The following is a 72,089-nucleotide window of genomic DNA, read 5'->3' on the forward strand; positions in this document are numbered from 1 at the left end:
AAGCCTAGAGTTGTATTTTTCTGAGATGAAGATGTTTTAATACTATATATCCCCTTATACGACTATTCAAGGTGTGTTTGTGACTAAGTATTAAGACTTTTAAAGGCCCTTAGGAAAACAAGTATTAGGATAGAAGTTGTTTTCGTTAGATACAGTAAAGGTAGTTTTTCTTGTCCCTTTCTTAAATTTCCTGAATTTGTTTATCAAGTCTTGCCAACTCTAAGAATAACATACAAAGGGGGAAGTGAGAATGCAGGTACTCAAAACAATGGTTGGATCATTTTATTCCTAAATTCAAACATTTGAAATTTTATTTTTCTTATCTTGGATCTTTTTTATTTAAGAGAACTTTGCTCGGTAACTTTCTTGCCCTACCTCCAAACAAACCAACATTTTTCTACCTTCTCTTTTCTCATTTATATATTTCTATTACACATTCCCTTATTCAGACCTAGACACATCATGCTGGTTTGTCTCCAAGTAGGAACCGCACAAAAACCCAGTAGGTGAGACAGGAAGCCGGCAAAATGGAAAGCTTCTGCTTATTATTGGTACCCAGGAACTGTACTCATAGACTAGCTGTATTATCAACCTCTGCTTCATAGACTTCTGTTTGCTCTGAACTGATTCTTGACCCCTTGTCTGGTAGCCTTTGTCTACTAGAATGAAGGCATACTTCCACTGCCCATGGCTCATAGGGTTCCAGAACACCTTAACTTATATGCTCTGGGCCCTTTGCGGAGTCTGACCCAATTCTATAGACCATCCCAGGTCCCTGGCCTTGTCTCAGCTTTCTTAGTGATCTCATGTCCATGACTAACATAATTTCTTCTTTAAAAGGCTATGAGCAAGCAGCTATGTCATGTTAGAAATTTCAAAAGGAATGCCTGGGTGGCTCAGTTGGTTAAGCGTCCAACTCTTGATGTCAGCTCAGGTCATGATCTCATGCACGAAGCCTGCTTGGGATTCTCTCTCCCTCTCTTTGTACCCCTCCCCCGCTCGTGTGCACATTCTCTCTCTCTCTCTTTTTCTCTTTCTCTCTCTCTTGCACACCTGTGCATGCATGAAAAGAAATTTCAAAAATTCAAGGAACATATAATAATATTGCTCCTTCCAGTGAAAGTTTAACAGCAAAATCAAAACACATTTATTTAATTTAATTATGTATATATAATTCATTTTAATTACATGCATGGTGTTTATTGTGCTAGGAATAACATTTTAATAGTAAGCTATCAATTGAAATGAAAATAGTAATATTTCTATACAGCTAAGGTAAATAAGATAGACTAGAAAGTAGGTCAGAGATGGGAGAATACAAGTCTATTACTTTAGTTTTCTCTTCTCTTGATCAATTTCTTCCTCCTCAAATCCCAAAGTATTATTTTAAGACAATTTCTGCCCATACTCAAGCCTTTACTTTGAAAAATCCTAAAACAAGACAATAAATCATTATCTACCTGTTCTAAGTTTCTAGAAGCTGGGGTAGGTAAATAAGTCAGCCAAGAATTAAAAGGTTCAGTTATGCTCCGTTTGGTTTTCTTAGAAACAAAAGGAGAATTGCCACCTTAGAGAAACTCATTCAGATGATTAGAAAGCTAAGATGGCAGATGCTAATAAAGAAGGAAAAGAAGTGCGTGTCTATTGGAGTATTTTTAAAAATTTTTTAATGTTTATTTTATTTTTGAGTGAGAGAGAGAGAGAGAGAGAGAGAGCATGATCGGGGGAGGGGCAGAGAGAGAGGGAGACACAGAATCTGGAAGCAGGCCCCAGACTCTGAGCTGTCAGCACAGAGCCTGATGCGGGGGCTTGTACTCACGAACCACAAGATCATGACCTGAGCAGGAGTCAGATGCTTAACCAACTAAGCCACCCAGATGCCCCTGTTTTTTTTTAAATATACTTTTAAAAGTAATGTTTTCATTTTTATTGTAATTTCAAATTATCAATAAAATAAGAAAATACAAAAGCAAAAAGAAAATGTCATGCACAGATTACTACTCTTATGGGGAATTTTAATCTTAAGAACTGAAGAAGGAGGTGACATGTCATTGGGAAATAAAGATGAAATAAATAAAGATGCAGGGCACAAAAATGGCATTTTTACAACACTGTCACATCACCATTCAATCAGATTACTTTCCTAAAACCAGCTTTTAAAGATGGCAGTATGGCTGAGTAAAGAGGTCATTTTGGTGGGCAGACAGAATATAGGATTAAGATTCTTTTTTTTCTATAAGGATACATTTATTTTTTTTAATTTTAATCTTACAAAACGTTTATATATTTATTTTGAGAGAGCGAGAGAGTACAGGTAGGGGAGGGGCAGAAAGAGGGAGAGAGAAAATCCCAAGCAGGTTCCATGCTGTTAACACAGAGACTGACACAGGGCTCAGTCCGTCATCCTTGGGATTAGGATCTGAGATGAAATCAAGATTCGAACGCTCACTGGATGGAGCCACTCAGACATCCCAGGATTAGGAATTTTTATAGAGAGAATTGTGAAGGTGCCAAAGAAGGGAGCCTGGAGGCTGAAAGAAGGGGAAGCAAACCTCCCCTATTTGCTTTGCTTGTTACTATAGGTCTTGCTCACTCTCTTCTTAGACACTTAGATATCTAATTTTTTTCAAGTCAGTACTTTACTTCCTCCTCTTTCTAGTACCCTCTCTTACATAGCTCTTCCACAACCTTGGCTCTCACAGAAATAATAATAATAATAGTAATAGTAATGCCTAAAGCAACTACTGTTTATATAACACATTACAGCTTACAAATGCTTTCATATATATGATCAGACTTAATATGCTATTAGCATTCATTCATTCATTCAACTAACATGTAATAATTACTGGCTAACTTTTTTTTTAATTTTTAATGTTTTATTTATTTCTGAGAGGGAGAGAGAGACAGCGTGAGCAGGGGAGGGTCAGAGAGAGAGGGAGACACAGAATCTGAAACAGGCTCGAGGCTCTGAGCTGTCAGCACAGAGCCCAACGCGGGGCTGAACCCACAAACCGTGAGATCATGACCTGAGCCGAAGTTGGACACTTAACCGACTGAGCCACCCAGGCGCCCCACTGGCTAACTTTCTAAGTGAAATGAAAAGGCCTTTTATTCAAATCTAGGATTCAACTCTAGGACTTCTTACTCTAAGTATTCTATTTTTTTTCCATGGTGTCTTGAATACTGAACTAAAGGGTTAGTGAGCTTGAGTTTCTGTGACCAGGATCTTTAGCGCTCTATAAAAATAATTTGTTTCTGATGAAATTTTAAGCCCTGACATTTGTTTGGACCTAATTTTTAATGGATATCATGTCCTAAATTCATTTGTATATAAATATCTTATGCCAATAGACACTGAAGAATTTCTTTGATTCAGACATGATATCTTGCTATACAAAATCCAAGGGATTTTTCTTTCCTTTTCTTTTTTCTTTTCTTTTCTTTTCTTTTCTTTTTTCTTTTCTTTTCTTTTTTTCTCTTCTCTTCTCTTCTCTTCTTTTCTTTTTTTGAGAGACAGGGAGACACAGAGCATGAGTGGGAGTGGGCAGAGTAACATGGAGACACAGAATCTGAAGCAGGCTTCAGGCTCCAAGCTGTCAGGACAGAGCCTGATGTAGGACTCGAACCCACAGAACCGTGGCATCATGACCTGAGCCGAAGTCAGCGCTTAACCAACTTAGCCACCCAGGTGCCCATGGGGCTTTTCTAAGATCCATGGACAAGAATAGTAAATATCTTACACCAAATAGCACATTTTAATTTCTTACTCCTTATTTTTGAATGTATATAAATTTCATTAGAGCAAGCCTTTGTGTTTTACTCAGAGCTATGTTCCCAATATCTAGAATAGTGATCCATAGAATATGTTCAATAAATACTTGCTGAACAAGTGAAAACACATTGCTCTTTGTTGGTGTGGAGGTAAAGATGAATGTAGAGTGTTTTGCAAACATCATCCATTCAACATGTTAATCACCTGGTCAGGCACTGTGCTAGAAACTGAGGATTAAAGATAGATTATGACCTGGTTACATGATTTTTTAAGTCAGAACTTTTAAATTGCAGGTGATGGAAATGCAATAAACTTTCTTAGTAAAAAAGAAAAATGAAAGGCATTGGCTCAGATAGCTGAAAGGTTTGAGAAATGTGGCTTTAGGTAGGGCTTACTAGGAGGTTTGTGTGCTACGAGAGGTATCTGCTTGCTCTTCACTTTTGTGTTCTGCTTTCTTTGTGACAGCTTTTGTTTTAGGTAGGCTACCATTAAAGGATAGCAAGGAAGGAAAACAGTAGCCCTATACTTTATATTTATGACATACTTTTAGGTAGTGACTGCAGCCTCTTTCTAGAGTGGTGGTGATAGAGATGAGAGATGATGATCTGAACTGGGTTAATATCAATGAAAATGATAAAAAGTGAACTGATTTGAACAATATCTACAAAATAGAACTGATTGGATGTAGAGGAAGAAGAAGGAAAAGTCTAGGATCGCTCCAGTTTTTAAACCAGGGAAATCAGTAAACCGTTTGCTGAGATTAGAAACACTGAAGATATGCTTGATATTTTGAAGAGATAAGTTTAGTTTGGAAGATATTGAATTTGAGTTTTCAATAAAAAATTTCAAAAGAAGTAGCCTTCTAAACTGAACATGAGGAATGAAATCTGGGTTGGAGACATCTAGTTGGAAACCATCAACGTGAAGATGGTAATTGATGCCATAGTAGTAGATGAGAGTATGTAGGAAAGGTTAGGAGAGTGTGAACAGAAAAAGTCTTAATAATACTCTTGAAGAACACTCATGAATAAAGGATTGATAAAGGAGGAGAAGCCTACCAACGATACTGAGGAAGAATAACCAGAAATTTAGAATGTGGTATCATAAAAAGGGAGAAAGTATGGAGAAGGAGAGCGCTGCCTCTCAAAACTATCGAATGTTGTTGAGAATTTAAGAAACATGAAGACTAAAACACATTGGAAATAGGGTTTGAGATCTTGTTCAGAGCATTGGTGATCTTGTCAAAAGCATCTCAGGGGAGTGGTGGGAGTAGAAATCAGACTGCAGTGTGTAAGGTGCAGTTAAAATTGAGAAAACAAGTAGGAAACTTCCAATGCATTTTTCTGTAAACAAGAGGCAAAAATAGGATAATGACTGGGGCAGGACATGGAATTAAGGAAGGACTTTTTTTTTTTTTTAAGTGGAATAAATGTAAAGTTTATTTGTTTAAGTTACAAGCAACATGATCATGAGTAAATGCCAGTGGGAAGGACCAAGACAAAAGAATGGTTGAAAGATAATGAGTAATGTGAGATTTGAAGAATGATCTTTTTTTTTTAATAGTTTATTGTCAAATTAGTTTCCACATAANGAAGAGATTGAATAATATCTAAATGATGATGAAAAGGAGCCAGTAGAGAGAGAAGTTGGAGACAGGAGAGAAAGGGCTGAAAAGTTGAGAAGGTGAGAGAAGATGGGTCTAGAGCATAAGCAGAGAGATGTGCCATTAATAGAAGGGGCAATACCTTTTTCATTCTAACATAGGGCAAGAAAAAAGAGAGGGGTGCAGATATAGGTGGGCTTATTTCAGCTTGGTGATTGGAAATTGAGGGACTATCTTTATAATTAAAGTAACTGTGTTTCTTAGTTTTGGAAAATCTTTGTTGATACCTATTGTCCTGGTGTAGTTATAAGAGTATTCCCCCTTTACTCTCAAAATTGTTTCACTCTGGATGAAAAATTATATAATCATCCTACTTAGGATGGCTTTTTTTTCCTTAGTAGCACTGGAGGTGTGACGTAGGCACAGCATACTGTGTGTGATTATACACATGTACGCTTTTTCTGTTTCAAATCTGTATATATTTTGGAAAATATTCCTTTCACAGCATGACTAAGTTTGGAAACAAAGCTAGGAGAGGGAAGATCTTACGTTATAAAGACTGCCTTGTGCTTTCAGCTGAAATGTCATAACACACTGGATGGACCATGTTTGGAGGGGAGATCAGTGGTGATAGGTTACTAATAACTTCATACACCAGTCTCACACACCAGTTTGTGTACAACTTATTTTTAAAAATAAAAAGAATAGAGGATATTCAAAATTATTTTTGCATGTAAGTGGTAGGTAGGGCAGGTGTTGGGGAGAAGCATGACCTCTGTGATTCCAGAAACAGACAAATTATCTCTTTCCCTTCCCTTAACTATGAGTTGGGAAACACTTTCCACTGGCACGACTGCTGTGTGTGTGTAGGGGTGGGGCTAGGGAAGGCAGAGAACTCATCTGGATTCTTTTCAGTGTTTAAGGAAAAAAATCCTGGAACGTCAAAGCTCTCATTGGCACTTTGTGTTGCTAAAGATAAATTTCTTATTATTTTGGGGATAGATATAGATGTAGATGTAGGTGTAGATTTAGATGATATAGACATAGACATAGACATAGACATAGACATAGATATAGATATATAGATGCCATTTTGGTTTTGGGAGTAAACATTTGCATGAACCTGCAGTTATAAGAAGATAAAATAAGATCCTGTTTGAGAACACTGGATTTGGAATAAAAGAAATCCAACTGCTCTACAAAGTGATGTGAATGACTGTGTTTTCTGTGGTCCACAAGAGCATTTCTGTAAGATTATTATGGAGTTAACTGGTTTCATTTCTCTTGAGTGGCCAGAACAAAGTAAAGATGGCATTTTCTTCAGTGGAAAGAATGAATAGGTCCTAGGAACTCAGTTGAGACTTGAGGAATGACTGATAGAGTTTAGAAGTAGCATTTCCTACTCTTTTGCATTGTAATTGCCTTAAGTTTCCATAAACTTTGCATTTATTCAACAGGCTTTTACAAGCATTTACTATGTGTCAGGCAATATTCTAGGTGTTTGAGATACCTCATGGACAAAACAAAGATCTCCAAATGAGGTTAACTTATATCATAGCAGGACTCCTTTAGTGAAGTCATTTGAAGAATAAAGTCTCATGTCAGCTGTGTTTCAGAGAAAGGAAGGCAGTGTCTAGTTTCAGAGCAAGGCAGAGCAGAGCCAACTTCACCAGTATGGAGAACAGTTATGAGATGGAAGCGGTGGGGAAAAGTGGTGAGGAAGCCTGGCATAGCCCAGACCAGAAGGTCCATTTGCAGATTCTCAGAAGTTCTAAAGGGGCATTTTGGGTAATCACACATAATGGAGACCCAATTATTACAGTACTAAAAAGAGAAAGAATCCAAGAAAGTCGTGAGCTCTTATGTTATGACTATAGTAACATGAATTTAATTCTCGAATTGTTGACCATATTACTTGGAGTGGAAGAAAGAGGATGCATCAGAAATACTGTATAGGGAATTGAACTTAATTCCCATTTATGTCCATTTCATGTCTGAATGCTGTCATCTCTCATGAGTAACCTCTGTGGAAGAAAGGTTGAGAATCATTGGTATATCTGTTCCCCAGGAATATACTTACTAACATGGAGTAACAGTCACTTGTCAATATAGTTTATTGACAAGTAGCATTAGACGTCCTTTGTCTAATAGAATCCTAGATTACATTTCTCATTAGCTATTGCCAGATGGAGATGTTTTTATTTTCAACCCTAGGATACTGTCCTTATAAATATTGCTTCCATTCATCCTATATTGGAATAATTATATGCTTAATCGAATAATTATTCTTCAAAAGCACACATTATGTAAGAATAATTCTGGTAATTATGGTATTTTTCTATCCATTATTCTATTTTCTTCTCAGAGTTTCTCTCCACTAATGAAATTATATTCATTTTATTTCAGGTACATCAATAACTTGGGCCTTTTTGTGTTCTCTGGTTACACTTATCATGTTAAGATGCACTTCTACATTCTGTTTAGACTTATATTTTATAATATGTGATATACTCATTTGGTTTCCTAACCACACAGAACACCAAATGGACTTTTAATTCAACCTCATGCTTATGGAGTTATTGACCTAAAGCAGTTATTGACCTTTGGGTCATGTTAATGAGATATGGAGAATTTACAAGAGCAAACAAATCAGTTTTCAATCAGCTTCTTTGACTCATGTGTGAAACTCTTTCTTAGCTTCAGCTTTGCCTTAACCATCCCAATATCTTTTCAATTCCATGTCAGATTCTTGAAATTTTTTTTACTGTTTTTTTTTTTATATTTGAGAGAGAGAGAGAGAGAGAAACAGAGCATGAACAGGGGAGGGGCAGAGAGACAGAGACAGAATCGGAAGCAGGCTCTAGGCTCTGAGGGATCAGCACAGAGCCTGATGCAAGGCTCAAACTCACTAGCTGTGAGATCATGGCCTGAACCAAAATTGGATGCCTAACTAACTGAGCCATCCAGGAGCCCCTCCAGATCCCTGAAATTCATGTTAGTAAGGTCTACTATGCCAAGCAAAATAATGGCCCTGCAAAGATGTCATGTTCTAATCCCCAGAACCTGTGAATGTGTTAAGTTACATAGCAAGGGGGAATTAAGGTTGCCAATGGAATTAGTTGCTAATCAACTGGATTTAAAATAGGGAGATTATCCTGGATTATCTAGGTGGGCCCAATGTGATCACAAAGGTCCTTAAAAACTGAAGAAGGAAGCAGAAGAGTCAAAGAGAAATGTAATTACAGACCAAAAGCATAGGGAGATACAAGGTTGGGGCTGGCTGTGAAGATGCAGGAAGAAGGCGATGAGCCAAGGAATGTGGGTGGCCTCTAAAAGCTGGAAGGGGCTACATAAAGGATTCATCTCTTGAGCTTTAGGAAAGGAAGAGACCTGCCAATACTTTGATTTTAGCTTCTAATCTCCAGAATAGTTTCATGTTGAACAAATTTAGATAGTATGTAGTTTTCAAGCAGTTACTTAGTTTACTTCATCTATGTTGTCGATTTTGTGTGCATAGACATCTGTGTGGCATCCCCTAATTCCTCTTTCAGTGTCTACACAGGCTGCTGTGACATCTCCTCTTTGAGTCCTATTTTCTAGGTCTTTGCAGTCATGTTTGGATCTGACCTGTGCCTTCACCATGTTTGCAAGTCTGCAACCTGGGCAATGATCTAACTTTTAGTTTACGTCTCAGAGTCTTTCCTAGGCCGCCTGAGGTCAGATCCGTGCACGCATATCTTGGGGCTGAGCCCAGCAGTGCACAGCCAGGTCTGTAGGATTGCTTCCCTGAGCTCCTCCCTCTCCGTGACTTCCCCATTACATCCCATTTCCCCAAGGCCCCCCTTTTTAGCCCGGCTGCCAGAAATCTGAAATTTGATTTACGCTGTCCTGCCAACATTTCTCATGACTCCACCAGTGTTTGTGGCTTGGTGGTTGAAAGTCAGGGAGAAAAACAGTGAGATTTTACCCCTCTCACTCCACTCTCTTGGGTCTTGGGACCACAGCTCTTCCAATGGGGGAGGAGTGTTTCCTCCTTCAGTCTTAGGCCCCCGTAGGCCCTCCTGCATTGTGCTGCCAAGTAACGCCTTAACCACTACGTAAGCCTAAACTAGAGTAAATTCCTGGAACTTTTCTGTCCTCACAGGTGCTTACTTCTGGGTGTTAGGCAGTTTGGTGGTTAGGCGCGGGGACAGCGGTGGTAAAGAAAGGTAAATACACTATTGTTTCAGTGGTATTCCAAATCTTGTCTTCCTTCCTAACCCACCTGTTCTGACTCTTCAAGAAGCCACTTCATGAATTCTGTCTTGCTTATTAGCTACATTCAGTGGGAGAAACAGAACAGAATGTTTATTCTGCCTTACTTCACACCGGGACTGGCTAGACAATTTTTATTAGACTGGAAGGTAGCACACTCTAAAGCAATGAACCTTCGCAGTTGTAAATTTGGTGGAGGACACGCATGCCCTAATGGGATGGTGATGGGCACGTATAATGGCAAGTTAAGCAGCTCTTCTTCATAAATTCACCTAGGCCGCCTCAGCTCCCAGACTCATTATCACCCATCCCTGCTCACCCGTGAAGATCCCACCTTAGAGCAGAGGAGTCTCTTTCAGCCCTGGGACACCATTCACCATCAGGCCCTGTATCACAGGACTGCAAACTGAGCCTCCCAGAATTCTACCTCCAGGGCTCTATTTCCCTGTGTCTGTAGTCTTCTGATGACTTCAGTTGTCAACACTTGCTCAGTTCATCATCATTCTCATGTGACATCTGAGGTCAACATAAAGACCATTACCTATAGCATCTTGGATAAAGTATAAGGATCCTTATATTTTTATAGCTTCGCTTTAAATTGTTTTACATTTTGTCCCCTCAGCCTGTTGGTTAACCAGTTCAGGGAAATGTTGGAGCGGTGAGAGTTCACACTGCTCTCGAGCACACAGAAAGATGATTACGTGGAATTTGCTGGAATCCTCCTTGAGTTTATGTCACTAGTAAATCTCCTGTAAGCAGTTTAGTTGTTCACACACTGAAAAGTATGTGGATTAGGGAGAGTAAAAGACTGTGTGGGAATTTATACAAATCAGGAATGCTGGCTGGCTCTTGTTGAATCCAATTTTCTCTTCTTCATGATCAGCTTAGAGTCAGAATAGTATTGCTGAAATGGACTACTATTGCTGAAATTAGACTGTTAGTCTAACTGATGAAAACAAAATGAAATGACTTGCTTCAGGTCACACAACTAGTGGATGCCAAGACCAGGTGTGGGCTACAGGTCTTTGGACTAGCAGCCTATTGTATCATGTTTATGAAGCCATTCTAAAGAATTCTCCAGTAGTGGGAATGATGTTCAGGGTGCCAGTGGCCCCCAGTTGTAACAGGCATGCAGGGATCTTAGGTCCTTTGATGCCTATATCCTGACTTGTTTGGGGCGACTGCATCTTTTGCGTGCTTGTATATGCACTCAGCTTAAAGAACAGTAGAGGGTTAAAGAACAGGAGGTTTATGATTCTACACTTGGGTCACTCAACAGGGCACTATCACAGACTTTTGCTTTTGGTGTATCCACAGTCAATCATCTGCAACAACAGTGACAAAGGCAAACATTCATTGAGAGCATATGAGTGCAAGGCACCAGACTGGTCTCTGGTGACAAAAAGGACTGGTTTGGTCTCTGCCCTTAACGAGATCAGTGTAGTACAGTCTCTACCAGTAGAATTGTTTTCTGAGCTAAAGAATATGTAATTAATTGGAGGTTGGCCTTTTCTCCCCTTCCCCTTTGCTTCTATTTTATATTTATTATTCTTTCTAAATGTGGGATATGCATTGAACTATTTGAATCTTAACTTGCTTATTTGAAGGCCCTTTGGCATCACTGGTGTAAGCAGATAGATTATTAATACTGCTTCACTGAGGGTGTAACCACTCTTTTTCTGGGTTTTCCAACACCCCAGCAGCTTCAGATTTGGAATGCTCCAAAGGCTCTTCTAGGTTCTTGTCCTCATCCCTGCTGGGTGTTCTAGATCTACCTTATGCCTGGTTCTGTTTTCTCATTACCTGCTCTGATCTTGGGGGGCTGGTCATGTTCTCTGATTCACCACTGCCTGCCAGCACTGGTATCTTGACTGGACTCACCCTGTNATAGTATATATACAAAATAAATTTTATACTAAACACAGAATTACAGGAAAAAAAAAAAACCAAAAATTTGTGGCAGTGTAGTTCTTTGGAAAAAGAGATAAGGGATGGTTCCTAGTAGTAACTATAGCTAGTTTTGTTTTGTTTTGCACCTTAATGCTGCAGGGTTATAACATTAAATATTTTCTTTAAAAATTTTTCTTAATGTTTATTTTTATTTTTGAAAGAGAGAGAGAGAGAGACACTCTTAGGGGGGCAGAGAGAGAGGGAGACACAGAATCCGAAGCAGGCTCCAGGCTCCACACTGTCCACACAGAGCCCCATGCGGGGCTCAAATTCACCACACGTGAGATCATGACCTAAGTCGAAGTCGGACTTCTAACCAACTGAGCCACCCAGTCGCACCCGTACATTAAATATTTTCAAAGTGGTGACAGCTAATGAGGTCAAAGAAGCACAGTGAGTCTTGTGAATTTAGTTTCAATGACTTGATGCCATTGGCATCCTCAGTATTTTATGTATTCAAGGCCTTAAATCAATACCTGAAAGAATGTGGCAACTCTTGTCACATAATATATAACACAATATTTTAACACAGAAGTAACATAATCGATGATTGTGGTGAATAAAGAGAGTCAGTTTAAGGAGGAACCAGATACATTGGCTTCTGCAACCTAGGTTAGAGGTGTCTTTCAGTTACTAGTCTTTGCAGTGTCTTGCTAAGACTGGAAGCTCACTGGGCTTGCCTGATGACTTTCAGGTTGACTCTACATTTCGTAAGGAGGAATCCAAGAGACTGTGGGTTACAACTCCATATCAGAGGGCCCTTAGAGGACTCTTTGAAGGAGTTTTAGTGAGGATTGACTGAGGTAGAACACCTAGACTCCTTTAGGACTTAAAGATCCAAGGCCTGGAACTTTTTGTAGCAACTTACACTAGAGAGGATTCTGTAAGGCATTTTTGGACCCTTATGCCGTTCTGCACAGCAGAACCTGTGAGTGCGAGTCATTCCAAAATCACAGGTGTATACCCTCAAATAACAGGAGAAAGGGGTAGTAGGTATAATGGTCTGTGAGAATCCAGATGCCATGGAATAAAACCATAATAATAAAAAAATATTATGACTAACATTTATTAACTGCTTTAAACTTTCATATCTATTTACTCATTAAAATACTCCTTAAAGACACTATCATTTTTCCCACTTTACAGACAAGGAAACAAAAGTATTGTTAATTGCCAAAGGACTTACATAAAGAAAATGAGGTTTTTCTTTGTGCCAAATGCAGACGGTTTTAATGGTTTAAGGCAGGATAAGAAGACATTACTATTTAAAGGTATCATGTTCTTGCGATGGAAACAAAATTCAATTATACCGTTAGATCTGGAAGGTGCCCTTTGATTTTGTGGCAGGTAATCAGAAACCTTAATGGGCTCATTTGCTCAAGATCATACAATTAATAAATAACAGAGCTGACAGCAAAATTCAAATCTTTCAACAACCAGAGTCCTTCCGTTAACTTTCTGATAGTGGGATTCAGAATGATGTGAAAGTGGACTTGGCTCCCTTCAGTATTACAGTAACCAGGATTCTGCTACCATCTAGTGGGTCAACTGAGCAATATTTTCACAGTTTCAGATATGGAGCATGGAGCAGCATCAAGCACTCATAGTATACACTGTTGTCCAAGATACAAGGTAAAGAAGCAATTGTAGAGGTTATCTCATGTACTGGCAATATTTCTGCAGATGAGAGTATGGAAGGATTGAATGAAACTTCCAAGGTCTCACAGTTGTGATGGGAAGACTGAGATAAAATTCTGGTCTCTTCACTTTCATTCAGTTCAGTGCTCTTTTCCTCTGGTACACCACTGATGGGGGAAAAAAGTTCATTTCAATTCACAGAATCAAAAATCAGTGTATTTGCCTGAAGGGCTGTGAGGCTTTCGGCACATGCAAGATCACTCAACTTTCTCTTTTGGCAATCAGTTCTTAGCTATATTAATGGAAGGGAAAACTGGTGTATGTAATATGGACATACGTCTACGTGTCCATATCTATATATATGGCTATGTCTCTACCTTGATCTATATCTATAATCTTTTTTTTTTTTTTTACACTAACACTAGAATAAATTTCCATTTCTTGGGCACTTGATTACCTATCATAGCCTAGAAATACACTGGATGACAATAGACTGCTGGTCAATATTTTCTAAAAAGTTAATGAGATTTAAAAAAGGTTAATAGAGTATATATAATAGAATATACAGTATACACTAATAAAATATACTTTATGCCATTATAGGCATAGCTGTGGAAGCGTTTTATAGCAAATTTCAAAGATGCTTATTTCAAAAACAGATTTTTATTTCTACTTCTGATAAATTTATTTTGCATATTGGGTACCATATAAGATCTACCACAATAAACTTTAAAAATATTCTTTAAGAACTGGTTTGTTGAATCCATGCATGAAATGGACAGTGACTGAAAACGGTGGATCCTTCTTTCTTTGTCATGTTTGCTCATTTGTTTCTTTGATTCTTTTACCTAAAACAGTGTATTGAGTATCTGGGGAAGAAAGAACTATTTATTGGTGGTATTATTTTTGAAAAACAGTACGGGAACTGCGACAGAGAAAAATAGCCTTCTATCTGGAAAAAGCAATTCTTGTCATTTTTTGGATGATCTAGGCCACACAGGAGATTTTAGAGGTTTTCTCGATTTTAACCTCTTTACTATATGTTCTAGATATAATTCTCCAATAGGCGGAAACCATCATCAAGTTTCTTATTTGTTATCATCTTCAATTTTACAAAATGGTGGACACATTTAACAAATTCCACCATATCTTTTTAAAAAAATTTTTTTAATGTTTTTTTATTTATTTCTGAGAGTGAGACAGCATGAGCAGGGAAGGGTCAGAGAGAGAGAGGGAGATACAGAATCAGAAGCAGGCTCCAGGCTCTGAGCTGGCTGTCAGAACAGAGCCCCATGGCGGGGCTCGAACCCATGGACCGTGAGATCATGACCTGAGCTGAAGTTGGACGCTTAACCAACTGAGCCACCCAGGAGCCCCTCCACTAGATCTTTAGCAGTGTTATAACAGCACTAGAAAGAAAAGAAAGAAAGGAGAGAGGGTAGAAGGAAACGAAAATCTTTGGACCCAGACAAAAATATATGAAATGTAACTGGCTATTAGAATATATGGGTAGAACAGACTGAGTAGCTCAGTCAGTTAAGCATCTGACTTCAGCTCAGGGTCTGATCTTGTGGTTCGTGGGTTCGAGCGCCACATTGGGCTCTGTGCTGACAGCTCAGAGCCTGGAGCCTGCTTCAGATTCTGTGTCTCCCTCTCTGTCTGCCCCTCCCCTGCTTGCAATCTGTCTGTCTGTCTGTTTCTCCTTCTCTCTCTCTCAAAGATAAATAAACATTAAAAAATGTTTAAGAATATATAGGTAGAAAATGCCTTTCTGGCTAAACGTGAAATATTTTTTTTATCATAACTTTGGGCATAATTTAGAGAAGCTGATTTTTTCTTAACCATTATGCCCAGTGGACAGAGACAGTGAGGTGTACAAGTTGAGTACACGGGCTCTGAGGTCAGACTGCCCCACTTTGAATCCCAGCTCCACCACCATTTACTAATGTACCACTTAGCCAGTCACTTAATCTCCTATGTGTCAATTTTCTGCTTTATAAAATTGGCATAATTACTGTAGCTTTTCCATAGAGCTTTTGTGTGTGTGTTGGAATGAGATAGCACAGTTAAAGTGTTTTGAACAATGCTTGGCACATAGTAAACACTAATTTTCAGCTATTAAAATAATTGTTATTAATGGCTCCAGTTAGAGATCTTGAAGAGATTAAAGTCTCAGCTTAACTCAGTGGAACCATTAATCAGATAACATTTCTCTTGAAGCAATCTCCATTTTAACCACTTAGAACTAATTCTGTTCCTTGGAGAATAGTTCTTCAATGTCTTGAAAAGATCATAGTTTTCTCTGAATGTGTTGAATCTGGCTCCACTCTGTACTACGTGGGGGCTAGGATACTACAGCAGGACTTCAACTGGGAAAGCCATTATGCCTTTTCTTTCTCAACAGTTGTCAGAATTGGTTGGTATGACAAGAGTAAATGAGAATGTAAACTACTCTTCAACAGCACTTGGAAGTTGCTAAGTTTTGGCCTACTACTTGGCTTACTGAGTTTATGGATTTTTACATAATATACTCTTTGGAAAAAAGTCACTATGCAAAGTCCATATGGAAGAAGCAGGGAGTTATGCTCCCCCTCTTTTAGGGGGAAAATATTACATAATTCATTGTAATGCTTTTGCAAGGAAGTTTTGTCTCTCCTCTCTCATTTATTAATTTGTACATTTATTTATATTGGTATGGACTAGCTTATGAACTAACTCATGGCTATAATCCAATACTACTATATCTATGTTGTTCTAGCTTTGACCACTGAGAATTCCTTACATTGGCTCCTGTGTCCCTTTAACTTATCCAATTTTCATCGTCCCTCCCCTCCCCCCCTTTCTTTAGCACTTCCATTCTTTCTGATACTATAATATTGTAGTACCACTTTGAATATTTTCTCACTTTGAATACTTTCTCCCTTGGTTATAGGATAACCATTTCTTCAAGGGTCCCTAGCTCTTTTATTGGGAGAATGGTATTAGAAACTAAGATCAGAGTGCTAGGTATGTTCATTGCTTCTGGGTTCTGGCTTCTCAGCTGACAGAGCAAGCACATACATATGTATATACTAAACCCTGTATATACACACACATTCATAAATATTTCTATGTGTAACAGTCTGTGCCTATCTTAAGTTAAACATGAGTTCTTATTGATGTTTCCAACTCTACTCCATTATTACCACATGGATCAATTTAGCCTCCTTCCCTTTTATTTGTGAATGTCCATCCCACCAGTGAGAAGCCTGGCTCCTACTATCTTCCATCCACTTACTTAATTATTCAATTCTAGTATACATGTATAACAGGATCAGAATTGTTAACATGTATCCTCATGGGAAATAACTTTATCAACTGGAGCACAGGGCTTATATGCAATTCCTTTTTCCCTTAGTTCTACATACTTCATTTCTAAATTAAAAAAATTTTTTTAATGTTTATTTCTTTTTGAGAGACAGAGAGACCAAGAGACAGAGCACAAGCAGGGGAGGGGCAGAGAACAAGGGAGACATAGAATTAAAAGCAGGCTCCCGGCTCTGAGCTGTCAGCACAGAGCCCAACATGGGGCTCGAACTCACAAATTGTGAGATCATGACCTGAGCTGAAGCCTGATGCTTAACTAACTGAGCCACCCAGATGCCCCCAGACTTTGTTTCTAAAATTATGTAGGCTGACATCTTTTCTCCGAACCCTTTTGGTGAAGTCGTTTCTTCTCTTGTCACAGTCTGGATTCTTTCCTGTGATCCTTGACGTCATAAATGATGTTTATAAAGTTGCATGCATTAAGGGTCCCTGGGTGACGCTCGGTTGCTTAAGCGTCTGACTTTGGCTCAGGTCATGATCTTGCAGTTTGTAGGTTTGAGCCCCATATCAAGTTCTGTGCTGACAGCTCAGAGCCTGAAGCCTGTTTCAGATTCTGTGTCTCCCTCTCTCTCTGCTCCTCCCCGACTTGCAATCTGTCTCTCTCTGTCTCAAAAATAAATAAACATTAAAAAAATAAAGTTGCGTACATTAAGGTTCACCATTTGGGTTGTACAGTTCTGTGAGTTTTGACAAATGCATAATGTCATTTATCCACCATTACAGATTCATACAGAATAGCTTTACTGCCCTAAAAATTCTCTGTGGTTCTCCTAGTCATTTGATTGACATGTTCTTATTTTTTCATTTGTGGATTTTGTCTGCATGTCTGTGAAGTTTACCCAGGGTATACTTTTTTGAACAGAATTCCTTAACCCTGATGTAATAAAATCCATCACTATTTTGCCTATGATTTGTCGGTTTTGAATTTTTTTAAAGTTGGCTATTCCTGTTATGAATATGGTTGCTTACATTTTTCTCTATCAACTTCAGAGTGTTAAACTTTTATCTTAAAGCCTTTAGTCCATTTGGATCTTTACATATGCTGTTTGATAGCATCAAATTTAATTTTTCTACACATTAAAGAAAAATTCGACACCATCTAAAAAATAATCCAATGTTTTCACATTGATTTATGATGCTGTTACTATAGTTTCACGTTCCCATATATGCCTGGATTTCTGTCTATTCTGCTTAACTATTTGTATGTTATTATATTGTTTATTATTTGCATGGCTTTGTATTATGTCTTGTTATCTGCTTATATACATTCCCAGACATTACTCTTCTTTTTCAGGCTTCTTTGCTATAGATGTTTTAAATTTTCTATATATATTTTCCAATAAGGATTTTGAATGACTTTTTTAAAAAGTTCACCTGGAATTTTAATGGGGGATTGCGTTTAATTTATAGATAAATTTGAAAAGACTTTATAATTTTATGAAAGCTAATCATCCACTTCAAGAGCATGGACTGTCTTTTCACTCAGTCAGCCCACCTTTATTATTTTTTTAAATGTTTTATTTATTTGTGTGTGAGAGAGAGAGAGAGTGAGAGAGAGAGAGAGAGAGAGAGAGGCAGCATGACCCAGGGAGGGTTAGAGAGAGAGGGAGATACAGAATCCGAAGCAGGCTCCAGGCTCTGAGCTAGCTGTCAGCACAGAGCCCGACGCGGGGCTCGAACCCACAAACTGTGAGATCATGATATGAGTTGAAGTCGGACGCTTAACCGCTTAACCGACTGAGCCAGCGAGGTGCCCCCAGTCGCCTTTAATGATTTTATGAGACTTTTCAACTTTTCTGAATGCATGAGCATTCAGAAGCTTTAGAAGCTTTCTTCTGCTTACTTTGCCCAAGGTTGAATCCACTACAATTCAACCTCCTTCCTCTACTATGTTCCCAAATTCAGGAAAGCCGTTAGGGAGTTCTCAGCCTTCAGAATCTCCAAAGGTTCTCATAATTGTTATCTGGCTGTTAGTTCTTCAAATCATTTTCGGTTCCTCTCACATTTATAGTTGTTCAGGTTTGGAGGAAAGAGTGTCAGCAGCTCGCTTTAAGTCACCGTCCTGATACACCTGGTGCAATTTGTTGTTAAAGAGGCATGAATAAGGCCCTGTATTGCTTCTCNAGTCTCTTATTTGATCCATTTTGGTACCTGTAAAATACAGACCTGACATGGCAGGCCCGGGTGGAGGGGCACAAATGGGGGCCACACAGCATATGTCTAAATATTTGAAATCAATCTGACAAACTGCTAAATAAATAAGATATGTTGTATCCTCCCTGTTTGGCAAACATATTTTTATAACAACCTGAAAATCCAGGTTTAAGCTTAAAATCCTTAGATTCCTCTGAATTCTGTGACCGAACACGGCAAAATGCAGAAAGCCAGCGTCTACCCAGTGGCCTGTCTCTGTCCATCTCTGTGATGGTCTCACACATACCCATATGCAGACCTTGGTCCACATATGTATCTCCTGTCTGAATCCTCTACAAACAACTGCCCCTTGCGCCACCATACTGTGCTCTTCCTAGTGAGGAGGCCTGTGCTGCTGCTGCCTGGAATGCAGTTCGGGCATTCTAGATTGAGGTCCGGAAGGAAGAAGAGTAGATTCTCTAGGGTGGGCATGTTTCTTTAGTTCCATGGATGCCTGGGCCCCGGGGAGGGTCCTGGCTGGGCAAAGGCAAGAACAAGGTACCCTAAAGGGTGGTACCCAGAAGTGGAGCTCTGTGTGCCAAAGTCTAAGGGAAACACTGTTGCTTCTTTTAGGCTGAGGTTTTGACAAAGTATCATCCATTCCATTTGAGTTCTGAAGAGGTATAGTTGTTGTCTCACCTCACATAGGGGAGACCTTTCTGTTTTGGGGGTAAAATGAACTAAGGATGTTGAGAAGAGAGACATCTCCTCCCAAATCCCTTTTCTTTTTGTTCTACCTGCAAAATGTAGATATGAATCACAAGTTTGCTTTTAGCCTGGCTCCTGAAAGAGCATGGAGTGACTTAAAACAGAGGCTGGGAAGTGTGGATGGTGACTAGGGAAAGCAACCCCTCTTATTTTTTTTTATTTTACTAAATTTTTTTAAATGTTTTATTTATTATTTTTGAGAGAGAGAGAGAGAGAGAGGCAGAGCATGAGCAGGGGAGGGACAGAGAGAGAGGGAGACGCAGCATCCCAAGAAGGCTCCCGGCTCTGAACTGTCAGCACAGAGCCCCATGGGGGGCTTGAACTCACAAACTGTGAGCTCATGACCTGAGCCGAAGTCAGGCACTTAGCTGAGCCACCCAGGCATCCCAGAAAGCCTTCTTTTAATGAGACTTCACTAAGTATAAACCATATAGCTGTTTTTAAATTGTGTTATTGTTAAGATTAAAATCAAATAATGTGTTTTCTTAATTATCTGTGCATAGAAAAAAGGGCTCAATCCTGAAAAGTCCACATCATTGATATTCTTAGCATTTTATTTAATGGGATAAAAGAGTCTTTTATTAAGGAGGGGAGGGTGAAGAGGATAAGATGCAACCTTTGTTCCTATTTTGTAAAGATTGTGTTCTGGACTGGCAGAGTCATGAATCAATCTCTGCTTGAGGAGGGGATGGGTCAATAGTACTGTATTTTGTGTAAAGTAGCAGAAAAGGTGCAAATCTCATAGGTACGCAAGTCAGAGAGACAGTGGCATTTAAATGACTGGTTATTTCTGGTCCTTCTTGTGTCTCAAATCTTCATGAAGTAGATGAATGATAAATAGTGATGGCCTCATTGCGCTTGGAGCACAAGGGTTGGGAGGGGGTCTAAGTCGTGCAGCTGGTGTGGTCTGATAACCTGAGTTTCTGGGTAGAAGTCCAGTCCTTTCATGTTTTCTATATAAGGCTCATAAACGTAAGCAGAGGAGTGGAGGCAGTGCCCAGTCTCACATGTGCTCCTGAGCAAATTGCCTCTTGTTTTTAGTTACATATTAAACCACAGCACATCCTGCCTTCATGGTTGATTTTTAGGAACAGCTGAGAAATAAAAGAAAGACCTGGGAGGTCTATTTTCACAAACGATGATCTAGCCTAAATTTATGGTAATAATGATGTGGTTCTAAAATTTTTAACATGTCAGAAAGTTTTACTCAATGTTTGCATTATATAACCATGGAAATACTTAGAACAGCCATTTTGAAATACAGTTGTGCTAATTAAAAGTTATATAATCAATTATATATAATTGCCAATTGATGGGAGTATTGATTTTATTTGAATCAACATTAATCATGGATTTCATCGTTGCAGTCTTTTGAGTTAATACCTGATGATGTGTCATTATATAATTCTCTGCTTTTTACATAGAGACATTCTATTAGAAATCAGAGTAACAGCTGAGTGCATTTGTTAGCTTGAGTATATTAGACATCATAATTGGGAACATATGAATGACAATGAGCCAAATATGATAACCTGGATGAGGAAAACTCACTGTAGAGTGCAATTCACTTTTTTCGATGGTAAGTTTATAGCAGTTTTGGCCTTATTCTGAGTTTACATTAGTTTCTTATTTTCATCTGATTAATTTTATAATATTAAATTTATTCTATGCACTACTTCTCAGATTTACCAATCTAGAAAGTAATTTTTTTAAAATTGGTGATTTTCTTTCTGTGCAGCAAATCTGTATTTGGCTTAGACTCCTATTTGCATGATTTCTCCAGCCTTAGGAGTGCTTTGTCATGTTCTGCATAACTATTGCCAATGACAAATAGGTTGATCTACAAATTTTATCTGGAGGGTGGTTTTCAAACGTTTGCAAATCATTTGATACTCCCCTCAACAACAAATGCAGTCTATCTCACCTCATCTTAAAGCTGTTCAGGTCTTTGCACTGTCTGTTAAATAGAATGCAATGGAAAGAGAAACTCAACAGATGTACGCAGGGGAAGGGAAAGAAAAATAAGATAAAAAGAGAGAGGGAGGCACACCATAAGAGACTCTGAAATACAGAGAACAAACTGAGGGTTGATGTAGGGGTGTTGGGTGGGGGGATGGGCCAGATGGGTGACAGGCATTAAGAAGGGCACTTTTTAGGCGGAGCACTGGGACTCATAGGTAAGAGATGAATCACTGAGTTCTACTCCTGAAGCCAAGACTACACTGTATGTTATGAATATAAATTAAGAAATAAGTAAAAAAAAAAAATGCAATGGGAAGGACATTGCCTGACATCGAAGGGTTGGTTAGAAAAGACAGCTTCCAGGGGCCCCTGGGTGGCTTAGAACTTTAGTTCAGGTCGTGATCTAATGGTCTCTGAGTTTAAGCCCTACATCGGGGTCTGTGCTGACAGCTCAGAGCCTGGAGCCTGCTTCAGATTCTGTGTCTCCCTCTCTCTCTCTCTGCCCCTCCCCAGCTCTCTCTCTCTCAAAACTAAAAAAATAAATAAAATAAATAAAAGGAAAGTAAGGACAGCTTCCACCATTATGTCTAAGGAAACTCAGGAATCTGCAGCCACCTAAGCAAGGTCTGGCTGCCCTGAGGCTGCCTGGGAAGACCACCTGAACAGACTGCCTGGAGCTCGCCCTCTGGTTCCTTCCATCCCAGTCCAGCTTATGTGACTGTAACTGCCTTCAGGTTGGTCCCACAGCTGCCTGACTGCAACTGCATGAGAGACCCTGAGCCCAGTCAACTCTGATAGGTGCGAGCAAACATTTAATGATTGCTATTGTTTTAAGCTGCTCTGTCAGGGTGGCGTTTGGCTGAGCCATAGAGAAGTGGCACACTTACCAAGTAGCACATGACGTACCTGACTTACGGGAAGTGCTTGGTACATGCTCAGTATTGTTGGATCAGTTTTCGCTGTTAGCTTGTGTTCACCTCACCAAACCCATTTTACCTGTAAATTAGATGTGTTAGGACCTCATGTAAATGTGATGAAGATTAGATGAGATCATAGAGGAAAGTTTTTGAAAAAGTAATACCAAAACCGCTTAAAAGCATAAAGTTGAACAAAAATCAAAATGGCTGCGCTATTCTTCAGAGAAACTCGATTTTAAAGTCCCCTCTTTCCTCTCTCCCCCAAACCTCTCCTTCTCTCTTGGCCTTTTGTTTCAGGAACCACACACCAGCCAGCAAACCACTGAGGAGGCTGGCAGCACATACACAATCCTGTAGAAACCGGCTAGGTTCTGTGTTTCCCTGCACCCCAACCCCTCGCCAAGCCTCTTCCTCTGAGCGGCCCTGCAGTCTCTGAAGGCCTTAGCCTGCTTCAGTCTCCTTTGCCTGGGAAAGCAATAAACGTCTTGCTCATCTTTATCCCAAACTCGGTCTTCGAGTTATATTTTGGCTCCACAGCACAGAGATCAGTTATAGACAACAATACAGTGTGTAAACATGTATTCATTCATGTTGTTCTAAATACAGTTGTAGTGCAAAGCAAGCATATTGCGGGTGATTAGTACTGTCAATTTTATGAAAATCCGATTTCAGAATTGATTTCTGCATGGCCATCTGTATTTAAGCCTCTCAACCACAAGGTGGAGGCAAAGATTTTTATTTGAAACAGCCAAGCCCTGCCGAGGCTTTTCATGGTGCAGCATACAACCAAATGGCAAAGATCCATGTTTCTGATATTGAAGCATGAGAAGAGACACCTAATTCGTTGTGGGAAACTTTCTTACCTGGGTAGAAGCAATACAGGACTTCCAAACCCCTCATCTGAGGATGGGTAAGTAGGTACTATTGTTAACTGCAAGCTAGAATTTGCTGAAAAGCAATGGTTATAAACCAGGGAGATTTGTGGTGGTGGGTGCAGTACAAGGAATAATTAGGTACTTTTCTTGGCTCAATAGGGTAAAGAAAAGCTCAGACCCTGGAAGAAAAGGACAAGGATGGAATAGCCTCTGGGAAGGGCCATCTTTTGACTTGATTATCTATGCCTAGGTTTCTGTCTTTATTTAGTTTTTAAGTTTATTTATTTACTGAGAGAGAGAGAGAGAGAGCATGTGAAAGCACAAACCAGAGAGGGGCAGGAAGACAGGGGATAGAGAATCCCAAGCAGGCTCTGCACTGTCATCACAGAGCTCCATGCAGGGCTCAGATTTACGAACTGTGATATTATGACCTAAGCCCACACCAAAAGTCCTCCCCTATCACAACGTTTCTTTAATTAGAGACAAAAATTTCATTGCATAATTTTTTAAAATTTAATGTTTATTTTTGAGAAAGAGAGAGAGAAAGAGAGATCGTGAGTGGGGGAGGGGCAAAGAGAGAGGCAGACATAGAATCTGAAGCAGGATCCAGGCTCCACACTATCAGCACAGAGTCCAACTTGGGGTCTGAACCCATGAACCGTGAGATCGTGACCTGAGCTGAAGTCGGACACTTAACAGAGCCACCACGGCACCCCACATTGTATAACTGACAACATTTTCCTAACATAATGGCAGACTGAGAGAAAATGGTGTTAGAAATTTATCCTTGCTCCGGGTGTCTCAGTGGCTCAGTTGGTTAAGTATGTGACTCTTGATTTTGGCCTAGGTCATGATCTCATGGTTAGTGAGTTTGAGCCTGGAGTCAGGCTCCATGGTCACGGTGCTGAGCCTGCTTGGCATTCTCTCTCTCTCTCTCTCTCTCTCTCTCTCTCTGCCTCTGCCCCTACCCTGTGCACGCTGTCGCTCTCAAAAAAAAAAAAAAATCAAAGGTGACTGGGTGGCTCAGTTGGTTAAGTGTCTGACTATGGCTCAGGGTCATGATCTCACAGTTGGTGGGTTTGAGCCCCACATCGAGTTCTGTGCTGACAGCTTCGAGCCTGGAGCCTGTTTCAGATTCTGTGTCTCCCTCTCTCTCTGCCCCTCCCCCGCCCGTGCTCTTGTCTTTTTCTCAAAAATAAATGAACTATAAAAAAAATTTTTTAAGATAAATTTACTCTTAGCCAAAAGGTTCTTAACTGGTTGATTTCAGATGTTTCCCTTTTGCTAATTTGGGTGAGGGTGTCAAGCTCCTAAAGCAGTGAGCTGCAGGCTTTTGCACCACAGGTTCCACTCAAGACTGATTACCCATCTAGCCCATCCCCCACCACCTCCCTCTGTCAACCCTGTTTGTTCTTTATCTTTAAGAGTCCTATGGTTTATTTTCTTCACTCTGTCCCCCACCCCTGTCCCTGTGAACCCCCTTTCTGTTCATCTGTTTTGTTTCTTAAATTCCACATGAGTGAAATCAGATGATATTTGTCTTTCTTAGGAATGACTGAATTCTACTCCTGAAACCAATATTATACTGCATGTTAACTAACTAGAATTTAAATAAAAATTCAAAAAGAAAATTTAAAAAAGACCAATTAAATCTGCATCTCTGGGAATTGCTGGCCTCTCATTTGGGTGAAGGTGAGTCTTTGGTGGTGGGAAGACCAGAGTCATAAAAACACAAGCTTCTAAGCCTTCTAGTTTATTTTTAGCTATTTGGAAATTGGGTAAACTGTCAAGTTGACTAAATTCGTGTGTCTTTCATGTTTATTGCTGTTGAATTAAATGCTATCATAGATATAATCCCTTTCCTATGTTATTAAATTAAAATCTCCATTAAAAGGAGCTTTATTTTTGAAGCATTTCCAGGAAAGGTAGTGACATACTAAGTCTCTGTAGACCAATTAAGGTGATGGTTTAAGAATCACCTGTGAAATGACTTAGGCATCTAGAAAAGCACTGGGGGTTAGTACTACAATTTGAAAGAGAGTGAGCCTGGTAAAGGACAATGCAAATAACAGAAGTTTTGTGTGATGGCTACACTTTTTGTGTCAATTTGGCTAGGCTACGGTGGCCATTTATTTAGTCAAATGTTAGTCTAGACGTTGCTGTAAAGGTCTTTTGCAGATGTGATTGATAATTACCACCAGCTGACATGAAGCGATTACTCTTGATGATACGCAAAGGCTTCATCCAATCAGTCAGAGGCCTTAAAGGGAAAAACTAAGCCTTTTCAGAACAGAAGTTTACCTCAAAGCGGCAGCACAGAAACCCTGGATGAGTTTGCAAACTCTTGGCCTGCCCTGTGGACTTCAGGCTCGCTGGCTCCATGACTGTGTAAGCCAATTCTGTAAAATCTCTCCATTTCTCTATCTCCTCTTATTTCTAGTTCCTTGGAGAGCCCTTATCGATATAGTGTGCAAGTGCCATTTTTCAAAACACAGAGTATTGTTTGTTTCTATCATGGTGAGTATCTGGTTTCTAGAAGGTGATAGGTAATGCATTAAAAATCAGGGTTATTTATATATAATAGACACACGTAAATTCAGTTATGGTTGACAGTAGGTGGAAATTCAAAAGCATGTCTTTATTGAGAAGCACTTAGGAAGTAAGTGCAAATTTTGGCAGTATCTTCTCAAAAGATCTCTGCTTCCCATAAAGTGGAACAAATACAGGCATAATTATGCATATAAAGTCTAAAATTAAAGCTCCTAGAGTGATGGTATATTTAGGTCAGATTCTTAATATAAAAAAATGATGAAAGGTGTTCAGAGTTTGCTGGAAAATATATCCTGGGTAGCCATGAAAACTACTTCAAGCCATCATGTAATACTTATTGAATCCTTAATGGCAAAAACACCCAGTGCTACTTGGTCAGGTATAAAAATGCTTGACCAAAATGGGCTTGTTTGTAGTGGTTAATGAACATTTATTAATGTAATTTCTCAAATAAGAACGGAGCAGAATTTTCCCAGATTAAATTTACAGAGAAATAATTCTGGGTGATATCCAAAGAAAAAGGCATCTGTGGTTAAATTTAGGGAATACTGAATTGTACATACTAAATTGTGACTCTTCAAGGGAGCTAAAGTATATTGTTTCCAGAGTTCATTTACTTAGGGAACATGTTCTTCAAGTATGCCCATTAATCTTACATGGCCTACTGGACTTGAAAATGAATGAAGTCTTTTCTTCTTTATTGTGGCCTTGGGCCATTCATTCGCCTTTTTGGAATTTCATTCTCTGCTTTTTATCAGTGATGTTTACATCTCAGAGTTGGTTTTGAAACTTCAGCAAGATACTTTCAGAAATGATAAAGAACTTTAAGAAATCTAAAATCCTGCCTAAATATGTAGCATATAGTTTGTTGCCTTCCCCCGGCCCCCCTCATGGTAACTAAAGAACTTCCCATTTGAAGTTAATTTCCCATTTGGGAATCTTTGTGGAAGGTAGGACTCCACCTTCTACTGATGCTGCAAAGGGACAGGCATTCTACTCTCCAGTTACTGTCAGCTAAAGTGTTGAGCATTTGACCTTGGCTTAGTTAATGAAGTTCTCCCTGCTGGGACTTAGAATCTTGAGGAGCGACCAGCGATGATTTTGGTTAATGTGACTCCAGTAACATTTGCTATAAAAAATCTACATCTCTACCACAGAACTCTACATCTACCATGAGGTAACTGTAAATTCCTTCAGGTAATTAATTGTAAATATAGAAGTTTTCCTTGGCTGTATTGGTTTCCGAGAGGTATTTATTCTAAAGGTATGATCTTTTTTCAAAACTAAATATGTTCGGTTAGAACACCTTCACTTTCCCTGAGCAAAGAAAACCCATAGAAATAATATCCTATACAGTGTACACATGGTAAATTGGATTAAGATGAAATCAGGTTTTTAGAATTTTGACCCAATAAATTGTCCTGAGGAGTCATCCTTAAAAAAAAAAAGAACTTTTCAGGCTGCAGAGATTTTCTTTTAGTAAGATAGAGGTTAGTTACTTAATGCCATACAACCTGCATCTGGGAGAAAGAAGGTTTTCTAAAGAAGGTGGTGGTGGTGGTTCTTAAGGAAGTGAGTTATCCCAGGCTATTTATGATAGAAGTCTGGTTAACTTTTCCTTAATGGTACCTATTAAGCCTCAGGAGCAATCGAGGAATGGAGCTTAGTGTACTGGGAATTGAAAGTAGATACTTAATGTTGTGCATCTTCTAGAAACAGCAGAGAAAAAAAGCAGGTGCTTATGAGGTTGGGCTGCCTATCTCAGCAACTCTGTGAAAATCACAGGGACAGCACTGAAGATCAACATTGTGACATTATCCTTGGTGACTTTTATAATCTGCAATATATTTATTTTTATAGCAAATTATCATACTTCTCATTGTATAAAGATATTGTAGTGAATAAAAAGCAGGAAGTATTCACTGGTCTCCCCAGGAGTTCTGGTTTTGCTTAGGTTAGGCCATCACATGTTGTTCCCAGGGTGGTTCCAGCATGAGATCTACGAGAACAATGAAAATAAATGTTAGACAAACAGCTAATGGGCAACGATCATAATACTGCTTAGCAGATGTTTATAAGGTCGGGTTATTTTTATGTTTAAAGAGGAAACTGTCTAGCATGACCCATATATATATATATACTGTGACCCACCGATGGGTCCGGAATAAAACTGCAAGGAATTCCCAAAACCTGTACATAAGGCCATCACTGTTGCTATGCCAAGATACATCATAGCTCTTCTTTTTTGAACTAATGATGTGTGTAAGTTTATGCTCTGGGAATGTCCCCTGCCATAACAAAAAAAACATGGCAACCATGAGGCTTCCTAGTCATGGGATTGAGATGATAGTTTATTTTAGTAAAACACTTAGTGTAAATTCTCATCCAATCCCCTTCTGCTTCGTTAATGAGTCAAATGTGTCTCCATTTTGATTTTTGCCCCAACACACTACAGCAGAGTTANCAGTATAACAGTGTAAATTCTCATCCAATCCCCTTCTACGTCGTAATGAGTCAAATGTGTCTCCATTTTGATTTTTGCCCCAACACACTACAGCAGAGTTACACCTTGTTGTATTTGCTTAGTGCAAGAAATTCCACCTTCCATTGTCCTGTATGTGGCTCTTTCTTTGAGGGTGAGACAGACACCTGTGCTTTCCTCACTTGTTTCTTTCAAAGTGTAAGCACCTGGCTATGCTGCGTCATTAGATTTCTCTCATGGTATAAGCACCTGGCTGAGTGTGATTCTGGTAGTGATTTCTATTCAGCTTGAATCTGCAATGTTGACCAAATCCTTTATCTGTTGGCAGCTCTGGGAACACTATTTCCAAAGCTGAAGGAAAAAGAGAACTACTTCTATGGGATTTATTGGGAGACCATAATTCCCTCTCTAGGGAGGCCTACAAATGTGGCCACAATCCATCAATTCGGGGGCTTGAAGAACGAAAGTGATCAAGGGGATCACTGTCAAGATGACTGCTCAGGTTTATAATGATTTATTTAAGAATGAAATAACCTCACACTGTTGGCTGGAAGACCTGAATCATAGGTGTACTTGGGGATGAGAACACCTTGAGACCAGGGCTTCTGCTTCCACAAGACAAATCTGATGAGATGTAGGCTTTCACCAAGAAGACCTGCGGCGCTAGCCCGACTTGGTTTAACAGTTCTAGGAACTGCTTCATACTAGACAATATGTGTCACTTCTGTCATTGGAGACCTGATGTGTTCTAGTAAGAGAAAAATCAAAAGAAGATGGATTGATTCTAGAGGAATTTAAAATCTGAAAAGACTGATCTATGTGGGGGGGGAACTTGTTCTAGTTTAGAGTCACAGCATCTGTAATTGAAGCTGCTATAGCAACTTTGCCAATAGAACGGCTCTTTTCTAGGCATTTTAGATCGACCACCTCACCTTCATCATTACAACAATGCTGAGAGGAACAATAATAATTTTTTTTTCTTTTTTACAAAGAAGGTAACCGAGCTTTAAGGGGTATAAATAACTTGCTCACAGAGCTGGAGAGCTGGAGTTGGGATTCTAATGTAGATTAAGTAATTCCCAAAATTTCTGTGACCACCCCCCCCATTGTACTGCCTCTCAGAGTGTTAATTTTCTTTTTTACTGTTTCAGATGCAAATTGTTTATATTGAAAGCCTGAATGTGGTAGAAGGATTTAATTTCTTTAGTCAATGGTTTTGCTTCCACATTCTTCTGAGGAGTGTTGTCAGTAAATCAGCAAAATAAAAATCTTAAGATGGCGAAAAGCCTCAGTCCAAGTAAGGTCTGAGGCAAACCAAAATGATTGTTTTCATCATTTTAAATCTCAGAAGTAATCTCTTTTAAAGTGAATACAATTAAATCTGGAGAGAATAATTTTGTTAATTTGCAGAGTTGAGGTCACCTTCATTTTAAGATAGGGGTTTCTATCTTCTGCTCTTAGCCTCTTCATCATGTATTTTTTAATGGGTAAAAATGTAATATTTAAAATAAGTGAGTGATCGTATTTCAAACACTTAATTTGAAAAATGCCTTTTTCCTCCTAAGAACCGAGTGTTCTTAAAGACTTGATGGACTCCGTCTTTAAACTAAGTCTTTAAAATTTTAATTCATCAAAATCCCCGAAATGATCTCTATGCTGTCATTACCTAAGATATGAGGTTGTAATGGATACTTATCAAGCTGGAGACCTGAATTCTAGTCCTAAATAGGTCAGAAGTTGGTTATGTATACTTGTATAAGCTCTTTAACTTTTTCCTATGTTTAATATTTTCCTCTGTAAAATGAGTTTGAATAGCTAATATAAAGACTATTCAAATTCTGGTTTTTAAAATCCATCCTACAAATCTACCTTCTTTGCTGCCTTCAAAAACTATACTTACCTAAGACAACACACATGTATCAGGACTATAGGGTGTCTTTCATTTCAACATCAATCTGAAATGGAAAAAAATAGTTTTCTAAGTCAAAGTATTTTGTAGACTATTGCAGAGGTATACAAAAATGTGAAACTTGGCTTGGGGAAAAGATTCTTGTGAAAATGTAGTTTTATATTATTTATTGGCCATTATTCAAGTTTGATTTTATACTGTCTCTGCTTTTAAAATTTACAGTGTCCCAGGAAAAATAGACAAGGAAAAAATGACCATAGTTAAGAAGTGCTAATTCTTGGGTGTGCACAGAACACAAAGGGAAAACAGAAGAGCTTGAGTGTCCGGGAAGGATTCCCAGAGGAGGTGAGGTCTAAACTGAATCCTGAGACTTGATGAAAGATTTAGCCAGGTTGGAGTAGAAGGATTAGGCAATCGGGGATAAGTCATTATGTGCAAAATCCTTGAGGTGAGCAAGCTTAAGGTACTTGAAAAATTGCAAGTAGTGCAGGAGAATCAAAGCAGGAAGAACAAGAAGTAATGGTAGATCTGACTGGAGGGGAAGTCAAGGATCCAAACTCTATTTAAAAACAAAACAAAACCTTAGATGCAAGAGAGCGCAATTAGAGGAATGAATTAACTATTTGGTATCTTACAAAGATTACTTTGATCTCTATAGAGATGAGGTTGGGTGTAAGAAAAGAAAGGTAGGGGGAGGGATTAGAGATGGGAGACAAATTGGGAGGTTGTAATCCAGGCAAAGGATTGCTTCAATTTTAGTACCAGTAAGGTAGGTATGGAGAAGTAGGAAGGGAGACGGAGATACTGAGGTGTTAGAATCAGAATCAGTAGGATTTGGGATTTGGACAAATATGGGGAAAAGGTGAAATACAGGAATACTTGTTATCTTAGACAGTGGGTGAGTTGTGCTGATATTCATAAATTTTAGAAATAGAGGAGATTTTAAGGGGAAGATTTGAGGTATGTTGAATCTAAATTTCTTCTGCAACATGGTAGGCCCATAAAGGGTTGGATAAAATGTTCAGTGCTGATGGAAGAGATCTTGGCTGAAGGTAGGGATTTGGAGATTAAAGGCATGTCCTTGGATGAGAATGCTTAAGGAAAATGTACTATAAAAAAGCAAGGAAGAAAACCCTAAAGGAGTCCAAAGATGGCTAGAAGAGAATAGTATAAAACAACACGAGAAGGCAAGACTCCTAAAGGACCAAAGGTAGAAAATGATAATACAGATGCTGAAGAAATTGTTTCAGGAAGGAAGGAATAGTTGTGGGTGTGAAGTGTTTTTGCAGAGAAAGCTGGTAAGAAAATGACTGGAAAATGTTGGTTAGATTTAGCAAGAAGAAGCTGGTCAGCGCAATGTTGTTAGTGGTACGGTACCATCAGAAGCCCTACTGTGAAGGGTTGAAGAATTAACAGGTTTGAGGAATGAGAATGTATACTGTTCTTTCAAAAATCTTGTCTGTAAGTGGAGGAAAAAAGAAATTACAAGGGAGTAGTGTCTAAAATGTCTTCTTTAGGGTCAGGAGAGGAGTCACTTTAGAGGGAGCCAGTAAAAAGGAATTGTTGAGGGGCGCCTGGGTGGCTTGGTCGGTTAAGCGTCCGACTTTCCCTTAGGTCATGATCTCGCGGTTCGTGGGTTCGAGCCCCGCGTCGGGCTCTGTGCTGACTGCCAGCTCAGAGCCTGGAGCCTGTTTCAGTCTGTGACTCCCTCTCTCTCTGACCCTCCCCTGCTCACGCTGTCTCTCTCTTTCTCTCCTAGAAATAAATAAAACATTTAAAAAAATTTAAAAAAAAAAAAAAAGAATTGTTGAAGCAAAATAAGTGTAACTAATGGAAGAAAAGCCCAAGATAGTGGGATGGATGGAATTCAGATGGACAAAGTTGACCTGGCACAATTATTTTTCTACTTTAGCAATGATTTTGGATTTCAGTCAATAATTAAATCTTTTGGTATATACTTTGACTTCATCCTTATTAGCTCAATTGGGGCTGAAGTCTATGACCATGACCTGAAGTCAGAGTAATAGACTGTAAAGGAATAAACATGATTTTCCTAACATTGGGTAACCTTTGCATATTTCTTTAGACCCATCTGTAAAAGGGGAATTAAAAATAGTACCTTACACTTAGAATTGTTTTTAGATCATTTTAGAAATACACGCATGTAAGACTCCTATGGTTCACATTTAGTAATGCCTTACTAAATGCTAGCTATGATGTTGAGGATCATAAAATCTACTTCTAAAGCTAGGACAAGCTATAATGGATATGCCAGTCCTCCCGGAAGTACAGGAGGAAGAAAAGGGCGTAGAGTGTTGGTCTCTTCCTTGTCTCGCTCCCACTTGGCCACTTGCAGTTGTATTTGTTAAGATTGTAATGACCAACTCCAGCACGTAACAGAGGCTTTCTGAAAATTTTCTGAAACTAAATGCCCATCTTCGAGAAGCACAGTAATGAGTTCTCAGAAGAATGCATACTACTGCCCTGACTAAATGATCAGTGGAGAGGAAAAAAATTAATTCAAGTCTAATTTTACAACTGTTTCTGCAGCTAATGGGCTCCTACAAAATAAAGTGAACTAGTTCTGAGAGTACCATGGTGAAGCTAATAGACAATGACACTGGTGGCTCTATTTGCTGGTCATTTCAAGATCAGGATGAGAGGTAGGGATAGGTTACCACCTATGAAATGTTAATTTGGTCTGGTTCAGAAGCCGCTTTGCCATTCTTCTAGTGGCTGTGACAGAGGACATTAGAATGTCAGATAGAGATGGATCCCTGGATAGAAATGACTTTGGAGTCAATGTAGTAGATAGGCATTCATTTTAATGGAAAAAAATGTCCAACAAATATAGGACAAGGGAATTTAATAAGTTATACCCCAAATATTATAGAGCACCAAACATTGAGAATCAGAGAAATGCTGTTCTAACATGAAGTCGGGAAGCAGAGGCAGCTTGATGACCTGGAGGTGAGATGAGTGTAGAAAGACCATCTAAAAGGCTCCTACAAACAGCAAAGGTCTAATCTGAGTGCTTCAGACAATCAAATGTGCACAAGTGCCTCAACACCATTTATCTACCTCTTCTGTAGCAATTACTGAAAGAGTGGTTGCCCAGCAGCAGCACTGCTCTGTATTTACTCGTTATAAAGCAAGAAAATAGTTACAAACCTGCCTTTTCATCATCGTAACTGAAAATACAAAGTTTTTAAATGGCAATATGTTATGGAAAATAACTGAAAAGCAAGTCAAATGAAAAGCAAGAGACTTGAAGGAAGCCTATGTTGTGTACAATTGTTCAGTTTGTCTTTGATGTCAAAAAGGAAAGTGTATAAATGGATAAACCAATAACAGGGACTAGGAAAGGGTTATAGAACTGATATTTTTTGACAGAGTGTAAAAAAAAAAAAAAAAACCTAATAATTGAATGAGAGTCTGAGCAAAATCTGCTGATAACCACTTCTAGGTAAAGTAACTTTATTTTGTGGGATAAGGCAACCTAATGCAGCTGTTTTTCTCTCAAAAATAAACATTAAAAAGCTGTTAATGTTACAACCTACAGTTTGAAAAACACTGTACTAATACTTTGTTCCTCATATTCACAAACGTTTTGTTAACACAAAGTTTAACTGCCTCACTTTGCTTTTACATTAGCATAACCAGGAAACTTCTTTTTTTTTTTTTTGTCTTTACAATGAAAGTATCAGGAAAAGTCTGCCACATAAGGGCATTTCCGTAACAAAGGAATGAGTAAATCTGAGTACACAAGTTCTTAAAATACTCTTTGGTAAGGAAGGGGTTAAGTTTTCTTACCTCTAAATCACAGTAGAGAGGAGGTGAGTTTATGGAACAGCACTTGGAGGCAAAGTCTGAGCGCTTGTCAATCAGCCCTTGGAGTTCCAGGTCACTGGCTTCAGGCAATTTTGCTCTTAATCGTTCTGCTAGTCTGAAAAACCATATTTATGTAAGGCTTCACTGTTGTATTTTATAAACATTTCTAATACACGACGATAACCCATTTCTGGTCTTTTACAGTAAAAAGATGGAAATAGTTGCTCTTAAATTTCAGATCTGTGGAGTGATTTTTACAGACTCAATTTGAGGTCAGAAAGTGAAATCTCCATCTAAGTTCCTAAAAGTAAACTTAGAAAGTGCTGCTAGATTTGAACTCCAGCCTTTCATTTGCTCCATTATATCAACATAGATGACTTCCTTTCCTATTCTTCCTGACTTTCTATCTTTTCTCCTGTACTAGATTTCAACCTCCTTAAAGAGCATTTCCCTGTCAGGACTTTATGCCACCTTAATACTTTTTCTCTTCTCTCATTTAAACAGTTTCCCTCTCAGTGTGCCTATTTTTCACCTGGTGATGTTGGAAAGCACAAAGATCAGGAACTGGCTCTTGTTTTTAGCTCTAGTATCCATTACATCTCCACCTCACTTTAAAGATGGTGCTAGGACTTTAGTTCTCTAGATTCTCTCCCAATTTGAATGCTCTATAATCTTGGTATGTCTCTACTCTTTTATAATGGGAAATTCAGCCTGGTTTTCTGACACTCTCCAGGAACTGCTTGCCAGTCCAGTTGTGGGCAATGGAAGGTAGTAGAAACCCAAATTTATCTAGTTGGGGTAAGGTAGATCCTGGGAAAGGACAAGAAGGTGAGGGGGACTAGTTTGCTCATGAAAGCATTACTGAAATGAGTTGGTCCCATCTGGAAGGGGAGGCAAGTCAGACCAGGAAGAACTCAGAGAATGGAGAAAGTGTGTGTGTGTGTGTGTGTGTGCGCGCGCGTGCGCGCACACACACCCTAGTGCATTGTTTCAAATACCTAGACTCCATAGTCTCCGTCTTTGTTTTGTATAATCCTACATGTCAATTCTACTACATTGATAATTTCTATAATCTCAGTACATTAAAAATATCAGTCAATTGCCCCATGCAACCCTGGAGTACAAAACTTGGATTATCTGTTGAATGTTATCCTATACTATTTTTTGACAATTGGGAAATATTTTGAACTTAACGCTTTCACAGTTTTTCATTTTAGATCTTTGCTAAAGTAGATTTCATTGGGGTTTTACTTTTGGGGATTCTTTGGTCTTTTTGTGGAGTTCTATTTGTCCTTGCTTCAGGCCTATGTTGATCAAGATGATTTGAAGTGGATGGAAGAAATCTTCATGAAATTGGGAATGCCATGGGTCTTTAGGAACCCAGTAAAATTTTTCACTATTACAGCCTTTCTTACTTGAGAAACCAGACTCTTGAGTACTGTACAACATTACTGATGATTGAGTAACATTTGTATTTTCATTTTATAGAGAATACATGCTGGTCATGGGTGGCACTATGATTGAAAGCTTGGGTTGCCTTGTCAGACCATCTGCCATGAAGTTAGGTAACTTTTTTGAGTAGTTTTACGGTTCTTCAATTATTGGTAGCTATATTTACGTATAGCTTTCGGGAAAAAATGTTGATGGACTGTGAGCTAATTTGGTGTTTTTTGAATAAAGTTCCTATAGGTCTTATAAATAAACTTTCATGGCTGTGTTCTAATTGATCTCTAACCTGATGCACAGGACTATTCTTCCCCCTGTAGAAAGAACCCCATTTCTCCCTAGATAGATATCAGATTCTACTGTTTAAAGTCTTAAGTCTTCAACTATACTTTCAAAATCACTATACCATGCTAATATTTTTAATAAGTGTGGAGGAAAGAGCCAGGAAAGTTTCTTACTTTTTCTTATACTCAGTAAAAGTGTTTTCTGAATAATCTGCACATAGTTTTTGTCCCTTGTCAATGAAAGAAGATAATTCCTTCTTCAGTTGAGGACCCTGTAAGAACACAATTACATAACAAAATCATTTGTCTTGAAGCACTGGTTTAGTGAGACATTAATCAGAATTCAGTGTCATGTGTTAGTATGTGCATTTATTATCTACAGTAGATATTGGCAAACATTATCTACATAATGCCAGGTAGTAGATATTTTAGGTATTGTAAACCATATATAGTCTTGTTTTAATTATTTAACTCTGCCAATAGGGTATAAAAGCAGCTATAAATAATATGTAAACAAGGAGTAAGTCTGTGTTCTAGTAAAACTTTATGAATCCTGAATTTTTGAGTTTCGTATTTTCATGTGTCATAAAATTTTTTTTTAATGTTTTCTTCGAGAGTGAGCACGTGAGCAGGGAGGGTTAGAGAGAGAGGAGACACAGAATACGAAACAGGCTCCAGGCTCTGAGCTAGCTTTCAGCACAGAGCCCAATGTGGGGCTCAAACCCATAAACCATGAGATCATGACCTGAGCCGAAGTCAGATGCTTAACTGACTGAGCCACCCAGGCGCCCCTCATGTGTCATAAAATTAAAAAAATAAAATAAAAATAGGAGCCCATTCTTGACTCCTGGGCCATGCAAACACAGATACTGGGTCAGATTTGGCCCATGAGCTACAGTTTTCCAACTCTTGACCTAAACCAAGGTTGGCGAAGAAAGTTGAGCATATAGTACCTGTGTATTAAGGCAGGCAGTAGTGTCCTCAGAGTCACAGCATTCAGCAAGGCTTTTCAGGGTTGGCTCCAGGATTTTACTGAGGAATACTTCTGGAAGATGAGTTCTCCTACTTAGTTCAAATGTATATCTGGCATGAGAGAGAAAGGAGAGAATACTCTTTAACATGTGTAGATTTGTGTAAATGTCATGTTTGAAATTTGATCTGTATTATAAAGGCAGATCACCTGGATTCTGCATTTTAACTAAAAATAAAAGATTTAAGTAGAACAGACTCCAAATCAACAGCTTTTGGATTAATCTTCTCATTGAAATGCAAATTATTAGCAGTTGCTTTGAAACTATTGTGACTAGTTCATAATGAATTAAAGCTCTGTAGTCTATATGCATATGAATATGTTCTATATAAATATATCTCAAAATAATATGGAACTAGCTTTTGTGCAACTATAACACCGTGTACCATGTATCTTACATAAAGCATGAAGAAAAAGCCTTAATTGGCTTTTTTATGAAAACCTATTTCTATAAAATCTTCTGTTGTCCTATTCCATTGTTATCTGCATTTATAAAAATAGTACTTAGACAAATACAGAGTTTCAGTCTAAAGTTAATCTCCATTCTGCTTTCTAATAATTTTTTGACCTGTTGATTCAACGTATTTGTGAAATATTTCTCTGATGAATATCCATATACTCCTAGCTTATGCAACTTAGGGTATATGCAATAGTATATTTTTAGTTCTTCATTGGATCAAACCATTTCTTCCATTTAATTTGTCATTTAATGCTAGTGAATATCCATACTGTCAAGATAAAAAGCTACTCCAGTTTACTTACTGATCTATGGCTTGAGTGTTTCCTTTATCACATACGTCTTGACTTGTGGGTAGCTCGACAGCCGGCAGCTCTGGTGTTGGGGCAGCAGGCATGAAGTACGTGCACATGAAAAGGTCCATGGGTGTTTTTTCTTGACAACAGTCCTTAAACTTAGAATTCTTCGTGGCTAAGTTGTCACAGATCTTTACTGTGTATTCAGGCAACTACAAAAGCAATTGTGAGTTTGTGCATTGTTAGATTCCCGGTTGGCTTAATTAAAAATCAGGAAGGCTTGGGCGCCTGGGTGGCTCAGTCCGAATATGGTTCAGGTTATGATCTCACAGTTCACAAGTTTGAGCCCATGTCAGCTCTATACTGACAGCTCAGAGCCTGGAGCCTGCTTAAGATTCTAGGTCTCCCTCTTTCTCTGCCCCTCCCCTGCTCATGCTCACTCGCGCTTGCTCTTGCTATCTCTTTCAAAAACAAATACTAAGCCTTCCTATTTCTTATGTAGGCTTAAAAAACCCTGGCATGATATAGATGAAAAGTAATAAGTCAGATTATAGAAAAGCACCTATTAACAGAGACCGGTTTTCTTAGGTTGTATCACCTGGTTTTTTTCCACTATCATTTCTAAAGCAGTCCACAGACTTGGAGTAACCTTTATCTAAAGCCCCAGTTCAAATTCTTATCTACTTGAAAGGATTATGTAAATGAGAAATGGCAGGGGGAAAAAAATTGACCAGGTTATAACAGGTATAAACATGACTAGCTTTGATTAGTATAATGGTTGCAGTATAGTTCAGTGGAACTTTGTGATGAAATGATCTGTATCTATCCTGTCTGATGCTATTGTACATTTAAAATGTGGCTAGTGGGGTGCCTGGCTGGCTCAGGCAGTAGAGCATGTGGCTCTTGACCTCAGGGTCATGAGTTGGAGCTCCATGTTGGGTGCAGAGATTACCTAAATAAAAATATTTTTTTTAATGTGGCTAGTGTTACCAAGGAACTCAAGTCTAAATATTATTTAAGAAATTATAATTAAGTGTAATGATAATTAAACTGCATTGGGTTGTACAGGAAAAGTAAGGAATTCTCAGGAATTAGATAATCCTTGCCCTTGTGTGTGGACTTTGCCATTTACTATTTGCGAGACTTCAAGTTCTTCATCCTTGTTCATCATCTATAAAATGGAGTCAAGAACACACTTAAATTTCATGAGGATTCACGGAGATGATGTATGTAACCAGCAACTTAGAGTGCCTGCCACTCCGTACATGATGATGATTCTCCTACCTCCTTGGCCATACAGTCCTCAGAGGTGGACTCGCAGCACTTGGAGAGGATTGTGGTGATCTCTTCAGCTAATGGCAAAACATCCTCCAGGTCAGCAGTAGGCACCTTCTGGGCTAACTTTATGAGATGGCTAAACAGTTAAAAATGAGTTGTTAGTTTACCTGTATTCAGTTTATTGGTTTCCCTATGAACATATGGTCTGGAGGAAAATTACCATAGTTTCAGCTCTTTGTCCTTGGTAGCTGCATGGAACACCTCTGCTTCCTATGTGCTAGAGCCACTACTCAAAATTCAGTCATCTTAAATAAATCATTTTATATTTTTAGTACTGATCTGCAGCTTTTCTTTTTGTCCAATCCACCTACTCAAAGCTTGCCTTTAAAATGTTAGCTCCCCAACAGCAGGAAAGCAGTAACGTCCCTATTCATAAAGCCGATGGCCTGTTTTTGCAGCCCCTCACTGTACTTCTAAAAAGGGTTTATAAATTCACTTAGAAACTACAGATAAAAGAAATAGGAAAAACTATACTCCTAGATCACAGAATTAACAAAAGCTGATATTTTCATATAGAACCCTGAAGCATTTTCTAAGGCTTACCAAGTACTAAGTATTTCATAAAGGATTATGCTCCTCTACACTATTTATATATTTGCCCTTTTCTGTTAATGATCCAGAAAACGTTCCTGATCTGCTAAGTATTCCTTTGAAATTGTGGCAAAAACACATAACCTTGTTTTCCATCTTAGCTATTTGAGTATATAATTCAGGAATGTTAAGTATATTTACTGTATGTAAAGATCTGTATATACAGCACACATCTAGCATCTTTTCACCTTGCTAAACTGCAGCTCTGTTTAGCATCGAACACTGACTGCCTCCACTCCAATCTTTTGGCAACCACCTTTTCCCTTTGCTTCTGTGATTTTTCACTGCTTTAGATACTACATGAGTGGAATCGCACGGTATTTGTCCTCTTGTGACTGCTTATTTTGCTTAACCTAAGACATTTGGTTTCTTCTACCTCTTGCCTATTATGAATCCTGCAGTGAACATGAGTGTGCAAATATCTCCTTGACATTCTACTTTGAATGCAAAAGCGGGATTGTTGGATCATAGGATTCTACTTTAAACTTTTTGAGAACTCCATATTGTGTTTCATATTGGCTACACCATTTTGCATTCCCATTAATAGTGCACAAAGATTTCAATTTCTTCACATTCTTGCCAACACTCCTTTTTCTGTTTTCCAAGTGGCCATCCTAATGGGTATGAGATCACCTCTTACTGTGGTTTTGGTTTGCATTTCTCTTATGATTAGTGATAGTGAAAATCTTTTCATATGCTTGTTGGCTATTTCTATATCTATTTCTATTTCATATGTTTAAATAACTTGATTAAACAGAATTGAATACTTTGTTATTTTTATGGAAGTTCCTTAAATAGAAACTTAAGTTTCATGTAGTCCCATTTGTCTATTTTTGCTTTTGTCTATTCTTGGTCATTTCCAAAAAAATCCTTGTCAAATTTAGTGGTCTGAAGCTTTTCCTTTGTCTTTTCTAGGAGTTTTATAGTCTTAGGCCTTATGTTCTATCTATCTTGAATATTTAAATATGGTGTAAGGTAAGAGTTCAATTTAGTTCTTTAGCATGTGGATATCCAATTTTTCCAGCACCATTTGAGAATGTCCTTTCCCCACTGAGTAGTTCCAGCATCCTTGTTGAAAACCTTTTGCCCAAACACATGAGCATGTATTTCTGAGATCTCTGTTCCATTGATCTACCGATCTATCTATCTATAAATTTTATCCCAGTACCATAGCATCCTGATTATTGCTATTATGTTTTGAAATTATAAAGTGTGAGGCCTCCAACTTTGTTTTTCTTTTCTAAGATTGTTAGACCTGGATAGAGCCCTTTGACATTCTATATGAATTTTAGGATTCATTGTTTTTTTTAATTGCTTGTTTTTTTAATTGCTGCCAAAAATTCCACTGGGATATTAATAGGAATTGCATTACACATGTAGATTGATTTGAATAGTATGGGCATTTTAACCATATTCTTCCATTAATGAGCATGGAATGTATTTCTACTTATTTGTATCTTCAATATCTTTTGCCAATATTCTGTGGTTGGCATTAAATATCTTACTACAATATAATTATAATAAACTATGGCATTCTCCTATGGATATATCACAGTTTATGCAAGTATTCTCTGTTTTAGGGAAATTTAAGAAGTGTCTAATTTTTTCTTTAAAAAATGTTGCAGCAATAGATCTATTATATCTTTTTTTTCCACATTCAATGCTATTAAATCTTTTTTTTCACATTCAGTGCTATTTCTGTGGGATAAATTTCCTAGACACAAATGCAGTTATAAACTAATGATTAAGATCTATATTTTATATGTGATTTTATACTGTAAATTCTTCTGTTCTACTTGCCAAGTATATCATCTTAATGCAAAAGGAAAACTAAAGGGAAGGTCTAGAGAAAGTGCCATTTAGTATTTGAGTATTTCTATTGGAAGATTCTTCTTAAAGGGTTCATGAAAGTAGTTTCTAGTACCATTAGAGAACCTTAGGATCTGATGACAGCATAAAAAATTTTTTTTCATTACCATTAGAAAAGAAAGGCTTATGGGTCAGAGTAAAAAGAATGAGAGACTGTAAATACTGAAAAGATAAATCTGCAGTCTAGAAGTCTGAGGAGACCAGAAAAGTGTCAACCTAGAAATTGTCAGAATTAAAATACAGTGTTAACGGTAGCCACACAAAAAATTGAAGTGTAGGTTACAAATAAAGTAGCTAAGTAATTAGAATATATTCAATGAACTTTAGAGATATGCATTATATATAGCACAAAGCCATATAGTAAGAATTCAGGAAGTCTCATCCCAAGAAAAAAATGGGCCAAGAAAACAACAGGTGATGAGTAAAATGTTGTATTGTTTGTAATATATGCTATATGAATACTGAAGAAACCATTTCTAGTGGTCTACCAATTTTCCCATAAGTATATGGAAAAGGTTGATTAAAAGCAACTGTCATATTTGACCATGTAGATTTGTTCTTAATTCATATTTTATGTAGAGAAAAAGAACTGGGCTATATTTTTGAGAATTACAGGAACATAAGACTATAGTCCATATATTCTATCAGAAATATTTTTTTTTTTTACAAATAGTTTATTGTCAAATTAGTTTCCACATAACACTCAGTGCTCATCCCCACAAGTGCCCTCCTCCATGCCCATCCCCCCTCCCGCCCACATCCATCAGTCCTCAGTTTTTGTCAGCATTCAAGAGTCTCTCATGGTTTGCCTCTCTCCCTTTCCCCCACCATTTCCGCCCTTCTTCTCCCCCTTGTTCCTCCGTCAAGTTCCTCCTAATCCTCCTATACGTGCAAACATATGATATTTGTCCTTCTCTGCCTGACTTATTTCGCTCAGCATAACACCCTCAAGGTCCATCCATGTTGCTACACATGGCCAGATTTCATTGTTTCTCATTGCCATGTAGTATTCCATGGTATAGATAAACCACATCTTCTTGATCCATTCATCTGTTGATGGACACTTAGGCTCTTTCCATGTTTTAGCTATTGTGGAGAGTGCTGCTATGAACATTGGGGTACATGTGCTCCTATGCATCAGCATCTATCAGAAATATTTTCTTAGAGAATCCTAATATCATAGATAATGTAGACACAAGCAAGATAAACATACTGATAGTGCTTAATCTTTACCTGAGCCTTGATTTCTCCTTCCCATAAGCAGCATATTGTGAACAGACTCTGTTTGACATAGTGGTGAGAAGTGATGAATGTTTCATCTGGAGTCTCTAGGAAGTAAGTGAGAGAATGCTATTAGATGGTCAAGATCCACTGAAAGCAGTGTGCAGAAATGGCAAAAAGAAGCTATTATCTTTTATCACTATAAAACTGAACTCTGACCAAAGGAACTTACTGATGCTTATTTCCTAGATGGGTTATATTTTTTCCAATGAATGAAATGTAAAGGAAGCATTTTAGAAAGTTTCTCATTCCAGAATGTGAAATACCATTAACTGAATGGCATTAATACAGGAAAAAAATAGAACATTACTAAATAATAAAAGTGATACCTACCTCTTTCAAAAAGCATACTGTTGGGCTTGGTGAGGTACAGCAGGACCCCACCATAGAGAGATAACTCTTAGTATAACTGACTAAGAGTGGTAGAGGAGCTTGTCCATAATTAATGGAATATTCATACAGAAATCTGTGGGAGGGAAAAGAGTATTGGTCAAAACATTTGTGGGAAGCAGAATCTACTTTTTCATAAGCTGTTTGATGGGAAAATGTGTTATATTAGTTCAGTTTTAATATCTAAGACTCACTAAAGATTTAGAGAAAGGATACTAGTCCATTTTGTTTGGTATTTTTATTTAAGTAGTTTCTTAAATTTACAAGTGGATTGACAGGAGGGGTCATTTGTCTCTTTATTGTTTAGTGTCTACTAAGTGCATGGCCCATGATAGTTGCTTATTAATATTGAGCAAACTAAAATGAAACCGCTTTACCTTCATCTATCCCAGCTTACTTATTCTCAACAATAGCTATATGTAGACTTGCTTATTTGTTGAAATGTTTAATTGTTAGAAGCATAAGCCCACAAGGGTATAAATGAGACTGAAATCTTGGGCAAAATTCTGATTATTTATAGGGATGAGAAAGCCAACCAATTTTTATAAACTCATGACCTTAATTTCAAACTTCTAAGGCCAATTTGAGCCACATTGCATTTGACTTTTGGATATGTATTTTGCCATTATCCTAAATAGAATTGTATTGCTGGGTACACTTTAAATGTTTAATTTTCAGAAAAGTGTGTTTTTTTATTCTTACATCCCTAGAAATAATTGTGAACATGACATGTTGTACCATATAAGTGAACATGGCTTTTGATCTCCTTGATTAACATTCATGAGGAGCCAGATGATAATATTAGTTCTTCTGTTAGTCTTGGGAGATCACAAAAACTAACAAAAATGGAAAGAAAAAATCTAATAGAGTATGCCAGGATCCCTAGCATAAGGGGGATCATAAGAGCTGTCAAATACTTGAAAATGTCACATAGACAGGGGATCCAAGTGATTCTGCTTCAGATGATAGAAGGAAGTTTGGGAGTTTTGGAAAGTTGACTTCATCTCTGTCTGAGAAAGGGATTTATGATAATCAGCACTGACTGAGATGAGAAGCCTTAGGTAAGGATCAAGGTCTTATTGGAAATTTCCTCATTGCTGTAGAAGAGGAGTTTGTGTAGAGTAGGGGGTTAGATTCAACACACTTCTGATATTTTATGCCCTGAAGTTTTACTTAATAAAGCCGCTTACTGCTCAGCAAAGTCTTTGGGATCTTTTCTGAATGCTTCACAGATCTCATCATTTGTTGGCTCTACGTAGGTAGGAAATTCTTGTGGATGGTGCTTCAGGGCAGCCATACAGAGTTTCTGTTCTAGGCCCTCTTTGGTACAGCACTCAGCAGCTCCTGGGTGCACTGGGAATGGAGAGTCGCTTTGACAGGACCTAGCAGACAATGCTGAGGTCTAGAATGAGAGAAGAAAAACAAGTCAATTCCTATATGGAAGCTTTCAGGCTTGTAATTTTCCATGGAGTATGACATCTTAGTCTTAAATCTAAAGATTCTCCTTGGTAACAAACTGTCCATGCCAAAAGCTCTATTGGATGACTTGTCAACATGACAATTTACATAGTTATCGGCAAATGCAGGGTCTCCTGTTAATTACTCATTGACAAAAATAGAACCTTGATTAACAAGTAGACTGTTTGCAGCTGTTAGAGGTTTTATCCGTTAGCTCAATGCTTCTGTAGGTAAATATTAACATATCTCGGGTTAAGTGAGGTCATTTGAAAAACCTCTACTGGTGATTCTGCTATGATCTCCCACTTGCTTTCTGCTGCAGATACCCCAGGGAGAAGGATTATGCCCTTCTATTATATGAGCAGACTCTTCCTGACTGCTTTAGTCCTCCCATTTGTTTGCATTCTCTTACCCAGTGGTGCTTGAACCTGCTTTTGCATCAGAATCAGAGCCCAGATGCCTGTGCTGTACAAGGCAGAACTTGATTCATTAATTCAAAGAGGCAGCCTGAGGATCTGTTTCCTAAACCCCCAATACATTCTCCTGTGCAGCACAGAATTGAAAACCACTGGTGCAACTCAATTTACTGCCTCAGCACTGGCCCACTGATAACATGTGGGCAGACTAAGTCCGTAGTAAGTGTACCACCAAAACAATTGCAGGAGCAAAATGTTCTTTTTGGGAAGAATTTGACACTTGGAATAATGTAAAATAGAGTTCCCATGGAAAAAACTTTCTGGGAGTTTATTAGGGGAATACTGCCTAGATATCCTTGCACTTAATTTATGTTGGTCATCTTTTTAAAACCAGGGTTCTAAAGATCTTTCCTGTAAATGAAGGAAAGCAACATGATGGATGAATTTTACGTAAGCCAAAAGTAAACCTCTCCTCCTCAGACTCTCAGAACTTAGGAATTCTTAGGAATTCCTCTTATCTCTCTTGTTGGTGAATTTTTTTTCCTTTCCATTTCTTTCCCTAGCATTGCCCTTTATTATTATTATTAATTACTATTATTATTACCTCCTTTCCAAAAGAGTTTGTAAAGAAAGTATCAGGATGGTTTTAAAAATGCTTCCACCCCCGCCAAAGGCAATGCCATCTGTTTTGTGAGATCTGCCTCTACAACCCTGGAGCTTCTCTCTGGTCAAGGAATGTTAGTGAATGCATGAAATAAAATGTAAATAAAATAAAAACGTGTTCTGTCAATCATGGTTGGTAGTTTGTTTTAAAGTAGTACAGAAGGTCTAGTTGAAATGATGGGTATTCATGGAGTTGATGGTGGAAGAAAAATGATTAAAAATCCTAGAAAGTATATAAAGGCCAGATGAAGCAGTTAATAGGCAAGACTAATCATTGTGTGTAGGATATATAGATCTATCTATATCTATATATATGTATATAGTTTTTTATGTTTTTGAAAGGGAAGCAGAACATGAGCAGGGGAGAGGAGGAGAGGGAGAGACCCCCCCAGCATCTGAGTTAAGCTCCAGGCTCTGAGCTCTCAGCATAGAGCCTGATGTGGGGCTAGAATCCACCAACTGTCTGAGCCACCCAAATGTCCCTGTGTAGGATATATTCTAATCAGATCTTTGGTGTATGATTTCTGCAGATTTGAACAAAGAGCTTGGTTGGTAGAAGCCTCTATCAAACTTCGTCTAAATGTTCTTTGTATTAAGCCTGATGGCTCTGTTGGTAAAACCACAGGTGTTTCTAGCAATTTACTTTTTTTCAGCCCCTGTCTACATTTTGAGCCCTGTCAGTTCAGCATTTTAACTTCTGCATATATACTTTAATGGAAAACCCAGACCCTAGTGTATGTATATAAGGCAACTTTTGAAACTCAAAGTAATTTGAAGCCAACACTAAATTATTCTGGGGCTGTTGTACCTTTCTTAACATGATAAATGTATGTGTATGGGTAGGCTTTTAAGACACACAGAATACATTATTTCAAGAGGTTCATGAATTATAGATATCCCAGTTTTTTCATTTGAACCTTATAGGACTGATGGGCAAAACGGATTCACTATACTAGAATAGGTCTGAGCTCTGGGGCTAAGTCTCTCAAACTTGGAAGAGGTGGAGTTGCTGTCTAGGATTTCCAATGTACAGCATTAAAGGCCTATCTTGGTTATTTTCTGTGAGTCCCTATGGACATGGGCAGCCACAAGAACCTACCCTGAGGTCATAGCAGTCAGGGTCAGCCCCTTCAGCACAGCAGGCTTCTGTCAAGGAGACAACTTCATTCACAAGGTGACTGATCTGTTCAAACGTGCTACTGGGAAACTTTCTGCTGTATAAGACCATTGATCTGAGGAAAATGGTAGGTTGATATATTTAGAATTTTAAGAAATTTCACATTTGTGCATATTAAAACATTGAACAAACTCCATCTTTAACCAGAGTATTGCATACCTTGATTAGTGAAAAGAACCTGAGGTTCACTTTTTTAAAAATTCGTTTTTCTTCCTTGTAAAATGGAAGTTGGATTTGGGGGTTTTATCCAAGAAGCCTCCTGTTCTTTCCTTGCTCAACCCTTCCCAGTAAATCTGTTCTATATCTCGTTTTTGTTTGCCACAACTCATGTATATACTCTTTGCATTTTATTTTACCTTAAACTGCTTGTTCTCTTCACTCTACTAATAAACCTAATGCTAACAAATTTAGACTCAAGTGACAATTCAACTGGACTCTTTAGATGTCTTCCACTGGCATGACATCTACGCTCCCATTGGTCTTGGGTTCTATCTTTTTTTTTTTTTTCAAATAGTTTATTGTCAAATTAGTTTCCACATAACACTCAGTGCTCATCCCCACAAGTGCCCTCCTCCATGCCCATCCCCCCTCCCCCCCACATCCATCAGTCCTCAGTTTTTGTCAGCATTCAAGAGTCTCTCATGGTTTGCCTCTCTCCCTTTCCCCCACCATTTCCGCCCTTCTTCTCCCCCCAAACTACGTGCCCGAAAAACAAACAACCCAGTGAAGAAATGGACAGAAGATATGAACAGACACCTCTCCAAAGAGGACATCCAGATGGCCAACAGACACATGAAACGATGCTCAGCATCCCTCCTCATCAGGGAAATACAAATCAAAACCACACTGGGTTCTATCCTCTTAAAATATGCAGAGAGTGGGTCAGCCCTCCTTGCTGAATTAAGTTCCCTCAATGTGGTTTCATTCAAGGTCAAGTAACCAAGAGAGTGAGTGAATACCTCATACTTACAAAGATCTGAAGTCCTCTTTTCCCAGATGGGCAATTTCCCTGCAAACTTTTTCCTTCTCATAATCTCGGCCTAGGAGCCAGAAATAGAAAAATTGATATCTTTTCTAATGAAGGTAACAGGATATGTACATATTTTCCACATGATGCATCTATAGTAAACGTAGCATTTTCTCTATATACAGTTTCACTTTAGGGTGCCTGTCTAGCTGTGTTCCTACACATCCATTTTATGGCCTGCTAGAAATTGTAATGACAATTACAGAACAAATGCCCTCTTACTGAAAGCAGAGCAGTCAAATGATGTCCGAACCTACTGATCGGGCAGTCGGTCTCTTAGGTCCCTTCTTTACAATAATGCTACAATGGAACTTTTAATCTTTCTTTTATTTGTCTGCATTTCACTATGGTCTTGAAATCAGAACAAAAAATAAATGGTGAATATCTACATACACATGTAATGAAGAGCTAGCCCCTCTAAAGCAGGAGTTTAAAGGAGGGTTGTGACCTGGTGTTGCCACCAGAACTCCATTACCCACCTCAAATTCTATCAGGGAAGGTTAAAAACTCAGGTGAAGGGGGAAAAACTGAAATTTGGCAACTTTCTCTCCCAAATAATTTGCCTGTGTGGTAGGTTTGAAAAAATGGTGGAAAGCACTTCCCCTTGCTTCAAGTGCAGTGAGAGGCTTAAAGGAAAACACTCAGACCTTGATAGGAGTTTGGGGTACAATGGCGGGTGTTGGATTCAGACTAGAGAATGCCAGAGGGTGAGAGGGGCTGGTGAAGTGGCCTGGGGCAACAAAAAGAGGGCTTCGAGTGGGAAGCTGTGTTGTGGTCTGTGGACCTGACATAGATTAAGCAGGAGAGCAATCTGATCTGGAGTTGTCTTAATTTGGGGGAAGGATGGGGTGGACCATCTAGAGGGCAGTACGGTGCCAATAATGAGATCTCTCTGTATGGAGTCCGACAACTTGAAAGTCAGAGGCCCAAGGAGAAGTGTTAAGGTGCCAACTGGATGTCAGAGATACCAGAAATCATGGGAAAGAGCTCTCCAAAGAGCCTATAAAGTGTCAACTTTGAGTATTTCCTATAACCAATGGAAACACTAGCTCACAAGACTGTCCATTGAATTAATGTTCCTGCTGCTTGCCTCTCCTGCTAGCTTCTCCCTTCCATATTAACCTTGGAAGAAGTAAAAGCAGTTTCGAAAGCATAAGGAAGGAGAACAGGCAGAGAAGAAAGTGTACATGTCTCTCGTTGCCACAATAGACCAAAGGATTGAAACGGGCCTCATCTGGGGAAGTGGTTTCAATTTCAAAAGAACTTACAAATATTTGACTATTAAACAAACCAGCCTTTCCAATGACTTTTATGAAGTAGTTGTTCTGAGGTTCAAAAGGATCAGAGGGACCTCTTTAAGTGAACAGAAAAGTCAAGTGAACCTACTCTCAGGTCCATTCAAGTGGTTGGGAAGAGCTAGTTCCCACAGGAGGAGAGAAGTTCTTTACGGATTAAGACCCACTTGCTCAACATCTCTACTACATATACAGCAAGGTAGATGTGAAGAAGTGGTTCATGGGGTCTTTCCTTGACTCATTTATGCAAGTAAGTCTAGGAAACCTTCAACATTTAATGATACATCTTTTGGAAGGAAAGGAGGTATATAAACTGCCCAGTTTCTAAGTGTGTTAAGGGTTAGCAACTTTTTCTCCTGGATTGTAAATACTGAGAAACCCATCTCAGGTGATACAATGGCAACTTCTGTCATAACTTTTTACCCTCCCACAAGCCCTTCGCTCTCACAGTTAGAACTTTGAAAGCATGAACATAAGGAAGCCAAGGTAGAAATTGGTCTTCTATGGTTTGCTGTGGAGGTGGTGGTATATGGCTATAGACTGGGGAGAATTTTTTTTTTTCTTTTGAAAAGGTTCTCGTTAGGATTTGTTAGATCTAATGGCAAAAACCTTCTACAGAGGAAGCTGTTGCCCCCTATATTTTTCAGGTGGACTGTTCAAAGTGAAGTGGGAAGAGTCCAAATTGGGGGACAGAGACATTCCTAAGCAGTACTTTGAGTCAGCCCCTTATTACAAATACCATCAAAATCCCAGAGTGTGGGAAAGAAACTACATGTTCAAATCTCCCATCATCTTGGATACCAGGACAAGACAGTAGGATAAAGTTAACAGTCACTGGAGTATAAAAAGCCACTTGCAGTGAGCTTATTACAGAATGAGAACCTTCACATCTAGTACATTTTCTGAAATGTGTTGATTAGTTTGCAAGGTCAGATATTGTCACCGTTTCAAAAGGTCAAAATAAGGCCAAAAACTTTCATTAATCATTAATAGTATTCGATGAGACTGATAATTAGGGCATAGGGGACAGAATTTAGGGGAGAGTTGTCCTCCTATAATGAAGGATTTACCATTAGGGTGTCCACAGAGTTGTTTTTTGTTGTTCCTAAGGTAGAGCTAGGAAAAACTGGTGGTAGATTTTAGTTCAATGTGTGAGAACTTGGTTATAGCTATGACTAATAACTGAAATGAGTAGCAGCTCTTTGAAGAGGTGAGGGTTTTTCCAGGGAAAAAATCAGATGGAATTTAAATAACCACATGTATTAAATATTCCTGAATTTAGTACAAGATTATATCCTTGTCATCTATAAGATAATATCCAAAGGATTACAAAATAATTCATTTTGAAATAGTAAGAAATTAAATGAAATCTTCCTCCTGCCACCCCACCCCCCAGCTTACTATGTTTTGAACCACAAAAAAATAGCTCCAATAACTTTTTTCTCTTTAATGCAGAAGAGCTAGCTTTGTTTAATAAATGTTCCCCATAAAAATACAGAGGTCATTTCTGTTGATACTTGGTGAGCCATAAGACTCTCTTAAATACAGAGAACAATCTGAGGGTCACTGGAGGGGTGTTGGGTGGAGAATGGGCTAAATGGGTGATGGGCATTAAAGAGTGCACTTGTTGGGATGAGCACTGGGCATTATATGTAAGTGAAGAATCACAAAATTCTACTCCTGAAACCAATGCTACACTATGTTAAGTAATTTGGATTTGAATAAAATTTTAAAATTAAAAAAAATGCAAAATAACAATAATGCAAAGAAAAAGGGGGTGGGGGGAATTAGATCAACTACCTAAGATTTAAAATCGTTTTGGAACCACTTTTGCTAGAAATTCAACCTTGGGCTTGACAGAAGCAAGGAAGGCAGCTCAAAAGAGTCAACTGAGAAAGTTTAGAATTAAAATAAAGATAAAAAGCTCTTAAAGAAATACCTGTAGAGGAAGCTGTTGTACCGTAGATATTTCAGATAGACTACTCAATATGTTTCTGATCAAAAAAAGTATTCACTTACTCATTTATCCACAGAGAAGACCTATAGCTTATAAGCCTAAGCATATATATTAATCATTTTCTTATAGTCCAAAAAACAAATACTGAAGTTAGTTTGCAGTGTGATTATTGCAAATTGATTCCTTACTCCAGGGAGTGTTGTTAAATGTTTTATACCAGTTGAAATCACTTTGTGTAATTAAATCCTACCTAGAATGAATGGTAAATGACCTAGTCTGTTCTTGAATGTTCCATGTGGTTATAAAGAAGACAATCTGGACTTTGATACGGCCCCAGTAAATATTGGCATAATCTCAGTGACTCTGGTGAAATCACTTTCACATCAAGTGACCCCTCAGCACTAAATGTTTACAAATTTCATTAATGGAATTTTTGCTTTTTGCAATAGCCTGTCCCACTTCTATCTATATTGTGAAATATTCTGGTAAGTTGTGTCTAATTCTACCTAGACTTTTGAAAACTTAGTTTATTTTCAGGAAATTTTTTTGCTTTATGTACCTTCTCTTAACAGAGACAAGAGTATTCATACATGCAACAGATTTGTTTCGAAGACCTACTTTGTACCAGATATTGGATTCAGTACTGAATATACAATGGAGAGCAAAATAGACCTATTTTCTGCCCTCAGGGAATTTTCAATGTAGTGGGGATAGACCAAGATACTACTGTCCTGGTACAAACTTTTCTAAAAAATATATTTGGAATGCTTTAACTATGGCTAGAGTATTTCTCTAAAACAAGTTTGTTCTCCTATAAAAGCCATTTGTATACCAGGAGCAATGGCTGTACCCTGAATAACATTGAATTGAATAAATGCTGATATAGGATGCTAGAAATTGTATTAGTGTTATGTTACTTTTTTATTTTGGAGAATCATAGGTTTTCAGAGCTCTGTGAGGCATTATATATTATTTTTAATTTTATTCTTTTGGCTTTTTCATTTCCGTCATGCATGGATAGGCTCACTGATGTCAGAAAATGTCCATATATTTGGGGGTGTGTGTATGTGAGTGTGAACTTAGAAATATGGCTTGTAGTGTTTATTCAAACTTGTCAAACTAGATACTGATTTCAGAGTAGTGGTTTTATTTGAGAAATTAAAACTTGCCGGACTGGCTTAGGAAGTTTCTCTAATTATTGGAGATTAAGAAAACTGCTGGTTTATTGCTAGAATCCTTGTTAATGAAGAAGGGGCAAATTAATACTTGATTTCCTTGTTCAGGCTTTTTTTTTTTTTTTTTTCTCTTTCNTTTATCATAAAGCATTGATCTGGTCTTTCACATTGATAATGATTACAGGCCAGTGTGCAGTTTTCTGGGTTTGAGTCCACAGAAAGAAATGCAATCCTTCTAATACTAAACCTAGAGCGTTAGATGACATCTATAGATCAAACAATTTAGAGGAAATGAAATGTCCTTTTTAGGATGCCATCAGAAGAACAGGTAAACCTTTATTTTAGACTTTGAAAATTAAATAGTAGGAGATACAGGGCCAGTGAGTGAGGTGTCCAGAAATTACAGTTGCAGTAGAGAGTGGCCTCAGACTCATTCAAATTTAGTGTCCACGGGTCTACTGTGGGTGGTCCCACCAAAGTCTCAAAGGAGGGCATTCTTCCCCCATCTCCTTGCACTGCCCCTTCCCTTTATAGGTTGGGCACCTTGTCATCTACAAGTACTTTTACAGGGGTGAAGATCAGAAAACAAGTTTCTTTCTCCCGCCTTTGGGAAGTGTGAGGGTTAAACGTTCTACATCTTGACTTGGAAATTTAGAATACATTGTAAGCATGTACCACTAGTAGTGATCATTGCCATAGAGGAGACTGAAACAAAGCATTATGAAACTTGAGAATGGAAGGAGGGCTTTTAGAAAGCCTCATGAAAGGAACTATTACTTAAAGTCAATCATGAATAATAGGCAGGATTTTAACAGGAGTAAATGAATTGGGGAAGTATTTTGTGTGGAGGGAACAACTTGAAGAGCCATCTGAAGTTAGAAAATCATTAAGTCCTACTTGGAAAATGAAGAGTCCAGTAATAAAACCAAAGTATGAGACTTAAACACAGACTTAATAGTCAAAGTTTTAATTTTAAGATATGGGGTATCATTTAGGGGCGCCTGGGTGGCTCAGTCAGTTGAGCGTTCCACTTCAGCTCAGGTCATGATCTCACGGTTCGTGGGTTCAAGCCCCGCATTGGGCTCTGTGCTGACAGCTAGCTCAGAGCCTGGAGCCTATTTCAGATTGTGTCTCCTTCTCTCTCTGGCTCTTCCCTGCTCATGCTGTCTATCTCTCAGAAATAAACCATTAAAATTAAAAAAAAAAAAGATCTGGGGTATCCATTTAAATCTATTCCTATAGGGTGATTCAAGGAAGAGTAATCTTGGGTTTAAGGTAATCAATAGTATCTTTTTCATAAGGCTGTTCTATGAAATATGTTACTCTCCATAAAAATGCTTAGCACCTCTTCTGCCTAATGTGGTAAACGCTCAGTGTTAGCAACATTTTATATCAAAATTCAACTTTTCGTGGCAAAATACAGTGATATATATTATCAGATATTCTATACTCTGTTGATAATCTATGTCCCTCCACTAGCCATATGGTGGTGAGTGCATACCTGGCTTTGTACCTTACAGCAGTGGGGTATAAGATTGCTATTAATTTCCAGGGAAGTTAACAGTCCCTTTGTAATGAAGTTAGCTACCTCTCTGACTTCAGCTCCTCCTCCTCTTACCTCTTAGCTAAGCCTCTTTTGTGCTTTTTCTCTTGCTGCTTTGTGAACATGAATCAGGCCATGCTTGTTTCTAGGACTTTTATACCTCCATTCCACCACCTTGAAACACACTTCTACATCTTTGCATTGCTGTCTTCTTTTCATCATGTAGACCTCTTATCCTGGGTCACCCCCTCAATAATTATTTATGTAGGTTTTGCAGAGAGGATACAAAGACCTATCTGAGAAAATAGAGAAGATAACTACTTATCCTAAATTACTTCTCTGGCATTCTATACAGCTATGCTCCTGAATCAGACTTAGAATAATCTGTTTTTAATATGTCTGCTGATGAAGGAGCAGCTTGTGGCAAAGAGAAACCTATGATTCAGTGGTGATTTGGGAGATTGGGATAACCCACATTGACTAGGGCTGTTCTGACAGGCAAGTGGGAGAAGCAAAAATACAGTTCCGCAACCAACCCAAAGAACTTCCTTTCTTCCTGCAATTTGATATTCCGTCTAGCAACAGTATGTATGCAGAGAATGAGATGCTTCAGCAAAAAGGAAAAGGTTTGTAATAAAAATCTTGCTCTTGCCAACAGCTCCTATAAAATGCAGAGGCTTATTTCTCATAGCATTATTTCCCTAGTCATTGTGTAGCTGTGTCAGTCTCCCTGCTGCTTTCTTGGGAAGAGGGAGAGAGATATTTTAGATTTCAATCCTTAGGAAAGAAACTGAGTAGATAGTGAGTGTGAATGAAATCTGGCCATGTGTAGCAACATGGATGGACCTTGAGGGTGTTATGCTGAGCGAAATAAGTCAGGCAGAGAAGGACAAGTATCATATGTTTGCACATATAGGAGGATTAGGAAAAACTTAACGGAGGGCCCTGGGGGAGAGGGAGAGAGGCAAACCATGAGAGACTCTTGAATGTTGAGAACAAACTGAGGACTGATGGGTGTGGGGGGGGGAGGGGGGAGAGGGACAGGGAGGAGGGCACTCGTGGGGATGAGCACTGGGTGTTATATGGAAACCAACTTGACAATAAACTATTTGTTAAAATAAATGAATAAATAAAAATAAAAAATATATATAAAAAAAGGAAAGAAACTGAGTAGAGAGGCAGTTGGCATACACAGACTTCTGCCTCTCCTGGAGTAGCTAGTGTGGAGGTTTTCTTATGACCTCATCCAGATTTGGCATATTTGGTAAGCCCTTCTCCCAAGATGTACCAAATGACTTGTGCACTAAATCTCCAGTGCCATTTGATGGGGGAGGACTGGCCTGACTGGGGCCCATATACATATTGAGCTGCAGCAATATCCATCTTAAACCTGAGGTTTCCCAGAGAATACTTCCATGGAGTCTGGGCATTTTAGGAAAGAGCCCATGTGTTTGGGAAACTGGGTGAAGTAAGGTTTCTTTCTTTTAGGACATCTTGAAACTGTTAGGGTAACAAAGACATGAATTGTAAACCAACCAAGAAAGACTTATGTATAGCTTATTTCTTATATGTGTTTGGCCATAAAAGATTTCCCAAGTTGAGTCTTGAATGAAATACACTTTGGAAAAAGGTGTTCTAGATACGTGCTGTGGGCTGTTGGTTGGCTCTCTAGAACTGTAACAGGCAGAGAAAACTGCAGTGCATACCCATTCCCTACCATCCAAGCCTCCTCTCAACTCCTTTGATCTGTATACTTTGTAACTTTCTTTCAGAAGAGAGCATACCTACCTCCAAGGCAAATCATTGACTTGGTCATTTGGGTCATACTTGGGTATTATAGAAAAGTGATGGGTCAGGACTACTGTTCCCAAATACTAGACATTTAATACTTATAAATGTATGTTAGGTCTCAGGGCTTGTCATCTGACCTTTGGAACCTAAGTAATCTGACTGAAGTTCATTATGAAGTTCAGACCTTCAAGGAAGCTTAATTGAAGTTTTCAGCATCCATTTCATCAGAGCCTGAGAGAGTGCTGAATGTCAAAATAGACGTTGCAGAATAGTGTTTTCCAGAGGACATTTGTGATCCTTTGAGGGGAATCCAATATGCACTTAGAGTCAGCAGTCCAAAATGATGACCCCTGCCCCATGCTAGGGGGTCCACACACAATCCCAGGACCTAGCCGTTACTAGATCTTATGTGTTTTGAAGATCTTTTTTCCCCCTCTTTAATGTTTATTTCTGAGAGAGAGAGAGAGAGAGAGAGACAGACAGACAGACAGCGTGGGCAGGGGAGGGCCAAAGAGAGGGAGACACAGAATCTGAAACAAGCTCCAGGCTCTGAGCTAGCTGTCCGCACAGAGCCCAACTCGGGGCTCAAACCCACGAACCGTGAGATCATGACCTGAGCCGAAGCTGGACACTTAACCGACTGAGCCACCCAGGTGCCCCTGAAGATTTTGATGTGAACCTATTTCAGTAGGATTTTTTGAGGTTCGTATATGCCCCAGGAAAACCATAGACAAAGGAGTAAGCTTTCAGGGTTTTCTGGGACATGGCCTATTTAGAACTCTTGTAAAGGACACAGTTTATACCCCATGATATCTCAGACTCTGTAGAGGAGACTAGGATCCATAGCTTACTTAAGAATCTCTAAATGAGGGGCACCTGGGTGGCTCAGTCGGTTAAGTGTCTGACTTCAGCTCAGGTCGTGATCCTATGGATTGTGGGTCCGAGTCCATGTGGGGCTCTATGCTGACAGCTCAGAGCCTGAAGCCTGCCTCAGATTCTGTGTGTGTGTCTCCCTGTCCCTCCCCTACTCTCAAAAATAAACATTAAAAAAAAGAATCTATAAATGAGGAACTTAAAATGTAAGATAAGTTGAATGATGAAAGATCAAGGAAAAGTGAATGTACAGATAAGAGGAATAGTGTTATTCATGTCACAATAACTGATAATTTTTGTGATACACAACTTATTCTACTTGTTAGATATGTTAATACCGCCACATGACTTGGGTGAGGCTGTTCACTGACAGTACTACATACAAGCTTCACTTTTTTCCAGAGCAAGATGAATGTAGATTTTCTTATAAGCATTAAAAGAATCAGCCAGAGAAGGAAATTGGAATGGATTATGAGTTTTGAAGCTTGGGAACTTTTCATGAAATCATATGCTTCTATTTCAGTTTCTGTCATTTAAAAATATTCCTAAACATTGCTCAAAGATGAGACCCCATTTGAAGAATATTTTTTTTTTAATTTAATGTTTGCTTATTTTGAGAGCGAGCAAGCAATTGGGGGGAGGGGCTGAGAGAGTGGTGGGGAGAGCGAGAATCTCAGTGCAGAGCCCAATGCAGGCTGGATCTCCTAAGTCGTGAGATCATGACCTGCACCTATACCAAGAGTCGGATGCTTAAATGACTAAGTCACCCAGGGCTCCCTCCCATTTAAAGAATATTAATGAAAAATAGAAAACCTGGTTATCAAGATAATTAAGCTGTATTAAATTCCTTCATGTACGATGTTTTACAAACTATAATGCACTTTCAAATATTACACCTACACAGAATTCCTTAAAGAGGATCTATGATCTTTGTTGACTTCATGCATCATTGATAGAATGTATTATACTCTCAACAACCATAAATATTTGAAGTCTGGGGGGAAAAATACTCAGTGATGGACCACAGCCTCCATTTGCATTATCTTTTAACAACTAAATTTCTAATTTCAAGCAATTCTCTCCAGATCTTGGCTTTCAAAAAAGTGAACAAGGATAATTATCTTTTCAATTTTCTTTTATGAGGTTCTTGATTTCTTGTCTATTCCAATTAAATGCGATATGCTACATTTGAGCTCAGACTAATTCCTATTTTGTTCTATCCTTTCTCCTCAACATGTTTACCAACACTCTGTTCTTTACTTTTTGGATAACTTTTCAAAAGGGTAATGGAAATTTGGACTAGTAAGAGTTTTTATAAGTGATCACACCACTGGAAGTCTTACCTCTTTCTAGAGCATGCACAAATGCTACAGCAAGCAGAAGAACCAGGATCCTCTTCATTGTTCTGCTGGTCAGTTCTGCAGCACCCATCTCCTGTACATTACCCAGTAAAAGTGACAGCCCAAAGTAACCATTTCCCTTTTACTAAGATTCCTATGAACTAATCAATTATTAATCTCTACACAGAAGCAAGGGCAGTCATCCTTGGCCCACAAGAGATAAAATAATATCATTCAAGACAAATAGACACCCTGGGGGAAAATGTAGGAGATTTTTAATCATTAACTTTGTCAAACTGCAAGAGTCAGGGTATATATAGAAATTTTCCCCCTGCTGCTTTTTACTAAAATTTACTTACTATATTAATGGGCACATTTCCTGCCTGCCCCCTGAGTTATGGGTTTTTGGACCCTCCCTAACCTTCTCATGAATAAATGGAAACCTGAAGGTTTCTTTCTATTGGTTTGCCTTTCTTTAAATGTACTACAAGTAAGCATTATCCTTAAAATACTGCAGACTAATTGTTTTTAAGTCCTAAGGGGGCAAGGAGAGAAGAAGAAGCCAATTTATCACCAGTTCCACAATTTTAACGTTATAAAATTTTATTGAATATGGTGGGATAGTACTTCATGTGCTATATTACACTTCTTAAAGCACTGACCTACATATTAAAAATAACCCTTGAAGTGAGGCACATAACTAGGGTGGTGGTGGTGGTGGTGGTGGTGGTAGTGGTAAATGTCCCAAGTCACAAAAGTTCATGGCAAATATTGGACTCCCTAGAGCTCTTGTAAAGTTCTTTCTACAAATATTCTACAATTAATATGTTTGGGGATAGTATAACTTGAGAGTTCACAATGGCCTTACAGAACGCAGAAGAGGGAACCTCCAGGTAGGTTACATAAATCACCCAGAAAGGCATAGTTATCATAGATCTCATCATTGGAATCAGGTCAGTACCTGGGTCTTGAAGTAGCCCTCTTTTTAGGAAACCAGGTAAGGGTTGGGTACACAAGCTCTGAAATTAAATCCTCTCTCAGCTCTTATTGGCCCTGTAGCTTTAAGAAGTTTTGTCTAAGCCTTATGTTTTCTCCTATACAAAGTGGTGAGAACTCTTAGTACCTTTGTCACAAGACCGTTGTGAGCTTCATGAAGATAATCCATGTACAGAGTTTACCATGAGATCAAACCCATAATATTAATGTCCTCTGTTACTGTTGTTTACATTAGCTATTAGTCTTATTCTAGCTATTGTCCAATTTCTTTGCTGGCAGGGCTCTCCAAACTGAGAAGAACACTGGAACTAATTAGGCCTGGAACACAGCAGAATATTTTAAAGCCAACCCTATATCTTGGCTTTAGGATCATCACAGACAAGTAATCTAGAATTTCAGTAACCATTTAGTAGCTAAGGATTAATTACATGGGCAGATTCCATCCAAATCTTGGTAAACTGCACTAAGAAGTTACATTTTTAGTCTGATCCTCCATCTATATTGAAAATAGTAGGGTTTTAGGTTCAGAAAATGGAGTCCCATTAGTTGGAAAAAGATCTCAGCTTTGATCTTGTTTAGTTACAGCTGTAAGGCCAATGGACATTTATGTGGTAAAGAAGATTAAAAGATACTACAAACCTTGCTAGAGACCAAATGGGAAGATAGTCTTTCTGTTCAAGAACTAACTACATACTGTTCAAACATGAATTTTCTGACAACTCAAAATCTTCTAAACTTTTCCTTTGGTTAAACTACTAGTTTATTTTCTAAGTTAATTAAAAAATGTTTCAGTCTTACTGTGAAATTATTTGGAAATCCCTCTCAACGAGGGCCAAAGAATTTTAAAAAAACTGACAAACCCAGACCTCACAATAACTGATAGTTCCATTAAGATAACACAGCATACATTCTTATAGTTTTTTATTTAGCAGCAGCATTTCAGTCATCTTTTGACTAATTAATTCAAAGATAGACTATACGGTTTCCTATTAAATTTGCCACAGACTTTAAGATTAGCCTGTTATTTCATTTAAAAAATAACTTTATCTCTGGTTTTGCAATAACCTCTATCACTTCTGTTTAATGACAAACTACATGTAGCAACAGTTGCAACATCTCATTTAGGTGTCCTCTTGAGTAATCTCTACACAAGCTGCCAAAAGCATTCTTTTGGTCCAGTTTCTTTTTCTAACTGAAAATTAGCTCTCACATGCTAATATCTAAACATATGAACTTTTGCTCAGTATTATTTCTGTAACTCTTTAATCTTTCAAATGTTGATTGCTTATAACGTTCTGAAACTGGAAGGAAATAATCATAATTGGCTTAAAAGCAAAGTCTCATGTCTCAATGACTAGTAAGTAAGATGGGGAAAATGGGTGAAAAAGACTAACTGAAATCTGCTACTGCAGTAGCAGTTATGGCCACTTAAATTTATTATTGAAATAGATTTTTAAACAGATTTATTAAATATTTAAGCAGTAGAATTTTATAGGATATGTTTTGCCTGTAAAGAATTGAACTAGTTGAAGCACTTGACTGGCTCAATTGGTAGAACATGTGACTGTTGATTTCAGGGTCATAAGTTTGAGCCCCACATTGGGTATAGATTACTTAAAATCTTTAAAAGTTGTAGTCTTTATCTTGTCACTGGTTAAGAAGGAATGTAGATTTTTCACCTAAAAAAGAAAAAGGCTAGTTCTAGGCAAAACTGTGAGACAAAGACCATCTTTGTGTCTTTACCTATCATAGTCTCTTCTTTTAATAACCCTTAGACCATACATTCTTTACCAGAGCAGTATCTTGAACAGTTATGATGCTACAGTCTGCTTAGAAACTCTTCCGTTATAGTACAACAGTACAAATGACCTTCTTCAAAAATGATTTCATCTCCCAGAGTGTTCTTTTCATTTAGATTCTCTTTATACTAATTAAAGTGCGTTATCGGTATCTTGCCCTGATGAATGACATGATGATATGGATGTTAGTAGCATAAAGTATGTATTATCCTTAAAGCTGATGTGCAGAGCAAGAATCGAACACAATTTAGATTGCAGGGTATTTTTTTTATTAAGCTCTTATTTTAATTTCATAGTTAAGTATAGTATAGTTAAATACAGTATTGTATTAGTTCCAGGTGTTCAATATAGTGACCCAACAATTCCCATACATCACCCAGTGCCCATCACCAGAAGTGCACTCCTCAATCTCCATTATCTATTTCACCCATTCTCCCACCCACCTCCCTTCTGGTAACCGTCAGTTTGTTCCCTATAGTTAAGAGTTTGTTTCTTGGTTTGTCTCCTTTTTTCCCTCTTTGCTCAGTTGTTTCTCAACTTCCACATATGAGTGAAATCATATGTTATTCGTATTTCTCTTATTTTGCTTATCATGATATTCTCTACATCTATATTGTAAGAAATGGCATGATTTCATTTTTTTTTTCCATGGCTGAGTAATATCCTATAGTATACATGTGCCACATCTTTATCCATTCATCTGTTGATGGATATTTGGGCTGCTTCCATAATTTATCTGTTGTAAATAATGCTGCTATAAACATAGGAGTACATGTATCCCTTTGAATTCATGTTTTGGTATTTTGGGGGACAAATATCTAGTAGTACGATTACTGGATTACAGGATAGTTCTGTTTTTAACCTTTTGAGGAACCTTGTGCTACTCTCCAGAGTGGCTACACAAGTTTGCATTCCTACAAATAGTGCAAGTGGGGCTCAACTCTACTACCCTGTAATCATTACCTGAGCCGAATCTGAGAGTCTGACTCAACCATCTGAGTCACTCTAGCACCCCTGGGATTATTTTCTTAATTTCTGTCTTTGCTGCTTCACTATGGGTGTATAGAAATGAAACATATTTCTGTACATTGATTTTTGTATCCTGCGATTTTACTAAATTTATCAGTTCTAGTAGGTTTTTGTGTGTGGATTATTCTGGGTTTTCTATATATATATAGTATGATGTCATCTGCAAATAGAGTTTAACTTCTTCCTTGCCAATTTGGATGCCTTTTTTTTCTTTTTGTTGTCTGATTGCTGTGGCTAGGACTTCCAGTACTATGTTGAATAAAAGTGTTAAGAGCTATGATCTTTGTCTTGTTTCTGACCTTAGGGGGAAAGCTCTGTTTTTCCTACAAGGTACTCTTTTTTGTTAAATTTTTTTTTAACATTTATTTATTTATTTATTTATAGAGCAGGAGAGGGACAGAGAGAGCAAGACACAGAATATGAATCAGGCTCTAGGCTCTGAGCTGTCAGCACAGAGCCTGATGTGGGGTTCCAACCTGTGAGCGAGATCGTGACCTGAGCCCTAGTTGGACGCTCAACTGACTGAGCCACCCAGGTGCCCCTCCTTTTTGGTACTCTTTATAGCTGACCCATTTTCCTGTTCTTGACTCCCATGAGAAATTCCAATATCTTTATAATCTCACTTTTTATTTAAGTTTATTCAAGCTGCAATTCGGTCATTTGCAATTCAAGGCTCTCTAACAAACATACCTTTAGACCAAGCCTATCTCGGTTGCTATTATTTATCTAAAATGCAAATGAGACCATATTATTGTCTCCCTACTCATAACCCTTTAGTTGAAGGCCTGTGTTTAAAGTTCATGACTACATTCTATGCACCTCTGTAAGGTACTCCTTGCCTAGCATATTAAAATTCAGTATAGCTGAACTGCTTGTGGTTTACTGAGCACATTGCATTGCTGGGTCTCCAAAGGTCTTTGTTCCCATTGCTTTCAGTGGAAGAGTGCTTACTCTATACTTTGCATCTGCTCTCTCAGCTTTCAATTTTTTATTTAACATATTTAATTCATACCACTTTTTGTGAGGTATCATGCAAACTTGTTGGTATTACCATGACCTGCAGATTTCCATGGTTCTCATGAACCTTCTTATCTCGTTATGGAGGTAGATAACAAAAACAAAATTGCAAAGTGGTGACTATGTAGAGAATGCAGAGGAGATCAGAATAGATGCAGAGAGGCCAGTTTGAATTCTGCTTCAGGAGTCCAGACAGGGGTTGACAGTAGCTCAGCCTGTGGATCTGGCAATGGGATAAGGAGACTGTTTAGGAGGGAGAATCAGGGGTAATTGACCAATGTTGGAGAAAAAGGGGTGAGCCCTCAGATTTCTGGTTTAAGCAAGTTGGTGACTATTAATGCCATTTTCTATTCTAGAACACACTAAAGGAGAGAGTTTGGGGAAGATGTTGTAGTAGGAGGAACTCTGAATAGGCACATGGATCTACTATTCTGGAGTGCAGAAGAGACATGAATTTCCAGGCTGCATGCAGTCTTCCTGCACTGTGTTCTATTCACTCACAGTGTTCTTACTCTAGCTGAGACTTCTTCATCTAAGTGTTCCCAACAGGTGGGACAGAAACTCAATATTGTAAGTCCTCAGTACTAATCAGTTTAATGGAGGAATTTAAATATCTAGTGAGTTTGTCAACCCTGTGTTTAAAATTAAAGAATATGATAGAAGTCTATAATTTGGTTTTGCTCACTGAAATCTAGATTAAATATGAATGAGCCAATTCATTTTAAATTTTACTTGCACCTTCATGCAAATATGCAAATGACTCCTCTATTTTTAACAATAGGCTATTACATAAATACATTCAACACAGTACAGGAGTTAGACAATCTCACAAATACATATGGGTTTATTAAGCAAGATGGCTTCATTTATTTTAAAAGGAAAATTTGAGTTGAAATTAGAGATCAATTAACTGCTACCATGGTTCTGTCTACGAAGGCTATAGTAGTCTAAGAAGTCTTCTATGATAAGTTGGCAAGTAACTTTCCCAAGAATATGTTCATGAAGAAATATCACTGAAGAGGACACCAGATGTTAAGAGAAATCCTTATTCAGACTAGAAGTAAACAATTTTGCCTTCTGCTTGAAAAAGAAAGACAAAGGAATTTTTTTAAAAAGGTTGATAGCAAATTGCCTCAATCTTAGACAAGTAGCTACAACTCCGTGCACCTCTGTTGTTCCATGGAATGAGGATTTCTGTAGTCACCACTGCTGCAGCTATAGTCCTAACTAGTGAACTGCCAGCTAACAATCCCTAAGAAAAAGTGATGTCTAAGTTCAGTTAATAAAGAAGAAATCACTTCATAGTGATTTCTTGCTCCACTATTTTCCAATAGTGGAGCCAAGTAATTTGTGAAAACAGGTCTAATTATTAAAACTGTGCAATTGCTTTTTGGAGAACCTTGCAATGGTAGTGTAGAGAAGGAGACAGGGGTTGATAATGAGAAAATGAGACAAGGAGGAGAAAAATAAGATGAAAGAAGACAAGAAAATAAGCCCATTTATAGTAAAATAGCCATTGTGAACAGTACAGATTGATATGCCCAAAATGTACATATTTCTTTTCCACATTTTTAAATGCTTTCTAAGATTAGAATGGAATTCTCAAAAAATAGAATAGGTATTAATATTCACCGCCTGTGTTAGCCTTCATTAAGAACGTCTAATGTTGTCTTCCAGGCATCCTGTAATAAGCAAGACTCTAAAGAGGAAAAGTTGGCAATTTGAATAAATGAAGGTGATAGTTAAATTAGATGACCTGGGTTTAATATCTCCAGGATCATATTGTAACAATTAAAATGTTAGATAAACTAATAGATTCTACTTGGGGAAAATATGTTATTTTGGTTTTCATTAATTTCTTTTTAGCAGGGGCTGGAATGTCAAGAAAAAGGAAATTTTGAGAAACCAATTATAATGGGCAGTATATAGGCATACCTCTGAAATACTGTGGGTTTGGTTCTAGACTACTCCGATAAAGCCAGTATCACAATAAAACTAATCAAATGATTTTTTCCTATGCATATAAAAGTAATGTTTACATTATACTGTAGTCTATTAAGTGTACAATAAATAGCATTATGTCTAAGAAGAAATTTACATACCGTAAGTAAAAAGTACTTTATTGCTGGGGCGCCTGCATATAAAGTCGGTTAAGCATCTGACTTGGGCTCAGGTCATGATCTTGCAGTTTGTGAGTTTGAGGCCCGAGACAGGCTCTGTGCTGACAGCTAGCTCAGAGCCTGGAACCAGCTTCAGATTCTGTCTCCCTCTCTGCCATGCTCTCCACCGCTCGCTCTTGCTCTCTCCACTGCTCGCTCCAAATTAAACATTAATTTTTTTTAATACTTATTGCTAAAAAATGCTAACCACCATATGAGATTTCAGCAGGTTATAATCACTGATCATAGGCCACTATCACAAATATAATAATGAAAGATTTGAAATTGGTAATTAGGAGAATTACCAAAACATGACAGACACAAAGTAAGCAAATACTGTTTGAAAAAATGGCGCTGATAGAATTGCTTGATCCAGCATTGCCACAAACCTTAAATTTGTGTTTACATAAAGCGTTATCTGTGAAACACAAGAAGTCAAAGCTCAGTAAAACAAGATATGCCTATAATACCCCTTTTTCTACCTCACCCCCCCAAAGATGCTCCCCTCCTAATTCCTAGAATCTGTGAACAGGTTATGCTAAGGTAGTAAGGAAAATTAAGGTTGTTAATCAGATTACTAAAATATGTAGATTTTCCTGGATTATCTGGGTGAGCCCAATGTAATCACAAGAGTCTCTTAAACAGGAAGACTAAGGCAGAAGGTTAGAAGAGTTTAGGAAGAGATGTGAAGAGGAAAATTGGAATGATGTGATTGTTGGTTTTCAAAATGGAAAAGATACATGAACCCCAAAATGCAGGCAGGCAGCCTCTAGAAATTGTAAAGGGGGCAAGAAAACAGGGGTGTTATAATCTCCAGTTCTAATTGAGAATTTTTCCATTTTTTAAATTTCTGTACTTCTGTAGCTTCTTGAAATTTAAAGCTGGTATTATATACACACAGACTTATAATTACTACTTTTGATAAATTAGTCCTTTCTCAGTATGTCCTTTTTTCTGTAATACTTTGTATTAAGTCTCTTTTGCCTAATTCTAATGTAGCCATGGCAGGTTTTTCGCTGTTTATATGGTTTAACTTTTTCCATGTTTTTGCTTTCAGCCTATTTGTGTCTTTGCACTTAAAGTGAATCTCTTGACAAAGGCATTTAGTTACTGCTCTTGTTGTAGACATAATCTCTTCAATGGGAGGGTTTAGTTCATTGATGTTATTGATATGATTGAGTTTGGATCTACTGTTTTATGTGCTTTTTCCATTTTTCTCTTTGGTATTTTTTTTAAAGTTTATTTTTTGTTTTGAGAGAGCGAGAGAGTGCATACATGAGCAGGGGAGGGGCAGAGAGCAAGAGAGCAAAAATCCCAACCAGGCTCCATGCTGTCAGCACAGAGCCTGATGTTGGATCATAACCTGAGCCAAGATCAAGAGTTGGATGACTAACCAACTGAGCCACCCTGAAACCCCTTTCTTTGGTATATTTTGTTGTTTTGTTCTTACCTCTCTTCTTTGTCAATTGAATTTTTTTTTTCAGCTTCTTAGCTATTTTTTTAATGGTTGTTCTACAGCTAACATTATCTTTAATATATCAAAGTTGATTGGTTTTACACCCAACACTTCATGCTTTCTATTTCACACTTCCCATTTAATATCTGATAGTTCTTATTGCATATATTCCCACTTCTCATTTTGTTTTCACTTCCCACTTCATACGTTTAAAAAATGTTATACCATATAATACCCTTTACCCATACTAACCTTTGTGCTATTTTTGTCATACTCTGTTCATGTTTTATAAACTTTTCTTTCAAAACTATTCTTGCCTTATTTAGCACTTTACACATGTTTTCTCATTAACTTCTAATAAGTACTCAATGGTAGTTCTTTTCATTGCTACCCTGTAGATGATATATCTGATTGCTTTCAATATTAGTACTTTGTCTTTGGTTTTCTCTCATTAGTCTTTGTACACAGGGTGGTCCTTGTTATATCTAAATAAGCTTTCATTGAGCTTCTTCTATTTAAATCAATGTTTTTCATCAAATTTGTGAATTGTGAGGAGTTAAGATGGCAGAAAAATAGGGGGATCCTGGGCTTTCCTTATCCCTCAAACATGGCTGTATTGACATCAGATCACTGGGAACACCCAGGAAATTGATCTGAGGAATGGCAGAAGGATCTCCACCATTGAAGGGAGGCAGCATACCAGGTGGTAAGCTTATTTTAACAAACAAATCAAAGCACACCTGGTTAAATATATAGACACTCCCACTGCAAGCAAGGAGGAGCTCTTTAGAGGACTGACAAGTGCAAAGAGCATCTAAAATGCAACAACGGAGTGCACACAGCATAACCAGAAACACTTCCTGAAGTGTCAAGTTCTGGACAGTGTATGACCCCTTTTTAATACAGTTATTCTCAAGTACAGGAAACATAAGCTTTTAAAACATTCAAAAGACAGAAACTTAGTCAAAATGACAGGACAGAGGAATTCTCTCCAAAAGAAAGGCAAAGGAGAAATCACCATTAGGGACTTGCTCAAAACAGATATAAGCAATAGATCTGAACAAGAATGTAGAACAACAGTCATAATACCACTAGCTGGGCTTGAGAAAAGCATAGAAGACATTAGAAAAACCCTTGTGATAGAGATCAAAGACCTAAGAACTAGTCAGGCTGAAATAATAAATGCTGTAACTGAGATGCAAAAATGACTGTATACAGTGACCATGAGGATTGAAGAAGCAGAGGAGAGAATAAGGGATATAGAAGATAAAGTTAAGGAAAATAATAAAGTTGAAAATAAGAGGGGCACTGAAACTTGTCAGGCCAGAAGGGAGTGGTAGGAAATATTCAATGTGCTGAAATGGAAAAATATGCAGCCAAGAATAGTCTATCCAATAAGGCTGTAATTCGGAATAGAAGAGCTAGAGTTTCTAAGACCAGCAAAAACTAAAGGAGTTCATGATGACTGAATTAGCCATGCAAGAAATTTTAAGGAGAACTCTTTGGAGGGGGGGGAAAAAAAGCCCAAAGCAACAAAGACTAGAAGAGAACACAAAATATTACCAGAAAGACCAACTCCACAGGTAACACAATGGCGTTAAATTCATATGTTTCAATAATCACTCTGAAAGTAAATAGACGAAATGATCCAACAATAAACATAGGGTGTCAGAATGATACAAAAACAAGATTCATCTATATGCTGCCTACAAGAGACTCATTTTAGACCTAAAGATAACCTGCAGATTGAGAGTGAAGGGATGGAAAACCATCTATCATGCTAATAGGCATGAAAAGAAGCCCAGAGAAGCTATACTTTCATCAGACAAACTACATCTTAAGGACAGTAACAAGGGCTGAAGAAGGGGATTATATCATGATTAAGGGGTCTATGCATCAAGATCTAACAATTGTAAATATTTGTGCCCCCAACTTATAAGCCCTTGACTATGTAATTCAATAATAAACCTAAAGAAACTCCTTGATAATAATACAGTAATAATAGGAGACTTTAACACCCCACTTAAAGCAATGGAAAGATTACCTAAGCAGAAAATAAGGAAACAGTGGCTTTTTAGAGTACATGTGGAACATTCTCTAGAATAGATCACAAATGAGCGCTTAACAAGTACAGAAAAATCAAGATCCTCCCATATATATTTTCAGATCCCAACACTATAAAACTTGAAGTCAACTTCAAGAAAAATTTGGAAAGCCCTCAAATATTATAGGTTAAAGAATGTCTTAGTAAAGAATGAATGAATTAACCAGGATATTAAGAAGACATTAAAAAAATACATGTACGCAAATGAAAATGAAAACATGACCAAACTCTTTGGGATGCAACTAAGGCAGTCCAAAAAGGAGGTTATATTGCAATTAAGGCCAGTCTTAACAAGCAAGAAAGTTCCCAGACTCCTGTGTGACTCAGTCAGTTAAGCTTCTGGCTCTTGGTTTCATCTGAGGTCATGAACTCACAGTTTGAGTTTGGGCTTTGCATCGGGCTCTGTGCTGACAGTGTGAAGCCTGCTTAGGATTCTCTCCTTCCTCCCCTCCCCCCACACCGCCCCTGCTTGTATTCTTTCTCTCTTTCAAAATAAACTTGAAAAGAAAAAGAAAAACAAGGTCCCAAATACACAATCTAACCCTACACCTAAAGGAGCTAGAAAGGGAACAGCAAATAAAGCCTAAAGCCAGCAGAGGAAGGGAAATAACAAAGATTAGAGCAGAAAGAAATGATAATGGAAACAAACAAAAAACCCAGTAGAACAGACCAACAAAACTAAGAGCTGTTTCTTTGAAAGAATAAACAAAATTGATAAACCCATAGCCAGCCTTATCAAAAAGAAAAGAGAAAGGACCCAGAGAAACTTGAACAGTCCCATAACCAGCAAAAACATTGAATCAGTAATCAGTAATCAAAAATCTCCCAACAAGAGTCCTGGGCCAAATGGCTTTCCAGGGGAATTGTACCAGATATTTAAAGAAGAATTAATACCTATTCTTCTCAAAGTGTTCCAAAAAATAGAACTGGAAGCATAACTTCCAAACTCATTCTATGAAGTCAGAATTACCTTAATAACCAAAGACCCTACTGAAAAGGAGAGTTACAGGCCAATAACCCTGAGCATGGATGTAAAAATTCTCAACAAGATGTACAAATCAAATTAAGGAGAATATTAAAAGAATTATTCACCATGATCACGTGGGATTTATTCCTAGGCTTCAGGGCTGGCTTAATGTTCACAAATCAATTAATATGATACATCACATTAAAAAATGAAAGGAGAAGAACCATATGATCTTATGAGTAGATGCAGAAAAAGCATTTGACAAAACAGCATTCATTCTCGATAAAAACCATCAAAGTAAGGATAGAGTGAATATGCCTCAATATCATAAAGGCCATATATGAAAGACCCACAGCTAGTATCATCCTCAGCTGGGGTGGGGGGACTGTGAGCCTTTTCACTGTTGTCAGGAACAGACAAGGATGTCTGCTCTCATACTACTACTTAACATATTACTGAAATTCTTAGCCTCAGTAATTAGACAACAAAAGAATAAAATGTATCTAAATCAGGAAGAAGTCAACAGTTCATAATTTGCAGATAACATGATACTCTATGTAGAAAACCCAAAAGACTCCACCGAAAAGTTTCTAGAATATGTGAATTCAGCAAAGTCACAGGATATAAAATCAATGTGCAGAAATCCGTTGCATTTCTATACACCAATAACAAAACAACAGAAAAAGAAATTAAGAAATCGTTATCATTTGTAATTCCACTACAAGCAATAGATGCCTAGGAATAAACCTAACCCAAAGAGGTAAAACACCTGTACTCTGAAAAATATAGAACACTTTAGAAAGAAATTTAAGAGGTCACAAAGAAATGGATTGGAAGAAGAAACATTAAGATGTCTATACTACCCAAATCAAAATATACATTTATTGCATTCCTGTCAAAATACCAGAATGCTTCACAGAGCTAAAACAAACAATCCTAAAATTCGTAGGGAACCAACTAAGATCCCAAATAGCCAAAGCCATCCTGAAAAAGAAAAAAAAAAATGAAAGCATCAGAATTCTGGATTTTTAGCTATGTTACTCATTAATAGAGTATGGTCAAAAAACAGAAACCTAGATTGATGGAACAGAATAGAGAACCCAGAAATGGATCCCCACCTGAATGGTCTGTTAATCTTTGATGAAGTAGGAAGGAACATTCAATGGAGTAAAGATAGTATTTTCAACAAATGGTGTGGGGAAAACTGGATAGCAACATGCAGAAAAATGAAACTGGACCACTTTCTTACACCATACACAAAAATTCAAAGTGGATGAAAGACCTAAATGTGAGACTGGAAACCATCAAAATCCTAGAGGAGAACAAAGGCAGAAACCTCTTTGACCTTAGCCACAGCAACTTCTTACTAGACAGGTCACCAAGGCAATGGAAACAAAAGCAAACATGAACTATTCGGACCTTATCAAGATAAAAAGCTTTGGTACCATGAAGGAAACAGTCAACAAAACTAAAAGGCAACCTTTATAATGAGAGAAGATATTTGCAAATGATATATTAGATAAAGGGTTACTATCCAAAATGTACAAAGAACTTCTCAAACTCAACACCCAAAACAAAAACAACCTAGTTAAAAAAAGGGCAGAAGGCATGAATAAACAGTTTTCCAAAGAAAACCTCCAGATGGCTAACAGACATGAAAAAATGCTTAAAATCACTCATTATCAAGGAAATACAAATCAAAGCCATGATGAAATACTGCCTCACACCTTTCAGAATGGCTAAAATTAACAACAGAAGAAGTAACAGATGTTGGCAAGGATGTGAGGAAAGGGGAACCTTTTTCATGCTGGTGGAAGGGAGTGCAAACTGGTGCAACCATTCTGGAGAACAGTATGAAGGTTCCTCAAAAATAACTATTCTAAGATCCATCATTTGCACTACTAGGCATTTACCCAAAGGATACAAAAAATACAGATTCGAAGGGATACATGCACCCAATATTTATAGTAGCATTATCAACAATAGCCAAAGTATGGAGAAAGCCCAAATGTCCATCAGCTCATGAATGGATAAAGATGTGGTACACATATAAAGTAGAATATTACTCGTCACAAAGAATGAAATATTGACATTTGCAATGATATGATGGAGCTAGAATGTATTAGGCTAAGTGAAATAAGTCAATCAGATAAAAATACCATTTGATTTCATGATTTTGTATTTAAGAAACAAAACAGATGAACATATGGGAAGGTCAGGGGGGAGAAGAGAGTGAAACAAATCACAAATGCCTCTGAACTATAGGGAGCAAACTGAGAATTGCTGGAGGGAGGTGGGTAGGAGATGGTTAGATGTTTGGGCATTAAGGAGGGTCCTTGTGATGGACACTGGGTGTTGCATGTAAGTGATGAATCACTGAATTCCCTTGAAACCAATATTGCTCTGTATGTTAACTAAAACTTAGAAAACAAAAAACCCACCTGTGTGAAATGTTCAACCATTAGTTTTGAAGGACTTTTCTGCCCTACTCTCTTTTCTTTGGCAATATAATTGCACATGATCCTAGTGTTGTGTTAGACTATCTAATATCGTCCCAGATGTCTTTGATGTTCTATTCAACGTCTTTAACATTTGTTCGTGCTGTTCTTGAGTTTGGGTAATTCCTATTTATTAGCCTCCAATTCATTACTCTTCTATCTCTACCTTTGTTCATAGAATTTAGCATTTTTTTTCAGTTTTAGAATTTTTTTAAATAATTTGTTTTGCTACTGTTTCTCTGTAAAGACCATATTTGTTTTTAATTCTTTAGGCATATTATTCTTGAAATCTTTCTACATAACAATAAAAGCTGCTTTGTATTCTTTGTCTACTAAATATTATGTTTGGGCCAT

General features: G+C 38.0%; 1 protein-coding gene across 1 annotated transcript; it reads right to left on the bottom strand.

Moving 5' to 3' along the window:
- Window positions 1-27,615: 27,615 nt before the first annotated feature.
- GC (GC vitamin D binding protein) lies at window positions 27,616-57,840 on the bottom strand. The gene is made up of 13 exons (XM_077751153.1): window positions 57,714-57,840; window positions 47,680-47,749; window positions 46,632-46,764; window positions 44,186-44,397; window positions 42,939-43,071; window positions 42,558-42,652; window positions 38,811-38,940; window positions 37,536-37,738; window positions 36,697-36,826; window positions 35,918-36,015; window positions 33,996-34,128; window positions 30,174-30,228; window positions 27,616-27,790 (listed from the first exon to the last, which is right to left on the bottom strand). Exons 1-12 carry the CDS (start codon window positions 57,799-57,801, stop codon window positions 30,199-30,201), a joined length of 1,455 nt encoding a protein of 484 aa, XP_077607279.1. The 5' UTR covers window positions 57,802-57,840; the 3' UTR covers window positions 27,616-27,790; window positions 30,174-30,198.
- Between the last annotated feature and the right edge of the window lie 14,249 nt (window positions 57,841-72,089).

The sequence above is a fragment of the Crocuta crocuta genome, unplaced genomic scaffold (assembly GCF_008692635.1).
Source record: "Crocuta crocuta isolate KB4526 unplaced genomic scaffold, BGI_CrCroc_1.0 scaffold1, whole genome shotgun sequence".
NCBI classification, from domain to species: Eukaryota; Metazoa; Chordata; class Mammalia; order Carnivora; family Hyaenidae; genus Crocuta; species Crocuta crocuta.

Excerpts from the sequence above, each read along its gene's own strand:
- GC (XM_077751153.1), bottom strand. The coding sequence starts at position 57,801 with ATGGGTGCTGCAGAACTGACCAGCAGAACAATGAAGAGGATCCTGGTT. Across the intron at positions 46,765-47,679 it reads AAAGAGGACTTCAGATCTTT|ATCAATGGTCTTATACAGCA; the intron begins GTAAGTATGAGG and ends CATTTTCCTCAG. Across the intron at positions 44,398-46,631 it reads CTGACTGCTATGACCTCAGG|ACCTCAGCATTGTCTGCTAG; the intron begins GTAGGTTCTTGT and ends CTCTCATTCTAG.